The following is a 72,089-nucleotide window of genomic DNA, read 5'->3' as shown; positions in this document are numbered from 1 at the left end:
TGAAAAGATTGAGGCTGATTTCTTGTCATTAGTTATGAAGAACCTGGATTGTCAAGCCTACCTTACGAGCTTCAACACTATGTCAAGATTGGTTCCTTATCTTGTGACACCGGAACCCAAGCGGATAGCTCATTTCATTGGGGGTTTAGCCCCAGAGATCAAGGCGAGTGTGAAGGCCTCTCGACCAGCTACTTTTAGGTCTGCAGCTGATATATCATTGTCTCTTACTCTGGACGCGGTCAGGCAGAGATCGCTTAGAAATACCGATGCTGAAAAGAGGAAGCGTGAGGATGATAACTCACGACGTTCAAATAAGAAACACAAGGGGAATTCCGACCACAAAAAGAGTTCTGGAATTGAAAAGGATGGTAAACAATCGGGTGATAAGCCCAAATGTAAAATCTGTAAGAAGCACCATTTCGGGAGGTGCAGATACAAGTCGAAATCCCAATCACAGCCAAGAGCTTGTGGGATTTGTAAATCTTCTAAGCACAAGACATTAGACTGCAAGAAAATAAAGGACGCAACGTGCTACAACTGCAACGAAAAAGGGCACATCAAGTCCAACTGCCCAAAGTTTGCGAAGAAGGTTGAGGATGGGAAAAAGACCAATGCTAGGGTCTTTCAGATGAATGCACAAGATGCCATCCAAAACGACAACGTGATAACAGGTACCTTCCTTATTAATGATGTTTATGCAAGGGTGTTATTTGATTCTGGAGCAGATAAGTCATTTGTTGATGATAAGTTTTGTAAGTTGTTAAATCTGCCTGTTAGAACCCTAAGCATAAAGTATGAGGTAGAATTAGCCGATGGTACCATAGAAACCGCATCAGCCGTGTTAGATGGATGTTTCATATCCATTAGGAACCACTCTTTTTCGTTGTCCTTACTTCCTTTGAAGTTAGCTGGATTCGACATAGTAATAGGCATGGATTGGTTATCTCATAACCAAGCTCAGATTGTGTGTGACGAGAAACAAGTGGTGATCAAGACTCCTTATGGTGAGCCACTTACCATACAGGGAGATACTCAGTATGGATTGCCTAAGCAAGTGTCTATGCTTAAGGCATAAAGGTGTATGAAGAAGTGTTGTGTCATCTACATGGCATAAGTGACTATTGATGAGCCGAAGCCTAAGATTGAAGAAATCCCCATCATTTCTGAATATCCCGAAGTATTCCCTGAAGAACTACCTGGTTTGCCACTAGATAGGCAGGTAGAATTTAGAATTGACAACATTCCTGGAGCAGCGCCTATTGCAAGAGCACCCTACAGGTTAGCACCAACTGAGATGAAAGAGTTGAGGACTCAACTGGATGATTTGTTGGCAAAAGGATTTCTTCGGCCCAGTTCGTCTCCTTGGGGAGCACCAATCCTGTTTGTAAAGAAGAAGGATGGATCGATGCATCTATGCATCGATTATCGCGAGCTTAACAAGGTTACTATCAAGAATAGATATCCATTGCCCAGGATCGACGATCTGTTCGATCAACTTCAAGGGGCAAGTTATTTCTCCAAGATTGACTTATGGTCAGGCTACCACCAGCAAAAGGTTAGAGACGAAGATGTTCACAAGACCACATTTAGGACTCGTTATGGTCACTACGAGTTCCTAGTGATGCCTTTTGGGCTCACTAATGCACCAGCAGCATTCATGGATCTCATGAATCGGGTCTGCAAGCCCTACTTGGACAAGTTTGTCATCGTCTTCACTGATGACATTCTTATTTATTCAAAGAACCAGGCCGACCATGAGAAGCACCTTCGATGTATTCTGGAACTACTTCAGCATGAGAAGCTCTACGCCAAGTTTTCAAAGTGCGAGTTTTGGCTTCGTGAAGTCCAATTTCTTGGACATGTTGTGAGTGAGCGTGGTATCCAGGTGGATCCCGCTAAGATCGAAGCTATCATGAATTGGCAAGAGTTGAAGACGCCCACAGAGATTCGTAGCTTTTTGGGTTTGGCAGGATACTATAGGCGATTTATTGAAAATTTCTCAAGAATTGCGCACCCCTAACTTCATTGACCCGTAAGAATATTAAGTTTGACTGGGGACCTAAGCAGCAAGAATCCTTTGACATCCTCAAGTAAAAGTTGAGCAATGCACCAGTGTTGACATTGCCAGAAGGTATTGAAGAATTCGTAGTTTATTGCGACGCATCACACACTAGTATAGGGTGTGTGCTCATGCAGAAAGGCAAGGTCATTACCTATGTTTCCCGACAACTAAAAGTGCACGAGAAGAACTACACCACCCATGATTTGGAGTTGGGTGCCGTTGTGTTTGAACTAAAACTTTGGAGGCATTATTTGTATGGTACCAAGTGTCTGATCTATTCAGATCACAAGAGCCTTCAACACCTGTTTAATCAGAAGGACTTAAACATGAGGCAGCGACGATGGATGGAAACTTTAAATGACTATGATTGTGAAATCCGATACCATCCAGGAAAGGCGAATATAGTCGCCGATGCCTTAAGTAGGAAGGAAAGGGTGAAGCCCATAAGGATCAATGCCAAGAGCATTGAATTGAGAAACAACTTGAATGAAAGGTTGTTAGCCGCTCAGAAGGAAGCTGTGTTGGAAGCTAACTACCCAAATGAAAATCTGGGAGTCACTGCAGAACAGGTATCTTGTGGCAAGGATGGAGTCCTAAGATTGAATGGGCGAATATGGGTTCCAATCTATGGAGGACTTAGGGAAGTAATCCTTCAGGAAGCCCATAGTTCCAAGTATTCTGTTCATCCTGGAAGTGGCAAGATGTACCAGGATTTAAAGGCAAATTATTGGTGGATAGGCTTGAAGAAGTCTATAGCCACTTATGTGGCCAAATGTCTGACATGTGCTCAAGTTAAGGCTGAACACCAGAAGCCGTCAGGTTTGCTGCAACAGCCTGAACTTCCCACCTGGAAGTGGGTGATGGTGACTATGGATTTTATCACCAAGCTACCAAAGACAAAGCAAGGAAACAATACTATTTGGGTGATAGTTGATAGACTGACTAAGTAAGCCCACTTCCTACCTATTAAGGAAACACATAGCTCAGATAAGTTAGCTCAACTATACGTGGATGAGATTGTATCTCTCCATGGGGTGCCAGTGTCTATCATTTCTGATAGGGATACAAAGTATACATCGCACTCCTGGAAAAGTTTTCAGCAATCCCTAGGCACTCGATTGAATTTCAGCACAGCATATCATCCTCAGACGGATGGTCAAAGCGAGCGAACAATTCAAACGCTTGAAGATATGTTAAGGGCTTGTGTTATTCATCTAGGTGGAGGTTGGGATAATCATCTTCCACTGATCGAGTTTTCGTACAATAATAGCTATCACTCCATTATCCAAGCTGCACCATTTGAAGCTTTATATGGAAGAAAGTGCAGGACGCCTGTTTGTTGGGCAGAAGTTGGAGATGTCCAACTAACAGGACCTGATATAGTCCTGGAGACGACAGACAAGATTTGCAGATACGAGATCGTCTCAAAGCTGACAGGGATAGGCAGAAAAGCTACGCAGATAAAAGGCGTAAACCTCTAAAGTTCGAGGTAGGTGACAAGGTGTTACTAAAAGTATCACCCTCGAAGGGAGTGATGCGATTTGGTAAGAAAGGCAAGTTAAGCCCCAGATATATAGGACCATTCGAGATCATCGAATGCGTCGGAACAGTGGCTTACAAGTTAAATTTTCCTGAAGAGCTCAGTGGTATTCATAATGTATTCCACATCTGCAATCTGAAGAAATGTCTAGCTGATGAATCACTAGTCACACCCCATACGGATGTGCACATAGATGAGAGCTTGAAATTTGTTGAGAAACCTTTGTCGATCGAAGATCGACAGGTTAAAAAGCTTTGGAAGAAGCATGTACCGATTGTAAAGGTCAAATGGGATGCCCGAAGAGGTCCCGAGTATACGTGGGAGGTAGAGTCCACAATGAAAGAAAAGTACCCTCAATTGTTTCAGTAAATCTCGAGGTCGAGATTTCTTTTAAGGGGGTGAGGATGTAACACCTCGTAAATTCTTACCCAATAAAACAAAGACACGTGTCATGAAGGGCAAACGTGTTATAAACCCGGATCAAGTTAAAGGATGTATGGTATGATTTGAAAGTGTCGGCATGTTAATTAAATACCTCTGAGCGACCTAATTATAAATCCCAAACCTTAATATATTTAATAAATATCTGATATATATATATAAATCTGGTTATACTTAATGGTAATTAATTTAAATCTCAAAGAAATGGATTCTATGAGTGTTTACGACAAATGTCACATTCAAGACCTTTTCAAAAGAATCCAAGAACTTGTAAATGCATGGCATCACATGCAAGGGCATGCAAGACCTGAATACATGCCCCCCCCCCACTACTGGAAAAAGGCATAAGAATCGAAGACATAAAAGTTGCATGGTCAAAGCCTAAGAGTTCGCAAAATTTTGTCTTCTGATAAGGGCTTACGGACCGCAAGGAGGCCATCTTACGGTCTGTAAGGTGGCGGAGCTGGGCAGAAATAATTGAAAAGCGGATACGGACTGCAAAGCCAAGGGCTTACAGTCCGCAAGGTTTGTAACTGGGCATCTCAGATCAAGGTCGGTTACGGACGGTATAGTTTTTAACTTATGGTCCGTAAGAGGTGCTTACGGACCGCTAAGGATATTGCTTACGGTCCGTAAGGCTGTCGCTGGCAGCAGAAAATGGACAGATGCCTGTTCAGCCTGTTACACCGCCTCTCTTGCATAGTTTTCGAAATTCGGGAGCATGGCCAATGGTTTTACATGCATAGGGACACATGGGATGATCAGGGAACTTTTGTAGACTTGTGTGTGATGATCTTGAGCAATTTGGGTTCCTATATAAAGGATAGTTGTTGCAACCATTTCACTTGCTCATTCAAACTCACTTCAAGGACTTCTCTGGAGCTTCTCTGGTCTTCAACAAGTTTCCTTAGGATCTATAATCGTGCTTAGGACCTTTGTAAGTGTCCTTAACCTCTCTTAATTCAGTTTTAGTTAGTTTAATGGCCCTTAGTCAAACCGTCGTAATTAAGGTTTGACTTCGTGATTAATCAATAATGGTCCAGTCATTAGTTAAATGAAAAGTAGCTATAAGTTGGTAATTATGTAGGTAATAAACCCCTAAGAGGGCACCTACTGATTATCACCCTAACTTGGCCAAATGTCGGGTCAAACCTAATAATAAAAAGTCAACAGAAAGCTATTTTGCAACTAATCACATAATTAACAATGTAGAAGCAATGAAACCTGTTTTATCACTTGTATAACTTGAAAAATAACGTAAGAACATGTCTAAGCATGTTCAACCCGACAATTTCAAGTTTAGGCTCGGTTTGGAACCGAAAGTCGCAAAAGTTGACTTCTGCTTTGACTTTCAATTCTGACCCGATTTAGAATATTTTAGAAATACCTTAGAGCTCAATTAGGACCAGGTTATAGGTTAGTATAACCATCTGTTATTATACAACTTGGTTCCTAATTAATCCGATTCATATGCATGTTTCCGTTATGTGCCTAAATGTTGACTATTATGCCCTTTTAACCTTAAAACGAGATTTTTGAAAATGTGGAAGGAAAATAACCTTTGTTACTGATTTGTAAACTTGCCCTAAAAATTTGACATTAGTTTGAGGTCTAGATTAGGAGTTATGCCAATATCGTAATTAAGTAGCTTTTTATAAATTAAACGGCATAATTAGCGTATAGCCTATCTAAACCCAAATTTTTACACAAAACTTTTTACCTACTGAAATAAAATAATATTTTGGGATTTTTAAAGATTTTTATTTATTTTTAGGCTGAGCATAACATAGGGTTCTAGCTTTGACTCGGTAATTGTCGGTTTTACCCTTTTCTTGAATAAAATGAGTTTTGCATAACATTTTGATACCAAACCTTTTGCTACTGATTTTGTATGAGAAATAAAATATTTTAAGCCTTCTGGAATGATAAAAATATCAGCTTTCCTTATAAAACCCAGAAATCGCTTAAAACCACCTTTTTACGCGTTTTAAACGCATAGTATGAGTTAAAACTATTTTAAATATATAAGACTTGACACCTACTGATATTTTTAGTAAATTTTTATATTCTAACAGTAAGCAAAAGTTTTAAACTCAGATTTCCAGATTTGACCTTTAAACCATATGTGAAATTACCAAAATGCCCATTTGGTGCATAGTTTGGTTATAAACAATAAATTTCACATATATGTAATACCCTACTGATATAACCTATTAAATTAAGTATTTTTACTGATTATATCAGACCTGAACCTCAGATTAATAAATAATCTCTTTTATAACCTTTAAAATGACCAAAATACTCCTACGGGGCTAAATTTGAGTTTAAATTCGTTTGGGGCATAATGGAAGATATCTTACAGATATCACAACATATTTAAGGCATATTAACTTAGGAAACCTGTATATGACTCTTATGTTTACCCGTTATGCATTTTTCGCGTTCGGTTCGGTTTATGTAACTAGTTTGTATAAATTGACCGAAACGGGCCAGACCTTATCATTTTTGTCTCAAAATCCAGAATGCGTTTAGTTTACCCATATTATACAAGTATTCAAACTTGTCGGGTCCAAATCACATTCTATTCCGGTCTTCGCTTAATCGTGCGTCTGAACCGTATATCTTCCTTTGAAACTAACCGGTCTAAGTTTAGGCTTAACTAAGACCCGTTAGGAATCTAATAGGTTATTAAAAACCTTCGTTCCAGATTAGGAGCCCAGTAAAAGCTACTTGCACTCGTTGATTTTGATATATACTTGCTCAGGTAAATACTTTTAACTTATTTTCCCTTATACGTGCTTGGGGTATGGTATATAAAATACCGCTTGGTCTGGCATTGAATTTTTAATCGTATGAAGGTTAATTTATCGAAATGACCCGTTTATATTTTTTTGTTTGCTTAAAGCCTTTTGGGGGTTAATGACCATGTCCCGGATATCCTTGGCATCATTCATTGAAATGGCCACGACCTTAGCACGGGGTTTAGGCATACCCCCGCCAGTGCATATATAAATAAAAAAGTATAACCGCCGGTTCGAGAATAACTCGCTGCGGGATTATATCATGTGGTGTGTCTATTAATCTTTAACCCGGTATTCAGCCCGAGCTACTGAACGTATAAGGAACACGTAATTCTTTTACAAGTTTATGTATAAATAATTATCCCAAGTTATAAAATATTTTGTGCCTTGTGTATTCAAATCAATTTTCCTAAACTTTTTCAAAATGAGTCAGTTAATTGTATTTACCAGTGTAAACTGACGTATTTTCCAAAAAGGCTAAGTGCAGGTGCTAATCAGAATAGGCTGGCCTCTCCTAGCATCAATTGAAGAGTCTTGCAAGCTTAGATGCCTTTAAATCTGTTGAACAATGTTTCTTTTTATTTTGATCCGCCTGTGGATCTTTTACAACCGTTTCGTAATACTTGATATTACTTTTCATTCGGTTTTTAATATATCTATCTTTTGCTTCCGTTGTGCATTTAAATTGTGTTGTTTGACTATGACGATATCAACTACGTCACGATACTCTCCACCGGGCCCACCGATAATACGTGGAAATATCGGGGTGTGACAGTTGCCCTCTGGCAAGAATCATACGCCCTAACCCATTCTTGTGCATCACGAAAGATTGTGGGCCAGTAAAACCCAGAGTCTAATACTTTCTTTGCAGTGTAGTTTGCTCCATGATGACCTCCGGTTGGCCCTTCCTGACAGTGGCGCAGAATGCTAGCTGCTTCTTCTCCAAATACACATCTTCGAATCACCTGATCGGCTCCGATTCTAAACAAGTATGGTTCGTCCCAAATGTAATACTTCAAATCTGCAAAGAACTTCCTCTTTTGCTGATATGACAATCCTTTGATAAGGATTCCACATGCGAGGTAGTTTGCAAAGTCGGCGAACCAAGGTGACTCGTCATTCATCTCGATACTTAGAAGAAATTCGTGGGGGAAATTGTCATTTATTGGCTCCTCCACTGAATTTTCTGAATTGCCATGCTCAAGTCTCGAGAGATGGTCGACTGCAACATTCAAAGCTCCCTTTTTATCTTGTATCTCTATCTCAAATTTTTGTAATAACAAGATCCATCTGATAAGACGCGGTTTTGCGTCCTGTTTCCTAAAAAGGTATTCAATTGTTGCATGATCCGTATACATAATTGTTTTGGACAACACAAGGTACGGCCTGAATTTGTCGAAAGCATAAACTACTGCCAAAAGCTCTATCTCTGTAGTCGTGTAATTTTCCTGAGCATCATGTACAGTTTTGTTGGCATAGTAAATTGGGTGAAAATGCTTCTCCCTTCGTTGTCCTAAGACTGCTCCTATTGTGTAATCGCTGGCGTTGCACATTATCTCAAATGGCAACGCCCAATCAGGTGCAACTAAAATAGGGGCTTTGATAAGCCTTTGTTTAAGCTCCTTAAATGCTTTCATGCATTTGTCTGAAAACACAAATGGAGCATCTTTTTCTAACAAACGGGTCATAGGTCTTGCGATTTTTGAAAAGTCTTTTATGAATCGCATATAGAACCCTGCATGGCCCAGGAAACTTCTAATCACTCTGACCGAGGTTGGGGGAGGAAGTTTAGAAATGATATCCACTTTTGATGGATCGACTTCCAACCCGGCTTCAGAGATTTTGTGTCCGAGAACTACCCCTTCTTTCACCATGAAGTGGCATTTCTCCCAGTTAAGCATAAGATTAGTTTCCTCACATCTCATTAACATTCTTTTCAGATTTCCAAGACATTAATCGAAAGAACTCCCGAACACAGAAAAGTCATCCATGAATACTTCCATGGAGTCTTCGGTCATGTTATGGAAAATGGCTACCATGCAACGCTGAAATGTGGCTGGTGCATTACACAGCCCAAAAGGCATACGCCGGTAGGCGAATGTGCCGAAAGGACATGTGAAAGTTGTCTTTTCCTGGTCCTCAGGAGCGATAGGGATTTGAAAATATCCAGAGAACCCATCCAGAAAACAGAAAAATGAGTTCCCTGACAGACGTTCCAACATCTGGTCGATGAATGGAAGCGGGAAGTGGTCCTTACGGGTGGCATCGTTGAGTTTGCGATAATCTATGCAAACTCGCCATCCGGTGACGGTATGGGTAGGAATAAGTTAATTCTTATCGTTTGGAACTACAGTAATACCACCTTTCTTGGTTACTACTTGCACTGGACTTACCCAAACAGAATCAGATATAGGATAAATCAGCCCTGCATCTAACAACTTAATTACTTCTTTCTTCACCACGTCTTGCATGTTAGGATTCAATCGCCTTTGATGTTGTGCACTAGGCTTGTAATTGTCTTCCATGAGAATCTTATGAGTAAAAAAAGAAGGATTAATTCCTTTGACATCCATAATCTTCCACGCCATAGCTTTCTTGTGAAGCGTTAGAACTTCGAGAAGTTGTCTCTTTTCTTCTTTTGCTAAAGATGCTGAAATGATGACTGGCAAGTGACACTCCTCGTCTAGAAATGCATATTCGAGATGCGGTGGGAGTTCTTTTAACTCCAACGACGGTGGGTCTTCAACCGATGGTTTGGACTTTTCTTCAACTTCACGGTCAATCTCCACAAATTGATCTGGACCTTGAGAACCATCATCATCGATTTGGCAGACTGGTTGCTCCTGTGAAATGTCGTCTTGGTTCTCACACAAAAGAGGTGTGTCCATATCAATTTCTTCTATTGTGCCTTTGAAATGAGAGCTTACACAAGTATCGACAATGTCGACATAGTAAAGCATGTCATCGTGACTTTGCGGATGCTGCATTGATCTTTTAATATCAAAAGTCATGTGCTCATCATTTACTCGGAGCGTGATTTGGCCAGCTGCCACATCAACGATTGTCCTCGCAGTATTGAGGAACGGGTGTCCAAGTATTAATGGCACTTTTGAATCTTCGTCCATGTCTAAAATAACAAAATCCACGGGAAAAACAAATATATCGATTTTAACAAGCATGTTTTCAACGAATCCACGCGAATACTTGATCGAACGATCTGCAAGTCGAATGCTTATTCTAGTGGGTGAAGGTTCACCCAGATCTAATTTAGCAAAGACCTTGTATACCATAAGGTTTATGCTAGCTCCTAAATCGGCTAATGCATGACTGACAGACATGCTACCAATGAGACAGGGAAGAGTAAAACTGCTCGGATATCCCATCTTTTTAGGTAGACGGTTTTGGAGAAGGGCTGAACAGTTTTCATTCATCAACACACAAGATAAGCTTTCTAGCTTCTGCTTGTTTGTGAGGATGTCTTTTAAGAACCTTGCGTATTTAGGCATTTGAGCCAATACCTCAGCAAATGGTATGTTTATGTGTAATTGTTTAAACATCTCTAAAAACTTACCATGTTGTTCATCGTTCTTTTGCTTCTTCAGTCTGCTCGGATATGGGACAGGAGGAATGAAATCCTTAACTGGCTCCTGGAACTGTGTTGTACTTGCTGGGACTCGCCTAGCGTGCACCTCGTCCGAAGCGTCAGTTTGGACTGTCTTAGTGATCGGTGGTGAGTCCGATTTGTCAGGTCCCGTGGTTTTACCACTCCTCGTCATTACTGCATTAACGTGCCCTCTCGGGTTTGGTTCAGTGTTACATGGAAGACTACCTTGGGGTCTTTCAGACAACATCTTGGCCAATTGGCCGACTTGATTCTCAATGGTTTGTATCGAAGCCTTCTGGCTCCGCATTTCCCCTTCCTGAGCCATGAAACGCTCCTCATGCTGCTGGTATCGCTTTTTAGATATTTGGTTGGCATTGTTGGAGTTGTTTAATAGCTGCGCCATCATCTCCTCTAGTTTTGAGTTGGTTTGAGAGGTTTGTGGCTGGGAAGTGTTTCCTGAACCTAAATTATTATAACGTGGCTGAAAGGTTTGCCCTGATCGCTGAAAAGATTGTCCATGGGGCTGAAAGGATTGCCCCTGAGACTGTTGTGGTGCGGGAGCGCGTTGAGCATATCCGAGTGGGTTTTGGTTATTGGAATTAGCCTTCCACCAAAAGTTTGGATGATTCCTCCAACCCGGATTGTACGTGTTGCTATAGGGGTTATTTTGGGACCTAATTTGATTGCCCAAATAGTCCACCTCTTCGTGGCCTGTAAACACAACACCCTGCTCACATGTACCTGGCTCGTGTGACACTCCACACAGCTCACATGATGTTTGTACTTGCGAAACATTCTGAGCTTGATCAAATCTTGTTGCCAAAGCTCCAATCTGTGCTGCTAGAGCCGTATATGTATCCACTTGGTTAACTCCAGGAATAGATTAAGCTTTACTTCGTACTCCACTTTGACGAGAACTCGACTTCAAGGTAGCTTTCTCTATAATTGCGTAGGCTTCGTTGGGTGTTTTTGTTCCAAGATCGCCTCCTGCATATACATCTAAACGTTCTTGTGAGTCGTAGTTGAGTCCTTGGTAGAAGTTCAACACAAGTTGTCTTTTGGACAACCTATGATGTGGAACATCGATCAGAAGATCTTTGAACCTCTCCCAAGCAGCGTGTAGAGATTCTCCTTCGTCCTGTTTGAATGTCATGATACGATTCTTCAACTTGGCTATCTTTTTCGGCGGGATGTATTTTTTCATAAAAAGATTTGCCATCTCGTTCCAAGTCGTGATAGAACCTGTTGGAAGTGACAAAAGCCAAGATCGGGCTTTGTCTCGCAAAGAAAATGGAAAGAGTCGCAAACGAATTGCGTCTTCAGAAACGTCTCTAATTTTGAAAGTCGAGCACACTTCGAGAAATGAAGCGATGTGCCGACTTGGATCTTCGTGATCCTTCCCATCAAACTACACAGAATTTTGCAACATGTCAATAATACTAGATTTAATTTCAAAACTCGGTGCTGCTATCGTAGGTTGGGCGATGCTCGATAGCAAGCCCTCTCCGCCTGGACGGCCGGTCTCATTCAAAGGCTGGTCGTCCTCTGCCATAATGCTTCCTGTGTCGTCCTCTGAACTCTCGCTATCAGAAAGTATCACTGGTTCGTCGATTGCGGCCGCAATCCTTTGTGCAACGACAAGTGATCTTTCGCGAAGCCGCCTACTTCTTCTTAGGTTATTTTCTGGTTCGTTGGCTAGCTCAGCGTTAGCGGGTGCAGGGGGCGTGGACATTAGCCTGCACGTAAAAAGGAAGGCATTATACAGAAAAAAGAACATAATAATAATATAATAAATAAGTATACATAATAATACTATTACATAATATACATATATATATACGGGTTATTAAACAAATTTATTTAAATATTTACTGAATTATTTACTTATTTACATCCGAGAACTGTTTTTGTTTGTTTACCAGAATTTCTGATGACAATCATCAGAAATCTGAGGTAACTTTGTTTTTTATATATATCAGAAAATCTGATATATCTGATAAAATTCTGATAAGATCTGATGAAAACGGACAAAATCTGATGCATTTCTGATGAAAATGGCAAAAATCTGATGAACTGCCAGGTGTGGCACGACCGTGCCAACAGCGGCACTACCGTGCCGTTGCTCCGATCTCGGAAGCACTACCAGTGCAACCAGGAGTGCCAACTTTTTCTCGGGCCGCACTACCGTGCCACCCGAGGCATGACCGTGCCAAAGCTTGACCAAGGTTTCAGATTGACACGGTAGTGCCGCTGGTGGCACGGTCGTGCCACTCATCAGAAATGTTGGTCAGAAACCTTGGTCAAGCTTTGGCACGGTCATGCCTCGGGTGGCACGGTAGTGCGGCCCGAGAAACAGTTGGCACTCCTGGTTGCACTGGTAGTGCTTCCGAGATCGGAGCAACGACACGGTAGTGCCGATGTTGGCACGGTCGTGCCACACCTGGCAGTTCATCAGATTTTTGCCATTTTCATCAGAAATGCATCAGATTTTGTCCGTTTTCATCAGAATAATCCTTTATGCTCTGTTTAAGACCTGAAAATATAAAACATTGTGTTTTTAGTCAAAAATGCTTAAAATGGAAGTGTTTTGGGGTATAAAACATGTATAATTTAACGTATATCAAATATGTTGAATGTTTGTGTTTGTGATTAGTATTTAATTATTTCAATGGGTTGTAATACTTAATTATCTTTGTTCCTCCACTTGTAAAATATGTAATTTATTTATTTTCATTTGGTATGTAAGTAAATAGATTAGGTGCATTTTATTTTACTAGAAAAAAATGTATTACGATACTTTATTGTAAAAGAAGATGCACACAAAAATGCGTTTTTGGTTTTGGCTAATTTTCGGCCTAAAGGACTTCATAGTTCTTTACCAGATTTTAGCCCAATAATCAAAACTCATTTTTAAAGCCCAAATGAGTTTGGAGCTGAATTTAAAGACATTTTGGAAGCCCAAAAAAGGTAAAGAAATTACAACACAAGAAGAAGACTTGAAGTATTTGGATGCGGGATCAAGTGGGAGTTCAACGACACATTACTTGTGTCAATATTCAGCCTTTAGGATGGACCTTTTGGCACACTTGTTTCGGCCAACAAGTGTTGTCAAAAATAGTTGGCTATGGTTATGCACCTATTGATATGTATGTTATGCTTGTGTGGTTGCTTATTTTTGTTGTTTGGATGATATATTGATATGCATGCTTAACAAACTAATAATCAACAACAAGCTTAAAATGGTTCTTAACAACATCATTAAAGTCGTTAATAAAAGGTTTTATTAAAGGTTAATGATTTTATAATAAATAGGTTTTATTAAAAAGAACATTGAAAATTTGTTTTCACTAAAGTACCATTGATTTGAATGGATGCAAATGTATGGTACATAATATTTTCTAAACTAGAATTTTGAAATATTAAAAACCCCTTTTATAAAACAAGTCAAACACCATCCTTTTATACAACACTCGAATCACTTGGGAACTTGTTTGTGGGAAAAGGTCACCTAACAACATTTGAGGGAACTTGTATGTTCAAGGTGGGGTTACCATATTTTTGGGATAAAGGTCACCTAACCACTTATATGTGTAAACTCACATGTGTGTGTAAGTTGGACGACTTGATTTGGAAACCATGTGCTTAGGGTCACCAAAGCATGGCGGACAAAGGTGTTGATGGGATTAAACATGCCAACTAAACATAAAGATGTTTAACCGATCCCATATGGCTAGAAATTGCAAAGGGTTGCAATCGTCAAACGTTGACTACCTTGTTAATTTAAATAATGGGATAAAGGTCACCTAACCGATATTTAAATGTAACGTTGGATTTTAGATTTTAATTATTAATTGTCTATGAGACATAAAAGGGTATTAATGATTAAAATCTAATAATATCGAAAATACTAAAATTGAACCTTGTTAAAATTTTGTAGATGGCTACTAACAATTACCCAAACCGTCTGTAACCTATCACTAAGAACAATCCTTGAAAAGGATCGTCTCAACCATAACAACTTCATGGATTGATATCAAAACTTGAGAATCGTTCTCAAGCAAGAGAAGATATCCTATGTATTGAACGATCCTATTCCCACTGAACCTCTTATGGAAGATGAGGATGCCTATAACGATTGAATTAAGTATACCAAGGATAGTATGCAAGCTTCTCATCTCATGTTGGGAACTATGATTCCCGAGATTCAAAAGGAATTTTGAACATCATGGGCATACGACATGATTACCCAATTGAAGGAAATGTTCCTACAACAAGAAAGGGTAGGACGCTTCGAAACGGTTCGGGCGCTTCATGCATGTTGAATAGAGGAAACCCAATCGGTCACATCTTATGTCTTTAAGATGAAAAGCCACGTTGATCGTCTCGAAAGGCTCAATATGGGTAAAAGGGCTTTATCCGTTCCAACGATCAACGAGGGTGGCAAAAGGAAAGGGCATCACCCCCACTTCAAGGCAAATGTTGCAAAAAGAAAGAGGCACTTCAAAGAGAAAAGAAAGGGGCACTTCATACTTTATAATAAATATGAAGTTTTTTATATTAATATTTAATAAAAAAATATGCACATTTTTTAATTAAAAACGATGATATTTTATAATAATACTTGATAAATAAAAAACAAATAAAAACTTGATATTTTATAATATATACACATTTTCTATAAAAACATTTCATAAAAATATATGAAGTTTTTAATAATAATACTTAATAAAAAAACATATGCACATTTTTTATTAAAAGAATGATGGTATTTTTTAAGAACACTTAATAAATAAAAATCAAATAAAAACATGACGTTTTATAATGTAAACACATTTTCTATAACAACATTTTATAAAAAAAAATCTATGAATTTTTTTATATTAATATTTCACAACTTCCTTATACTAAAACATCCATTATATTTAAATAAAGTTCCATATGGTACATCTCTATCATTGGACAATCATTGGCTAACAGCCAAAGATTGGCATTAATTAGGTGGGCCTGAGCCAGCCGTATAGGGCTATGAGGGGCGTATAGGTGGGCCCATTTTCTAGCGTATAGGGCAATGAGGAGAGTATAAGTTTTGGGGATCTGTAGATAATTTTTTGGGGATGTGTGGATACTTTCTCCCAATATTATTAGGTTAAAAACCCCGTGTATAACCTCATGGGTCATGTTCAACATTTCTTTATTAATTTGTTTTTATCGTTTAAATTTGGCGACATTATATTTGAAAGTGAATAAACCAATTTTTGTTTACGTCATGGGAAAAAAATTCCCAGATTCATTTGATGGTTGAACTGGAGTTATTAAGAATTATTAGTAATAACAATGGAATGATCAAGGAACCCTAAGCATAAACCAATATAAGCATATTTGAAATATCCTTAGATTCTTCATCAAAAGAAAGAATTTGAGTAGATACATAATACACACATGCATATATCGTTTAATAATCATAAACCTTTTGTTGTACATGTGGCTTCAATGAATCAAGAACAAGATCTTTGCATCAAGAAAGTGATCTTCACATAAAAAATCTTAAAGGAGAAAACAATATTCTTCGGTTGTTAAATTGTATCAATTGTTTAAATAGAAAATTTTAATACCTACTTTATCTTGGCTTTTTTTGCAAAATATAAGTAACTAAACTTACGAATTTTAAAACATACGACTTTCATAATCAACATCCCGTCAGAATGCGCAGGGTGACGTCAACTCGTTTATATACAAAAATAATAGTATTGTTAAAACTAATACATTCATATTTCAATTCTATTATGAGTAACACCTTGGATACTCGTGGCGAATAATATGGTAACACGTATCCAATCAACTCTCAAATAAACGTGATAAGTTGGACGAGAGGGACTAATTTTGTAAAAATGTGGAAGTATATATGTGGAAGGGTCAAACATGGCAAAATGTCAAACTTTTGTTTCTGAAGGTCCAATGCGGACCGCAAGGAATTTTTTTTTTTAATTTTTGGACACCTCATGTGGACCGCAAGGCTCAGTCCATACGGTCCGCATGACATTTAAAATCTGTTGGTGCCAGAAGCTCATGCGGACCGCATGGATCACCTCATACGGTCCGCATTTGGTTCGCTGGCAGTCCTGAATTAGCTGGCAACTGCAGGCTGCAGCTGCTTCTTCTGCCAATTTGGTCGCGATTTTGGCCACCTTGCTCAGTCCTTGCACACCTGGGGTGTCACCAATCCCTTCGTTAACAACTCATGGGGCACTTGGCATCATTTGGGATCTCAAGATCAACTATAAATAACCTAGTTCTTGAGCATTTCCAACTTGCACATTCACAAATTCATTCTCCTCTCTCTTGGAGTTGCTTCTGCTCATAAAGATGCCTCCCACCTAAAGTTTTAAACTTCCTTGAGCACTTGTAAGTGTTCTAACTCAGTCTTGTTCCATTTATAGGCTAGTTAATAGTCGAAAGTCAAGCAAATTGACTTTTTCTTTGACTTTTGGTTATGACCATTGCGGTCAAGCCAAAGTTCAAATCGAACATGGCTACATAATCATAATAATGTAGGTGTTAATCCCCTATGAGGGCACCTTCTGAAGATCACGTTAAGTTGGTCAAATGATGGGTCAAAGGTTTATTAAATAAAAAGTTAAAACGAAGTTTTTTGTAACATATTAGGACATGTTAGGATACGTTAAATCATGTTCGACCCGTCATTTCCTGCTTAGAGCTCGGTTCGCAACCGAAAGTAAAACAGTTTGACTTCTGCTTTGGCTTTCGATTCTGACCCATTTAAGATAGTTTAGCAACTGATTTGAAGTTGTTATATGATCGTATTATTGTAGGGAATATCCCTTAAGGGTTATACCTTTTGATCATATCATTTGTCAGGTTTTATGCAAAGTCCGCATATTATGCCTAAATAATACCCAAAATGCCCTTTTTGCGCATAAATTGGTTTTGAAACGTAATGAACATATAAACTGAGTTTGAAATTGATGTAACATTACATTAAACATGTTTTGGCATATTAGACTTAAGATAGACCCATCCGATCACCCGATGCCGCCTATGCGCATACGGTTGACTTATATAACATAATCTATATAAGTTAGTCGAATCGAGTCAAAACCTTTCGAAATCAGTTCTAATCAGAATGTATGATTTCTTGACCCGTATTATACGAGTCATAGTACTCATGAGGATGCAAACCACATTCTATCCGGTCTTCGCTTAATCTAACGAACCGTACCTATTTATTATAAGTTAACTGGTCCAAGTCATATGACTTAAATAAGACCCGTTAACATTTTAACGGATCATAGTTCCGTTCATTCTAGACTAGGAGCCTCCAGTAAATTGCACCTGCATTAGTTGTCTTGATTAACGGTTGTGCTTATTGTTATGGGCCATTTTCTGAATATATATCCTGACTAATATTCTGCTTTTGATTGTTTATTTGAGATCAGGATACCAGATCAGGATATTGGTAACATCCTGATGCGATATCCTGGTAATAATTGATTTAACCACGTGCAGATTGAAGGGTATAAGTCTCCAACGTTCAAGTGGACTTCTTCTCCTTGAGACTCGGCCAAACCAGTTAGATAAAAAGACGTTGAAGCCGAAAGATGTGGACTACAACGTTCACATGTGGAATATTCGCCGCATCCCGGAATAATAGGATAATTAGTTGCTTTCATTTTACTATAAATAGATTGATCGGATCAGATTAAGTCACATACACTCTTTCGCACACTTTACTCTCTAGTTACTAGCAATCACTACACACCAACACTTGTAATCAAATCACGTTGTAACACCTAGTTTATCCGCATCATATCCTGCACTGTATCCTGATATTGGAAGCAATATGAAGAACAAGGCAGCCGATGATTGTCAGCTCCCGAGGTTTTATGCCGGAGATCTAGATTGATCAAGGGCTTTCCTCGTACATATCGTGTCAACCTTTACATTTTTGCTCATTGTTTGATTATTAATACAGCTCTATATCCTGAGCCGTATCCTGAAACTGTTTTAGCAAACAACTTAACCAACATATTTTTAACACAATTCTTCAGCACACTACCTCACTTAAACTAATTTGGTCACTTAATTGCTTCGGTAATTTTTTACCGAAACACTTATGTATTTTTGATTTATAAAGATAAGCTCAGGTAAATACTCATAGTGGGTGTTTGGCCTAGCTTTTTTAACAAAGCTTATAGCTTTTTTTACAAAATAAGCTTAATTTGGTGTTTGGTTTAGCTTTTTATGCTTATGCTTATTAGCTTATATAAGCTAATTTGAAGAAGCATATTTGATGATGGTTTTTTAGCTTATTTGAAGAAACTTCTTTGTGTAAGGGCAAATGATATAAAATAAGCTATAAGCTAATCCAAACACTTAAAAAGAGCTTATGAAATGGTATAAAATAAGCTATAAGCTACTTTAAAATATAATCATAAGCCAAAAAATAAAAGCCAGGCCAAACACCCCCTTAATCTATTTTCCCTATATGGGCTTGGGATACGGTAAAATATTTGCTGCTTGGTCGGGTATGGGATCAATGACGAATGAGGTCGAAAATCCAAATAACCCGTTTTAATCCGTTATGCTTGATAACTTAAACATTGGGGGTTAATGCGACCGTGTCTTGGATATCCACGTCTCACTTAATTGCAAGTGGCCATGACCTAAGCACGGGGACAGACGCTAATGCTATTATATATTCTTTTACCCAAATGAGGATAAAAGTGGTGTGTTGGTTAATCATGTATTAGATTTTAGTTTTGTGCCTCATATGTATTGACAAGCATGTAATACTGGTAACAAGAGATATAGTTTGTCTCAAGTTATTTATGAAAATGATATACCAAATGGTATAAAATGGTTTTGAAAAGATTTTCAAAACATGTCGGTTAATTGTATTTACTAGTGAAAACTGACGTATTTCAAAAGACTAAGCGCATGTTAGCAAATACGGAATAGCTTGGAGCTGCTCGGTAATTGCATATTGGAATTTGCGACTCCACGCAAAGCCTAGTACTCTTAATATTTCATTTTGTTCATTTTCGATCCGCCTGTGGATCTTTTAGTACACTTTCCGTCTGTATATTTATTTTGAACTTTCGGACACTTTTACTTTGTAATAATTATTTTTAATCCCAAGACTTCCGCTGTACTAAATGTAAATATCTATATCATTTGTTACGCATAAACCCCAAGTCCGGGCCCACCGAAAAATTAGGGTGTGACATTATGTCTCTTATTTTTGTCTTAATGAGGTTTTGTTTATTTCACATTTCATAATGGACCTGTGCACCTGGGCTGATAAGTTGCTGAGCTAAAGTTATTGCGTTGAAGTATTGCTGGACTTAGGAGGCTTAGGAGGTGCTGGACTGTTGGAGATAAATAAAGGCCGTATGTGAAGACTTTGTTACTATCTGGGTTACCAGGAGGTTGTTATAAGATCCGGGTCTCTATAAATAAGTCTCCTAGTTTGATGTGCACCTAACTTGCATTATTGTTCTCTTTGATACGTTCTTGTTCTATCTTGTTTAGGCAGTTAGGGTTTTTTTCTCACTGTGAATCTCTTTGATTTACTGAGTGGTGTTATAGATCGTTTGTCTAGAGCAGATTATCTTGTTATTATTATTGCATAAATGATATTGATTTACTAATTCTAATATTATTATTAAATAATATATAACATAAGGGATTCAATTTAATTCGCACGGATCTGATCTAATTAATTTTATATAATTATTAAATTCTATTTAACTTATGGTTGTAATTTAATTTAAGATCAATCAACTTATTGGCTGATAACACTTTCTAATTAACTGAAACCTAACCTAGTTAGACTGTGGGGTATGGGGCTTGGGTTGGGGCGTGGGTTGGCTGAAAATGCCCAAGCCACCACCCCGGGTGGGCTTGGGTTGGGGCGTGGCTCAAGGGGCGGGAGTTTAAAGCCGGACGTGGGGCGGGCTAGCGATCCTATGTGGCCGGCTCCTATTCGCTTGTTGGCCATGTCATAGCGGGGAATTTAAAATTTAAAATCTAACCGTTTGGCCAAGCCAAGCGGTCACCCCAACCCAACAGTCAACATCACTATAAATATAACCCAACCCCACCGGCTACCCTAACCCAAACAATCTTGTTGGCTGTCCACCGCTACCCCAACCAAAACCCACTTGATCGAACCCGCTACCCCAACCCACTTGATCGATGGCCTCTTGGACACACGAAGAAGAGCTAGCTCTCGTCACGAGCGTCGTTGACGCAATGAAGGGGCGACAACCCGGTGAAATGCGATATTGGCCGGAAGCCTTTGCAAGCTACCGACATAACGTCGGACATGACCGACACAACTTAAACGTGTGCCAACATAAATGGCGCGAGCTACGGCCGAAGCTTGATCGTTTCAAAGCCTACTACGAAGCCGTTCCGAGCGGTGAGTTAAGCCACGAGGACCGGGTGGCGGTGCCAAACATTGAGTTTCGGGGCAAGGAGCGAAAGCCGTTCGACAAGCTCGCGCTTTTGAAGTTTACCTAACGCTCTAGGTTTTGTTTTTTATTTTGTAATCGGTTTTAGATTTTTTTTTGTAATTTTTAGGAATTATGTAATTTTTAAGAATTTAATAAAATTTTAGGCTTTTTTTTAATGTTGTGTGTATTTTTTTATTTTTTTTGTATTTTTTTAATAAACTGCCAAGCCACGCGGTTCACCCACGCCCCGCCATACCCCACGGACACGTCACTCAACGGTGGGGGGGGTCGAACTCCACGTGTCAACTCATGCCCCTAACCCCCGCCCCACCATACCCCATGGTCTTAGCTAATGTCAGCTGCAACGTCATCAAAAAATGCCATGTCAGTTGCCGTGTCATAAAAATGCCATGTCAGCTGCCACAACATCATAAAATGCCACATCAACTATCACGTCATATGCCACATCAACAAAAAGGGCCACATCAGATGGCACATTAGCAAAAACTATATGGGTTATATTTCAGTTAGTTAGTGAGTGTTATCGGCTAATAAGTTGAAAGTTGGGAGTGATGATATACAAATCAAAAGTTGGAAGTGTTTTTAACCAATTGGCAAAAATTGAGTTTATTTAAATCCAATATCCCAAATATAAAGTGTGTGATTTGATTCAAAGTATATGTTGGCCAATGTGATATTTATCATTTACTTTTGGTTTGCTAATTAACATGGGTTAGTTAACTATTAATTAATCAATGAAATCAAGCAACATGTCAAATTTTTTCTACGATTTCTCTCAGATGGGTAAGAAAGTGTAGAAAATTATTCAAGGCCTGGCGATGATTTTTTTTTGGTGTATTTGAAAAGGTAGAAATGAATTGATCTTCAAGCAGCTAAACCGGAGTGTTCAAGATATTTTAGGGGAGATTAAATCAAGGGGTTTCGGATGGGTTAAAAATAGATCTTCTTGTAAATACATTAGATGGGAGGAATGGTGTAAATAGCCTTTGTATATATTGTAATTTGTTGCCCTTTGCACGTTTGGGTCGGGGGTTTGTTTTTGTTTGACATTTTGCCCTTTTGGATCGGAGGTGTGCTTTAATGAAGTTTTCTTTTCTTTTTTTTTTTTTTGGAAAAAAAGTTAAAGTCCAAAACGAATTTGGTTACGTTTTTGATGAGTTATAAATTCGATCTGTGGGCTTTACTCAAAGACATCACATATGTGACAAGACTTATGGGACTACTAAATAGACTAACAACCGTTAACTTGTAACAAATATAACTTTTGATCGACTTTAAGGGTCCCACCAACAGTGTGGATCGTTAGATGTATTTGACACGGAGTTGATCTGAATAGTTACTTTGAAATTTAGTATGTCAATTTTAATGTTCAAGATTTGAGGTTACTTGTCAAAGTTGAATACATTTTATGGAAGAGGGTTTAATGTTATTCTTAATTTTGAGGCTTTATTTTAATCCAAAAAGTGCCATCAAGTTGTAAGGAAGACAAAATTCAAAGAATCTGTGTATGGATATTAATCAAGCCATAATGTTAGTCCCTTATATCACTTTCTTTCTAATGCTAGGAACTTCTAGATCATCAGATACCATAGCTGTGCATCAAAACATCTCAGATGGCCAGACCATTGTTTCAGGAAACGCAAAATTTGAGCTTGGTTTCTTTAGCCTGGGCACTTCCAAAAATCGTTACCTGGGGATATGGTTTAAGAACACATCATCGCAAACTATTGTATGGGTTGCAAACCGTGAAACTCCGCTTACAGATAAACTGGGTTTGGTCATACTGGACAACCAAGGGAACCTGTCTCTTGTTAATGGTAGTGGCAAAGTCACTTGGTCATCCAACTCCTTGGCATCTGGCACAAATATTAATCTCGTAGTACAACTCTTGAATACAGGCAATCTGGTGATTAAGAATGGAAATGCAACCAACAATGAAAGTTTTGTTTGGCAAAGTTTTGATTACCCTGGAGATACCTACTTACCAGGAATGAAGTTGGGGAAGAACTTCATAACTGGAAGAGAAACATATCTGACATCATGGAGGAGTGCAGATGATCCTTCCCCAGGTGAGTATACACTAAGGACTTCAATGGTTAAGAATAAATATCCACAAGTTTATATCAGGAGAAACTCTGTTATTGTAACAAGGAGCGGGCTGTATAATGGAATATCATTTTCCGGTGGGCCAGTTATTACTCCTGACACTACAGATCCGGAATACGTTTGTTACATGGTTGTGAATCAAAACGAGATGTATTTTGCTACTATAGCTGATGAAACAATGGTTAACCGGGCAGGGTTAACACACTGGTCTCGTCAAGAAGGGTTAATCCCTTCCTCTCGAGGATCGCTGGCTGGATCACCGGTGGTTGATCTCCTGCACAAGGAAACAAGCCGTGACTCGTAACAAGGAGGATGGGGTGGGGGGTGCTCCTTGTTACCACTCTCCGGCGTGAGAATCAGTAGTTTGCTTGGGAAGCAAAGTAAGATAGTAGTAGTAGTGAGAGAGTTGTGAAGAGATACCTCAAACCTGGTTTGGGGTTGGTATTTATAGCCGAGGAGTGAAGGAGGATGATGATGGATGGACTGACGACGCGCTGCACCTTTTCAGGTGTGTCAGGCTTGTCGGTTGTGGAGGTTACGCCACGTCAGTCCATTGCTTACGTAGCTCTGACAGGTAACTGCCATTGGTGCCACTTGCACTGTGGTGTCAGTCCCACTTGTTGAGTGCATAGGATGCGGTGCAAGCCGCATTGCTACGTGCGGTAACATCTGAAGTTACCGCGTCTCCTACTTGTGATCAAGGAATACGCGAGATGCGGTGCTAGCCGCATCGTCGTCCGCGGAGACTATTTGCCTGCATCCCTTGTCGTGACGAAAATGCCCATATGGTGCGGTGTCAGCCGCACCGTTACGTTCATCTTCTTCTATGCCTAAGGTAAGGCTTTCTTGTATTGATAGAAGTGTTCACTGGATGCGGTGCGATGCCGCATCGCTGTGAATACTTACGTTTTCGTACACCAGATGTGATGCTATGTCGCATCACTCTACCGTTCTCATGTTCCATGCAAGTCCTCCTTCGTTACTAGATAGATTGGATTCAACCCTTGTGCCGACGCGTTCTCGCATGGGCACAAGTAGGTTGTTAGCTAGTGGGGGTTTTGATAAGGGTAATGGTCACTCGCGGTCGATGCTGACGCGAGATCTGGGACCATACCCCTTCAAGTCCCCCCAGTCTAGTGTTGCTGCCACATACAAGTTGTATGTGGGAGGAGTACTGGACTATGGTGTTTGGAAGGTAGTTTGCAGTCTGGAGAAGATCCTAGACCATGTGTGGTCTTTTCTGTATGTAAATCAAGCTGGAGGTCTGGAAGGGTCATCTGACGCCTCTTCCGTATCGGTGAAGGAATCTCGTCTGATGCGAAATTCTCAGCCGATTTATGTCACCAGGTGGCTTGCCACCTGTTGTTGTGCCGAAGGTCTCTTGGAGACTTTGTTAGTAATGCTGCACAAACTTCGAACCAACCTCTGAGATGGTGGTTTGAAGGTATGCAGAGGTTTCCCACCTCTGAAAGGTGGTCTTTTCTTCAAACCAATTGTTGAATTGGTGCATGAAGAAGAAAAGAAATTTTTTGATCAATCTCTGAGATCTGGATCAAAAGTAGTTGATGCTTGTAAGTGCTTTTGCTCGAGCTCTATGTTCAGCATCTAGTCGTGAGATGACGATCCCTTTTTTGTTGGGTTTTCGTGTTTGTCGTCATAGCTCTCTAGTAACCGCACGTCCTTTGCGGTTACCTCGTTGCGTCATTGTTGGCCATGTTTGGTCGAACAATGTAGATTTGTACTATGGGTAAATAAACATGGTCATAGGCAAGGGTATGCCCACCATTGTTTATTCTATGCGGCCCATAGGCGGGCAAACAAAGTCATAAGTAGACTTGTTACCGCTGTTCGGACGCTTGCTGTTCGACAAGGGCTCGTTTAGATCGCTTATCTGCGTTCGTTTTGGAGCCACTTACCTTCCCGCTCCAATACCGAGTTCGCCTTGAAGTAGCTTCGCTCGGTGATGTGGAGTTACGTTGGCTCTTCCGTAGCAACCAGTCTGCGGAAGCTATGGTTATGTCCGCAGCTACTCATGAGTGTCTGCGGTGTTGCATTCCCATATTCGCTCGAAGCGGGTGTGTTGCTTGGATGTAGCTCTTGAAGGTTCAGGAGACAGGGTTGCTGATGTGCGTTCGCGTACATTCCCTTCCTTCCTTTTGTTAAAGAAGGTGTTCGTGTACCCTCTGCGGTTGTGAACCGGACAGGAGGGATTTGAAGCTTGAAGAGAATGAAGGCAATGCGGTTTACCTGTGTCTGAGATGCGGTTCAGTCCAACAGACAACGCTGGTTCTGAGCATCTGACACACCTGAACGGGCTCGTGTGTGTCATGTCTGCATATTCCACGTGTGCTCGTGGGTAGTGCGGATAGGTATTATACCCCCTTATAGTGTAGAGATATATATTTTTACCTATTTTTAGGGGTATGTCCTCGCTGGCTGGATCACCGGTGGTTGATCTCCTGCACAAGGAAACAAGCCGTGACTCGTAACAAGGAGGATGGGATTAACCCTTCTTGACGAGACCAGTGTGTTAACCCTGCCCGGTTAACCATTGTTTCATCAATAGCTAGAAATAATACAACCACAGTCTCATCAATAGCAGTACTAACTTCTGGTGGTAAACTTGAGATCTTGCTGCAAAAATTTCCAAACCAAGAATGGATACGGAGTGGCACGGCACCAGTAGATTATTGTGACAACTACGGAGTATGTGGTCCATACGGGAGCTGTAATACTGCCACTTCTCCTCATTGTGGGTGCTTGAAAGGATTTGAACGAAAATCGTCAGATGAAACAAGTCCTGATAATGGTACAAGTGTTTGTAGACGGAGCATAGCCTTGGATTGTGGGCCTGGAGAGAAATTTCACAAGTTTGTAAGCATGAAACTGGCAGACACAGAGCATGCTGTCTTTAGCGGCAACATGAGCCTACAAGATTGTGAGGTTGCTTGCAAGATTAATTGCTCATGCACTGCCTATGCAAATCCAAACATCACTCACGGTGGGGTTGGGTGCTTGCTATGGTTTGGAGAGTTGATTGATGTCCGAGTGAACGCACAAAATGGGCAAGATTTTTATGTTAGACTTGTGGCCTCAGAATTTAAGTAAGCAAATAACATTACCAAATTAGTGTGTTCCACGTTTTTACAACTTATTCTTCAATCGATACTTGTTTATGTTGGATTAATATGATCTACAAACTAGAATAAGGCAGTTTGTAATCAACTTTGTAGCCAAGTATATGCTGTCTGTTTATTTCTGTAAATTTGACAATATAATTTTTCCTTTAACTACCTGCATTCCAGGTTCCACCGAAAGAAACGAGTCGTTATGGTCGTTACTTTGTCAATATCAGCCGTGTTGACTGTGTTGAACTTGGCACTCTACATCATTAGGAGAAGATGGAAGAAGAGATCAGATGCAGAGAGCAGAAACCAAATGGGAAGTACAGAGGTTCCTTTGGTTAGCTTATCTGAAATTTCTAGGGCTACCAATGACTTTTCGGTTGACAACAAGCTAGGGGAAGGTGGGTTTGGACCGGTGTACAAGGTAAATGAAGATATGTATTAGAGGTTCATATCTGAATAAACACATTTTGAACAACTTTGGAATTGCATTCAACACACATGTATGTACTATTAATAATGGCAATCTTAAACCGCCAGCGTATGTTGGAAGAAGGACAAGAGATTGCTGTGAAGCGGCTATCAAAGTCCTCTCGACAGGGAGTTGATGAATTCAAGAATGAAGTTATATGCATTGCTAAACTTCAGCATCGGAATCTTGTGAAGCTCTTAGGATATTGCATTCAAGGAGATGAGAAAGTGTTAATTTATGAATATATGCCTAACAAAAGCCTTGACAGTTTTTTATTTGGTTAGGCTCTATTACAATCCTTAAAGTACTATTTATTAATAGGCCCTAACTATCTGCACATCCAGTTTGCCTATCTGCACACTTAGGGTTTACATACGCTGCGTATTGGTCAATACGCAGCGTATAGGGTTAACCCTCTACGCTGCGTATTGACCAATACGCTGCGTAGATAAACCATGGATTTCAGAGCCTTATCAGCAATCATTGCACAGAAAACAAGGGTTATATACGCTGCGTATTGGTCTATACGCAGCGTATATAAACCATTAGATTTTTTGGGTCATTTTGGTAGGTTTGAGGGATCATTTTTTCACAAATTTTAAATACGCTGCGTATTGACCTCTAAGGAACATATATAAAGGTCTGAAAATGTCTTTTATACCCTTATTTTGAGGCTATACGAAGCCAAATACAAGGGTAGTTGTGTCATTTTTGTCTCATACGCTGCGTAGGGACCTCTAAGGAGCGTATATAAAGCTCCATTTTTGTATTTTTTATTGTGTATTCCTTTGTTTATTTATAAAAAAAGTAAATTAATTGTGTGTATTTTGGGGTATTTCCATGTTTATTTATAAAAAAACAATATTATTAAAAATAATACAAATATTATGAATTATAAGAATTAAAAATATTACAAATATTAGGTCCCGTATTAGCCTATAAGTGTGATATCGTATCATATAACGTTGTATAGGTTACTTATTGACCTCGTATAAGCCTATAAGTGTGATATCGTATCGTATAGCAGTGTATAGGTAAGGTATTGACCTCGTATAAGCCTATAAGTGTGATATCGTTTCATATAATGTAGTATAGGTCACATATTGACCTCGTATAAGCCTATAAGTGTGATATCGTATCGAATAGGTGTGGTTTAGGTCACGTATTGACTTCGTATAAGCCTATAAGTGTAATATTGTATCGTATAGGTGAAGTATAGGTCACGTATTGACCTCGTATAAGCCTATAAGTGTGATATCGTATCGTATAACGTAGTATAGGTCACGTATTGACCTCGTATAAGCCTATAAGTGTGATATCGTATCGTATAGCGTAGTATAGGTCACGTATTGACCTCGTATAAGCCTATAAGTGTGATATCGTATCGTATAGGGGTAGTATAGGTCACGTATTGACCTCGTATAAGCCTATAAGTGTGATATCGTATCGTATAACGTAGTATAGGTCACGTATTGTTCTTGTATAAGCCTATAAGTGTGATATCGTATCATATAGCGTTGTATAGGTCACTTATTGACCTCGTATAAGCCTATAAGTGTGATATCGTATCGTATAGCGGCGTATAGGTAAGGTATTGACCTCGTATAAGCCTATAAGTGTGATATCGTTTCATATAACGTAGTATAGGTCACGTATTGACCTCGTATAAGCCTATAAGTGTGATATCGTATCAAATAGGTGTGGTTTAGGTCACGTATTGACCTCGTATAAGCCTATAAGTGTGATATCGTATCGTATAGGTGTGGTTTAGGTCATGTATTAACCTCGTATAAGCCTATAAGTGTGATATCGTATCGTATAGGTGTGGTTTAGGTCCCGTCTAATCCTATATGCATATACAAGACCTATAGGAAACCTATACGAGACTTATACTACACTATACGATACGATACGATACTATACAATACAATAACACCCGTATAGGCCTCTATACGAGACTTATATACTATACACTATACGATACGATATATGCAATATGATACGATAAGATAATTTAATTTAAACGATAACAATATAATTTATTTGTATTATTTACGAATAATATTTTTTTTATAAATAATTTTCTTTTTTTTATAAATAAACAAAGGAATACGATAATTTAATTTAAACGATAACAAAACAATATATTTGTATTATTTACCAATAATATTGCTTTTTTATAAATAATTTTCTTTTTTTTTATAAATAAACAAAGGAATACGATAATTTAATTTAAACGATAACAAAACAATATATTTGTATTATTTACCAATAATATTGCTTTTTTATAAATAATTTTCTTTTTTTTATAAATAAACAAAGGAATACACCATAAAAAAATACAAAAATGGAGCTTTATATACGCTTCTTAGAGGTCCCTACGCAGCGTATGAGACAAAAATGACACAACTACCCTTGTATTTGGCTTCGTATAGCCTCAATAGAAGGGTATAAAAGACATTTTCAGACCTTTATATACGCTGCTTAGAGGTCAATACGCAGCGTATTTAAACTTTGTGAAAAATTATGCCTCAAACCTACCAAAATGACCCAAAAAATCTAATGGTTTATATACGCTGAGTATTGACCTATACGCATCGTATATGACCCTTGTTTTCTGTGCAATGATTGGTTTTCAGGCACTGAGATCCATGGTTTATCTACGCAGCGTATTGGTCAATACACAGCGTATAGGGTTAACCCTATACGCTGCGTATTGACCAATACGCTGCGTAGATAAACCCTAATTTTGCTAGGGTTTGGTGTGCCAATAGGCACTTTAGTGTGCCAATAGGCACACCCTTATTAATATTGCAAAGGAATTAATACAATACTTGTAAACTAAGTTGTTGTATATTGTCCAGATGAATCAAGGATGTAAACTAAGTTGTTGTATATTGTCCAGATGAATCAAGGAAGTCGTTACTTGTTTGGCCACAAAGGTTCCAAATAATTCATGGGATTGCTCGAGGTCTTCTTTATCTTCATCAAGACTCCCGCCTTAAAGTCATACATAGGGACTTAAAAGCAGGGAACATTTTACTTGATTATCAGACTTCGGTTTAGCCAGAATGTTTAAAGAAGACGAGAGTGAAGCAAATACAGGGAGAGTCGTGGGAACTTTGTAAGAATCTCTAAAATCAGTTTCTATTGTCGAGAACATCTTTTATTTCTTATAATTGTTATTGTGTATTGATTCAGGGGCTACATATCTCCAGAGTATGCAGTGAACGGTCTCTACTCAATAAAGTCGGATATATTCAGTTTTGGCGTTTTAGTACTGGAAATTGTGAGCGGGAAGAAAAATAGAGGTTTTGTTTATGAAGATCATGATGATAATCTTCTTGGACATGTAAGTGCGTTGAATATAATCATCGATTGATGAAATATGTGATGCACCCATTATGCATTTAAATATGCATGGAGGGAGGTTCAAATAATCAGGATCCAAATAAACCACTTTTTGACCCTTGGATCATTCACTCAAATATCACTTGGAACATTTAAAACTAATGCATGATATATTAAAGGCTCAAATGTGGGTGCTTTGGTTAATTTCCTAGTATTTGACGATTCTTATTTTAACTGCATTTCATGTATGCATGTGACAATGACCCTATATGTGCGTATATGTGATGAGGTATGAGTAAGATATGGCTCGTGAATCGATTCATGATTGAACTAATTGTATAATGAAGATGTACCTTCTGAAATGATCTAACTTCTGTCTTTTATTTGGATTGATATAGGCATGGAGACTTTACAAAGAAGGCAAAGCTCTCAATCTAATTGATGAATGTTTATGCTGACCTATTCTGCTAGTGAAGTGTTGCGATTGGTACATGTCGGCCTATTGTGTGTGCAACAACGAGTAGAAGATAGACCTAACACGTGGACTGTGGTTGCAATGTTGGATGGTGAAAGTTCACTTCCTTCTCCCAAAAGACCAGCCTTCTTTATTCAAGAAAGTGAAACCACTTCCAACTCAGTTCTTCCTTTACCATCATCAACAGTTAACAGAGTAACATTAACTCAATTAGATGGTAGATAATTATGAGAACTGTTTTCATCATGTTTAAGATACTTTTTTGTTACGGTTAAAAATTGTTGTTTCAGATTTTGTTTTGCCATTCTATATTATAAATGTAGTAATCGTAGACTACTGTCTTGTATTTTGGTGTATTACTTAAACGATGTGAAAGTGATGGGGTGATGGTGAATCTGATGTTGCCTTGTAATTATCCTTTTTTTTTTTTTTTTTTTTTTTTCCAATTTACACGTCTACTTTGCAAAGTTGATGGATTCAGGATCTCTCATCATGAAATTTCCATGATCCTTCTAGATTTTTAGTGTGGACATACATACCTATTTAAGAAAATGTAGTGCAGAGACTGAAATTGTTTCCTATATGGTGTCTTTTAGTATTGGTAATAGGATTTATAACAACCCCATGTGAGAATTTTCGGTTTGAGTGAGGTCAAATCAATAACAAAATCACATAAACACACATAATCAAGTATAAAATCACATAATCACAAGTAGTTTCACTTTTAGAGATTTATAAACAATAAAAACTAACATTTACTCATGTTTGATGTGTGATTAATTCACTGTTAACGAATAATCCGATGTCCAAGATCTGGACCCAACACTAATATCTTATTTGCAATCCTTAAAAGAAAAATCTAACTGTAAATATTAAATTATTCCCAACAAACATAAAATCATATTGCAAATAAGTAATAACATTAAGAACCAAAGATTTTCCATAGTAATTAGTGGCTGAAAAACGGGTAATCAATTTTTAGAACTAATAGACTGTGATAGTTATTTTTAACAAACCACGAAAAACATAGCTAACTCTTTATTTATTTTAATTTTAATTTTAATAATATGGGCATTATGGTCATTTCAAATAAACTAACAGAATATCTGGATGGGTGGGTGGACTGTAACAGTTACAAAAGTGAAACCATAGGGACTGTTTTGGCAATTTTAAACTAATGGACTGAAATAGTGATTTTTAACAAAGCACACGGACGAAAAATGTAATTAACTGTTTTTATTATTGTAAATGCCTGGATACTGTTCCCTTAGACTATTTGTGCCCACCCATGTATCTGCCCAGAAACTTACATCTTCCCTAAATCCGACTTCCGCCATAGTGCAATCTTTTGGATTAATACCAAGCTCTTCTGGACATTTACCTTCTGAAACTATATCCTTCCATGTGCCAGAGAAATTTGAATTAACAGGAATACATTCAGCTTCTCTTATTTTTTGTCAATCGAGCTCACCACTTGTGCCCACAACGAATTGTGATTTGATTTCTATTTCCGCCACCATTTTGTTCTGAACGCAAGATTTATTGGATGAAATTTGTAATGATTAACAGAATTGATAGGGTTCTTAATTGAATTGGTGATTGTAACAATACATAATACGAGTATATATACATCCCGGAAAAAAAAAACTAATAACCGTCCCTAACTTTACATTATAAAGAAATAATAATAATGATGATATAATGTTACTAATAAACTTAATGAACCTATATATATAAGATCTAGCTTATATTTAATATCGTTCTAATACCCTCCCGTAAGCTAGATCGAGAGGTTTGCTGAATCTTTAGTCAGTGTATGCATCCCACATCTGCAGTTGGCTTTTCAGATGGTTGAAGACCTTTTGCTGCAAAGCTTTGGTGAGTATATCAGCAACTTGATTTCCGGTGGGACAGAAATGTACTTCTACATTGTTATTTTTGATCAAATCTCGAATGAAATGATATTTAATCCTTATGTGTTTGCTTTTGCCGTGAAATACAGGATCTTTGGCAAGACTTATTGTGGATTTGTTATCACAGTGAATTATTACTGGACCTTTGACTCCTTCTTGAAGTTCTTCCAGAATTCCTTTAAGCCAAAGTGCTTGACATCCTGCCATAGATAGAGCGATGTACTCGGCTTCTGTCGAAGACAAAGCAACTACCTTTTGTTTCTTTGACTGCCATGCTATAGTTCCTGTTCCTAATTGAAATACGTATCCTGATGTGCTCTTACTATCATCTATGTTACCCGCATAGTCACTGTCACTGAAACCCGTTAATGTCCCTTTCCCTCCTTTTGAGTAGACGAGTCCTTGGTTTAGAGTTCCTTTTACATATCTTAAAATTCTCTTTCCTGCTTCCCAGTGACTTCGTTTGGGCTGCTCCATGAATTGACTTATTTTGTTGACTGCAAACATTATGTCTGGCCTAGTGTTTGTCAGATACATCAAACTTCCCACCAGTCTCCTATATAAATTAGAATCTACATCATCGTCCATGTCTTGTTTTGACAAGCGTAAACCATATTCCATTGGAGTTGAGAGCGTGGTGCAGTTTGACATATTGAATCTATCTAACAAACCCTTTGCATATTGATGTTGTGAGAGAATGATGTTTCCATTGTTGAAAGTGACTTCCATTCCCAGGAAGTAATGCAGTGTTCCCATATCGGTCATTTCAAACTCACGTTTCATCAAATCTTTAAATGTCTTGAGACTAGACATTGAATCGCTAGCTATAATAAGATCATCCACATACAGACAGATAATTATCCTTTCATCTTTAGATATCTTTGTGAACAAGGTATGTTCATACGTACACTTCTTGAATCCATGTGTAACAAAGTATCCTTCTATTCTACTGTACCAAGCTCTTGGAGCTTGTTTTAGTCCATATAGTGCCTTCTTTAGTTTACATACCTTCTTTTCTTCACCTTTCACTACATATCCTTCTGGTTGTTCAGTGAAGACACATTCATTAAGGTTCCCATTTAAGAAAGCCGTTTTAACATCCATTTGGTGTAAATACCATCCATGATGTGCCGCTAATGCAAGTACAAGACGAACTGTATCAAATCTTATCACCGGGGCAAATACTTCTTGATAATCTATCCCATATTTTTGACTATAACCTTTCACTACCAATCTTGCCTTGTACTTACTTACTTTTCCATGCTCGTCATATTTTGTTTTGTATATCCATTTAACACCAATTGGTGTTTGATTCTTAGGAGGATCCACTAGATCCCAGGTATTGTTTTTGATTATGGACTCCATCTCCTTATCCATGGCTTCTTGCCATTTGATATCTTTGCTTGCCTCGTTATATGTCGTTGGATCTGAGTCCGTATACAAGACAAAATTTACTACGTTGCCAGCATCACTTTGGCTTTTGTTATAAAGTTCCCTTACTTGTGCTTCTGTTAAGGCCGAAGACTTTTGATATATTTCTGACACTCGCTTAGTTTTTATAACCTCATTTTCAGAATCAGATGAGGTGTCTTCATGAACTCCGGATTCCTCACTGTTACCTATTTCTTCATTTTCAGTATCTTGCATATTATCTTCGATGTTACTTTCATGAACTTCATTTGCACCACTTACTGAAGGTGTTTCACTTCCGCTTCGGTTTTCTACCATATCTTCTACAGCCACAGTTTGATCATCATCACTTACATTATTCATTCCTATGTGTAGCTTCCCGTCGCCTCCTTTTGTAGTTACCCAGTGTTGACTTTCATTAAAGATTACATCCCTGCTTATGATTGTCTTATTTGTCACTGGATTATATAGTTTGTATGCTTTGCTATGTTCGCTGTACCCAACAAATATAACCCGCTCGGTTTTAGCATCTAACTTAGTACGATTTTGCTTTGGAATATGAACATAAGCAATACATCCAAATATCCGGAGATGTTCTACGTTGGGTTTCCTACCACTCCATACTTCTTGTGGCGTTAATTCTGGAACACTTTTTGTGATGGTTCGATTCAGTAGATAATTTGCACAAGACACGGCTTCGGCCCAATACATGTTTGGTAGTTCTTTCATTTTCATCATACTCCTACTTAATTCCATGAGAGTTCTATTTTTTCTTTCTGCTACCCCGTTTTGCTGAGGAGTATAACTAGTAGTAAGTTGGTGATGTATTCCATTTTCCTTTAAAAAACTTTGAAATTCGTGCCCACAATACTCTCCGCCCCTGTCCGTTCTCATGCTCTTAATTTTATAACCTACTTGATTCTCTGCTAGACGTTTGAAGTTTCTAAAGTAACTTAAGGCTTGAGACTTGAACTTTAGGAAATATACCCATGTCTTTCTCGAAAAATCATCTATAAATGTAATAAAATACCTGCACCCTCCGATAGATTGTGTTTTCATGGGTCCACAGATATCAGAATGGATAAGTTGAAGAGGCTCACTTGCTCGCCATACCGCTTTCTTTGAGAATGGCTTCCTAGCATGTTTACCAAAGATGCATCCTTCACATATGTGCGATGATTTATCGATCTTTGGCAATCCGCTTACCGTCTCATTCAAGCCCATATCATGCATAGTCTCGAAATTGACATGTCCATATCTTCGATGCCATAAGACCGAGTTGTCTTGAGTAGTCATGTTGCAAACTCTGGGAACTATGTCATGTTTCAGATTCAACGGGAACATCTTGTTGCCTGTCATCTTAATAGTTCCCATGCAGTGGCCGGAGGAGTCATGAATTATACATCCTTCTTTATTAAATCTTACATCGTAACCCTTCTGCACTAACTGACCGACGCTTAGTAAATTGTGTTTTAACCCATTCACGTAAAACACATTTGGTATTTTCTTTTCTTGTCCCTTGATTCTGACATTTACCTCTCCACATCCGAGAACTTCTAACTTTTTATCATCTCCAGTCCTTACTTCTCTTTGTTCTGATTCATCCAGATTTACAAACAGGTTTTTATTGCCTGTCATGTGGTTGCTGCATCCGCTATCTAGGTACCAGCAGTCGTTTTTGACTACTTCCTCCACATTAAAGATCATAAACATAGTGTCATCATCTTCATCTTCCACATCTTCCTTATGTATCATTGCATTGTTTGATCTATCACCATCTTCTCGTTTATTACAAAATCTAGCCGTATGCCCTATTCTTTGACAATTGTAACACCGAATCGAATTATTAAACCTGTTCCTTCCTTTTCCTCGTCCCCTTCCTGGGATATACTGTCTTGGTCTATCATAATTACCCCCTTGAACTTGAAATGCTTGTTCTACGGATGTATCATCATACTGTTTTAACCTTAATTCATGCGATTGAAGAATGCCTAACAATTCCTCAGTAGAAATCATATTTAGATCTTTCGATTCTTCAATTGCCACTACCACCGATTCATACTTTCTAGTTAAACTTCTTAAGATTTTCTCAATTACACGTTGTTCATCGATTCGTTCTTCATTCATACGTAATTGATTGACTATTATCGTGGTACGGTTAACATAATCTTCTATACTTTCGCTTTCTTTCATACGTAAGTTATCGAATTCACATCTTAGGGTTTGAAGCCTTACCGTTTTAACCCTGTTCTCCCCTTTGTATGCTTTGTGCAAAACTTCCCATGCATCTTTTGATGTTTTGCATGTTGCAATGCGTTCGAATACCATCTCGTTCACTGACTGGAACATAATATGCATCGCCTTCTTGTCTTTCTTAACCTTTTCTTTATAAACATTCTGTTCATTCTCCGGTGCATTGCATGCAATTTCAGTATAACCTTCATCCACAATTGACCATAGGTCTTGTGATTCTAGTAAAACCTTCATCTGTATATGCCAATGGTAGTAATTCTGACCCAATAGTTTGGGAATTTGAGTTTGAATTCCACCATTCGTCGCCATGTTTACAGATCTGATGGAATTATGATCCTTTTAAACTAAAAAATGATGATATTGTAGCGAATCTGTCGAATAATGATCACGGATCGGTGGCTCTGATACCACTTTATTGGATGAAATTTGTAATGATTAACAGAATTGATAGGGTTCTTAATTGAATTGGTGATTGTAACAATACATAATACGAGTATATATACATCCCGGAAAAAAAAACTAATAACCGTCCCTAACTTTACATTATAAAGAAATAATAATAATGATGATATAATGTTACTAATAAACTTAATGAACCTATATATATAAGATCTAGCTTATATTTAATATCGTTCTAATAAGATTTGCGCTTCTAAAATCCCCAATTTCAAAGCCTCCATATTTCCTTGGTCTAACCATTTTACTCAAAATCCCATTTGCAAGATTTAAATTACAACAAAACATGTTATTGAAGTTGGTTGAATTGTCAAAATATATGTTCTCTAGGTGTGATTTATTTGTCATTTACCATTGGTTTACTAGTTCACATCACATCGTTTACTATATGAAATTAAACAAATGTCAATTTTTTTATTTGATTAAATGTGAAGATGAGTTTGGTTAAGTTGTCAATTAGTTATTGGTTAGATGTATCAGATACGGCAAAACTTAAGAGCATCCACATTACACTTGTTGAAAACCGTCGTTCAAAATCGGACCAAGCTATTCCGGACCTGTAACACCACGTAAAAACGTGTCCAATTATGTATAGACACGTGTTCTGAGCTTTAAACATGTGGAAAAAAAATTTAGTGTCACACCCCCAAATTCCACATGCGGATAACACCCGCTTCGAGGGCGTGACTGACCAGGATCCAGCCACCAATTATACTGAATAATTAAATTGATAACAAAAGTAATACTTACTAACCATAAGATTAGCAAATATCAAGTTCAGAGTTTAAGGTTTCAAGTTCAAACAGTAATAAGTAGCGGAAGCATAAATAAACAGTTTTAAACAATGTTCATAAGGTAAGCATGATAAATGCCCAACACACGGGCAGACGACCACTACACATCCCAAGCAGCTGCTCCAGTCACTGGCCACCTGCAAAGCATGCAGTAAGGGGGGGGGGTCAACAATAATGCTGAGTGAGTTCACTAGTTGTCCAGTTTTAATTACCAAAAACTCGTTTCACCAGTTAATTTATCCGTTTATACATGCCATGGGGAGCTACCCCAAAAGTTAGCGACTAAACTGTTTTTCCAATACCGAACACTAGGTAACCGTTTGCGTTTCCGCAGGATGCCCCGATGTCAATGTTCTATCATCATTGACGGATGCCTGAGTACATTAGTTCACGACCGATCCCATACCATGGCACGGTGTGAGGTTGGTAAAACCTAAATAGCGCTATCAACTAATAACCCGTTCGCCTGGCCCCGGCGACTAATCGGTATTATGTAGTAGGGACTTGAGTGATAGAGTTGCGTTTAGTGCCGTTTGGTTGCATTCCGTATAAACAGTAATTAACTAAAAAGGTTTCCCAATACAAGGGAAGGTAAAGTAAGTTTGTTCCTAGTAACTAGGGGAGGAAAGTGGATGGTATCCCCTTTACAAGGGGATAGGGTTGTTTTAGTCTCGTGTCCCAAACCACCGGGACGCATGCTTTTAAGTTGTGAACTCACCTTGGGTTGCTCGGTAGCTTATTTTACCCGGTCAAGTACGTTGGTCACCACGTCCTAACATGGTTACCAAATATGGGTCAAGTCGGGTACAAGTAAACACATAGCGAACACGTACGGCAAACATATATAGCAAACACGTATAACATGCGAATACCCAACAGTTGGGTTATTGGGCCAGCCCTATCATACAATCAGCAGTAACAACACGTAGCCCAGTCAACAGAAAGCCCAACAGTCAAAGCCCAATAACCCTAAAATAGTCCAGTCGAGACAAGGGTGGTTGCGACTCGCAACCGAGATTACGACTCGCAACCGAGGTCTCGGTTCATCACGTTTTGGTTACGAGTCGCAACCAGAGGTTACGACTCGCAACTAGCGGTTCCGACTTAGCAGCAGTGGTTACGACTCGCAACCGGATTCGACTCGTGTTGATCGCGACTCGCAACTGAGAGGTCTCGACAAGGCTTGATGTGGTCTCGAGTAGCAACCAAAGGTTGCGACTCGAGACCGTGATTACGTGCACAACAAACCTTCTAGAACCTGCAATGTACTGACCAATAGAATTGCATTTTCATGCAAATTGTGTACTATATCCACTAACATGTTTTCTTGTCTATTTTGCAATCAAAACAGATTAAAACAAGCATATTCAAAATATTTCATGGCATTCAAACTGTTCATCATAATATTCATAATATTCATCTTTTTAAGCACAAAACCATAAGTTCTTTATAAGGAAATATTAAGATCAAAGAACACATATTTACACAATCTGTTTTAACATAAATGAGCATAATCGGTATCATTATTCTCGGTTCCTAGTCTAGCATGTTTCATCATTAATCAAAACTCGTGAGATCAAGCAAATCATGCATATCATTCGGTCAAAATCATCCAAACAAGCATCTAGCATTATCCGAATAACAAAACCATTTAACACAAAAATCATTTCAAGCAACCACTTTTATCATCAAACAAGCATTTTATAGCAACAACATCAACAATCAAGCACTATCAAGCATTTTAGTAACAAGACAAACAAGCAAAACAACTATGAAGATATTCATGCTAACCGGTTGGAAGTAGGGGTACAAGGAATCAATGAACCAAGCTCCAAATAATGATCTCGAGCTAGAATCCGAGAGTGATCTTGTTACCGGTTGATCCGAGGAAGAAGGAAAGGAGAGGAAATGAGGGTGTTGTGCTAGGGTTTTAGTGAGAGAGATGAGAGGAGAGTAGGAGAGTGTTGTAAAAATGGTTAAGGGAGGGGAGGGTTGGTTTATATAAGATTTCGAGTGGGCTTAGGGTGTTGCGACTTGGGCTTTCACATGGCCCAAACCAAACCGGCCCCTAGTATGACTTACTGTTCACTCGAGACCAAGGGGTCTCGAGTTGGGTCATGGATATAACTCACACACACACATATATATATATATATATATATATATATATATATATATATATATATATATATATATATATATATATATATATATCTATACGTACACATATGCACCCAACACGTAATAACAAGCAATTCATAATTTTTCACTTGATAGTTTACGTACACGCATGTTACATCGAAAGGTTGTCCGGGAAAATCCGAAGTGTCACATTATCCCCAAGTTTTAAGAACTTTCGTCCCGAAAGTTAAGGCAGCCACTGTCAAGCTAGTGTAAGTGAAAGCGTTTCAACGAGGTGTCACATCATCCCCCCGTTAGTTTGGAATTTCGTCCCGAAATTCGGCTGTAGCTTCAGTGCTGGGGTTTTCGTTTGGGAACAACTGGGGATACTTGTGCTTCATCTGGTCTTCCCGCTCCCAGGTATACTCTGGGCCGCGTCGCGAGTTCCAACGGACTCGTACAAGAGGTATCTGGCTACGTTTGAGGGTTTTGATCTCTCGATCAGTGATTTCAATCGGTTCCTCAGTGAAGTGTAGCTGTTCGTCAATAGTTAGTTCCTTGAAAGGAATTACGAGCGTTTCATCTGACAGACACTTCTTCAGATTAGATACGTGAAATACGTTGTGTACCGCACTCAGTTCTTCAGGCAGGTTCAATCTATAAGCAACCTTACCGATCTTCTCGGTAATTTCGAATGGTCCAATGTATCGTGGATTAAGCTTGTCCCGTTTACCAAAGCGAACCACACCCTTCCAGGGTGAGACTTTAAGTAGAACCCGGTCACCGACCTGGAATTCCAATGGTTTCCTACGCTTATCAGCGTAGCTCTTCTGACGGTCACGAGCTGCCGCCATGCGTTGTCTGATCTGGGCAATCTTTTCCGTTGTATCTACCACCATCTCTGGGCCCGTGATTTGACTATCACCGATTTCCGCCCAGCAGAGAGGTGACCGGCATTTACGACCGTACAATGCCTCAAAAGGTGCTGCCTGAATACTAGTGTGGTAGCTGTTGTTGTATGAGAACTCTACTAACGGTAGATGCTTCTCCCAGTTCTTGCCAAAATCGATCACACACGCTCTAAGCATGTCTTCTAGGGTCTGGATGGTACGTTCGGACTGTCCATCCGTTTGCGGGTGATAAGCAGTGCTCATGTCCAAGCGTGAGCCAAAGGATTTGTGCATAGCTTGCCACAACTCCGAAGTAAAACGAGCGTCTCGGTCGGAAATAATCGAGGTTGGCACTCCGTGCCTCGAAACTACTTCCTTTAAGTAAACCTCCGCCAAGGTAGAAAACTTGTCTGTTTCCTTAATAGCCAGAAAGTGCGCGGACTTGGTCAATCGATCTACGATTACCCAAATAGTATCATTTCCGCGTTGGGACCTAGGTAGCCCTGTAACAAAATCCATGGAAATTTGCTCCCATTTCCATTTCGGGATTTCTGGTTGTTGGAGTAGGCCTGCCGGCTTCTGGTATTCTGTCTTGACTCTTGCGCAAGTCAAACATTTGCTGACGTATGTTGCTATGTGGGCCTTCATGCCAGGCCACCAATATGTAGTCTTCAAATCATGGTACATCTTGTCCGAACCAGGATGTACTGAGTAGCGGGACTTGTGGGCTTCGTCCATCACGAGTTCACGTAAATCTCCGTAGAGTGGAACCCAAATGCGCCCTGTTACATAGTAAGCGCCATCCTCTTTCTGTTCTAGTCGCTGTCTCGATCCTCGCAAAGATTCAGCCCTGATGTTTTCCGGTTTCAATGCTTCGACTTGAGCATGTCGGATCTGGGTAGGGAGGTTAGACTGGATGGTAAGTTGCAATGCTCGCACGCGCTTTGGTATAGTGTCCTTTCGGCTGAGGGCGTCTGCCACGACATTGGCCTTGCCCGGATGGTATTTGATGGCGCATTCGTAGTCATTCAAGAGTTCGACCCATCGACGTTGTCGCATGTTCAATTCCTTTTGCCTAAAGATATGCTCAAGACTCCTGTGATCGGTGTAAATAGTGCACTTGGTACCGTACAGGTAATGTCTCCATATCTTAAGAGCAAAAACTACTGCTCCCAGTTCCAAGTCATGCGTTGTGTAGTTTCTTTCATGCGTCTTGAGTTGTCGTGAGGCGTAGGCAATAACTTTCTCGCGTTGCATTAACACGCAACCGAGCCCATGAATAGACGCGTCGCAGTAAACCACAAAGTCGTCAGTGCCTTCAGGCAACGAAAGAATAGGAGCGCTACAGAGGTTATCCTTAAGCCTCTGAAAAGCAGATTCCTGTGCTTCATTCCACTTGTAGGCGATGCCTTTCTGAGTGAGTATAGTGAGGGGTTGTGCAATCTTCGAGAATCCCTGAATGAATCTGCGGTAGTAGCCTGCCAATCCCAAGAATTGGCGAACTTCAGTGGGAGTCTTAGGTGTAGGCCAGTTCTTTATTGATTCGATCTTAGCGGGGTCGACGTGAATTCCATCCTTGTTAACCACGTGCCCAAGGAAATGGACTTCTCGAAGCCAGAAGTCGCATTTCGAGAACTTGGCATACAGTTGCTCATTGCGAAGGAGTTCCAGAATAAGGCGTAGGTGTTGTTCATGCTCCTCTTGACTTTTCGAATAAATCAGGATGTCGTCGATAAACACAATCACGAATTTGTCGAGGTAAGGCTTACATACGCGGTTCATAAGATCCATGAACACTGCCGGCGCGTTGGTCATTCCAAAAGGCATAACGAGGAACTCGTAATGACCATAACGAGTTCTGAATGCAGTCTTAGAGATGTCTTCATTACGAACTCTCAGCTGATGATAGCCTGATCGCAGGTCAATCTTAGAATAGTAGCTCGATCCTTGCAGCTGATCGAATAGGTCGTCGATGCGCGGGAGAGGGTAACGATTCTTGATGGTAACCTTGTTCAGCTCACGATAGTCGATGCACATTCGGAATGTGCCATCCTTCTTCTTGACAAAGAGTACTGGGGCTCCCCAGGGTGATGAACTAGGACGGATAAATCCTTTATCCAAAAGTTCCTGTAATTGCGTGGAGAGTTCCTTCAGTTCTGCAGGAGCTAGACGGTACGGTGCACGAGCTATGGGTGCTGCTCCGGGAGCTAGCTCGATTTGGAATTCGACCTGACGGTGGGGAGGGAGTCCAGGTAGTTCCTCAGGGAATACCTCGGGATAGTCACGTACCACAGGAAAATCTTCAATCCTCTTTTCCTTTTCGTGAGTGTCGGTGACGAGTGCTAGGATAGCGGTGTGCCCTTTTTGTAAACACTTCTGGGCTTTCAGGAGCGAGATAATGCCTGTGACTTCTCCACCTTTGTTGCCTTGAACGATGAGGGGTTGGCCAGAACGACGAGGTATACGAACTGCTTTCTCTTGACAGAGGATCTCAGCGCGATGTTTGGATAACCAATCCATACCGATGACGACGTCGAAGCTTCCAAGCTTGACAGGGAAAAGATCGATACTAAACGTGTGGCCAGACAATTCTAGTGTGCAGTCGTGGATCATGTGCGTGGCCTCGATGTTCTTACCATTAGCTATCTCGACGATGTGCTTAGATCTTAAAAATGCAGGCGAGTGCTTAAGTTTCTTACTAATGCGAAGGGATACATAACTGGCATCGGCACCGGAATCAAATAACACAGAAACATAACGATCATCAAGTAGGAACTTACCCGCCACGACGTTGGGGTCGTTCCTTGCTTCTCCAGCTCCAATCACAAAAGCTCTTCCCCTTGCACCATTTCCAGCATTGTTGTTTTGCTCATTGTTCCCAGCTCCCTGATTGTTGTTGCGATTCTGATTCAGTTCAGGGCAATCCTTTCGCATGTGCCCTGTTGCCCCACATTTAAAACATGCCCGGTTGTTTCCCTGCTGCTGTTGCTGTTGAGGTTGTTGCTGATTCTGCCTTGCTGGGAACTGACTTCTACAATCCTTGGCTTCGTGCCCCATCTTGTGGCATCGCTGACACTGGCCCTTGTTACATGCCCCATTGTGGTGCCTGTTACACTTGTTGCACTTAGGGTAGCTCCCCCGGTAGCCACCCTGTTGCTGAGTGCCTTTGCTGTTGTCAGTTTTCCTTTGCTGAGCTGGGGCCTGAGTAGAGTTAGCATCCTTGCCCTGATTTCCATCCCACTTTTGTTTACCATCACTAGAAGTTCCTTCCGCAGCACTGATCCTTTTGGGCAACCTGCCCTCTTCCACAGCCTGGTTGGTGAGTTTGTGGGCAAGACGAACCACGGGCTGTATGGCAGTGAGGTTGGCCGAGGTTACATGGCTCCTGATTTCCGGGACTAAACCCTTGATGTACAATTCGATCCTTCGGTACATGGGTCGGGACATGTTTGGACAAAGAGCAGCATAGTCGTTGGACAGCTTGGTGTAGGTCTCAATCTCTGACCCAACCATCTTGAGTTCATAGTACTCGTCCTCGAGTTTGTGGATGTCATCCCTGTGACAGTACTCTTCCTTGATCATATCCTTGAAATCTTCCCATGCAGTAGCGTTAGCAGTCTCCAAACCAAGCATTTGAATTTGCGCCTTCCACCATGAAAGTGCGCTTCCCTCAAGAGTACCAGTAGCAAACTTCACCCAGTTAGCAGGGGGACACTCGCAGACAGCGAAGACAGCTTCGACATTCTCGATCCAGTGCAGGAGACCTATGGCACCCTCAGTACCACTGAATGGAAGAGGCTTGCAATCCATGAAGGTCTTGAAGGTACAAACACGTGGTTGCACAGGCGCAGGCTGACCTGTTGTGAGGAGCGAAGCGAAATAGGTTTAGAGGTGAAAAGACGATGTGGCGGTAGGATCTAAACATCCTAAAACAACGAGCTTACAGGGTGAGCTGCGAAAGCTGCAGCCACTGTGTTGAGCAGGTTAGTGAACTGAGCCTGGGTCATGTTGACGTTTCCTCGTCCGCGTCCACTCATTGTCTTCATAACCAGAAAACATAGTATGAGTGAGGTGTCGTAACATAGCGAGAATGAGGTAGAAGAGAGGAGGCGTATCTATCTAATCAGGCAAACTAGTACGTATAGTAAAGCAGAAAGCATAAGACAATTAAGCAAGTAAATATGGGTCCGAGCTATGAGGTCAGATAAGTCGAGACTTGCACTTGGAGTGTAGTGTCGCCACGAGTCACGGGTTATAGTCTGGTTTTTCTCAAAAAGATTTTCCCCTTTTTAAAACCAAGTTCACTATAACCAATGGCTTTGATACCAATCTGTCACACCCCCAAAATCCACCTGCGGATAACACCCGCTTTGAGGGCGTGACTGACCAGGATCCAGCCACCAATTATACTAAGCATTGGTTAATAGTAAAGTAAAATGTTATCTCGAGTAGTTTAGCAACATCTTAGCTTAAGTTTGATAGTAAGTTTAAACAAAACAGCGGAAGCATAAACCAAATAGTTTTAAAAGACAGTTCATGGTTCGAGATAAATAAAACCCAACACACGGGTTTTGACGATCACTACACATCCCCAAGCAGTTGCTCCAGTCACTGGCCACCTGCAAAGCATGCAGTAAGGGGGGGGGGGTCAACAATAATGCTGAGTGAGTTCACTAGTTGTCCAGTTTTAATTACCAAAAACTCGTTTCACCAGTTAATTTATCCGTTTATACATGCCATGGGGAGCTACCCCAAAAGTTAGCGACTAAACTGTTTTTCCAATACCGAACACTAGGTAACCGTTTGCGTTTCCGCAGGATGCCCCGATGTCAATGTTCTATCATCATTGACGGATGCCTGAGTACATTAGTTCACGACCGATCCCATACCATGGCACGGTGTGAGGTTGGTAAAACCTAAATAGCGCTATCAACTAATAACCCGTTCGCCTGGCCCCGGCGACTAATCGGTATTATGTAGTAGGGACTTGAGTGATAGAGTTGCGTTTAGTGCCGTTTGGTTGCATTCCGTATAAACAGTAATTAACTAAAAAGGTTTCCCAATACAAGGGAAGGTAAAGTAAGTTTGTTCCCAGTAACTAGGGGAGGAAAGTGGATGGTATCCCCTTTACAAGGGGATAGGGTTGTTTTAGTCTCGTGTCCCAAACCACCGGGACGCATGCTTTTAAGTTGTGAACTCACCTTGGGTTGCTCGGTAGCTTATTTTACCCGGTCAAGTACGTTGGTCACCACGTCCTAACATGGTTACCAAATATGGGTCAAGTCGGGTACAAGTAAACACATAGCGAACACGTACGGCAAACATATATAGCAAACACGTATAACATGCGAATACCCAACAGTTGGGTTATTGGGCCAGCTCTATCATACAATCAGCAGTAACAACACGTAGCCCAGTCAACAGAAAGCCCAACAGTCAAAGCCCAATAACCCTAAAATAGTCCAGTCGAGACAAGGGTGGTTGCGACTCGCAACCGAGATTACGACTCGCAACCGAGGTCTCGGTTCATCACGTTTTGGTTACGAGTCGCAACCAGAGGTTACGACTCGCAACTAGCGGTTCCGACTTAGCAGCAGTGGTTACGACTCGCAACCGGATTCGACTCGTGTTGATCGCGACTCGCAACTGGGAGGTCTCGACAAGGCTTGATGTGGTCTCGAGTAGCAACCAAAGGTTGCGACTCGAGACCGTGATTACGTGCACAACAAACCTTCTAGAACCTGCAATGTACTGACCAATAGAATTGCATTTTCATGCAAATTGTGTACTATATCCACTAACATGTTTTCTTGTCTATTTTGCAATCAAAACAGATTAAAACAAGCATATTCAAAATATTTCATGGCATTCAAACTGTTCATCATAATATTCATAATATTCATCTTTTTAAGCACAAAACCATAAGTTCTTTATAAGGAAATATTAAGATCAAAGAACACATATTTACACAATCTGTTTTAACATAAATGAGCATAATCGGTATCATTATTCTCGGTTCCTAGTCTAGCATGTTTCATCATTAATCAAAACTCGTGAGATCAACCAAATCATGCATATCATTCGGTCAAAATCATCCAAACAAGCATCTAGCATTATCCGAATAACAAAACCATTTAACACAAAAATCATTTCAAGCAACCACTTTTATCATCAAACAAGCATTTTATAGCAACAACATCAACAATCAAGCACTATCAAGCATTTTAGTAACAAGACAAACAAGCAAAACAACTATGAAGATATTCATGCTAACCGGTTGGAAGTAGGGGTACAAGGAATCAATGAACCAAGCTCCAAATAATGATCTCGAGCTAGAATCCGAGAGTGATCTTGTTACCGGTTGATCCGAGGAAGAAGGAAAGGAGAGGAAATGAGGGTGTTGTGCTAGGGTTTTAGTGAGAGAGATGAGAGGAGAGTAGGAGAGTGTTGTAAAAATGGTTAAGGGAGGGGAGGGTTGGTTTATATAAGATTTCGAGTGGGCTTAGTGTGTTGCGACTTGGGCTTTCACATGGCCCAAACCAAACCGGCCCCTAGTATGACTTACTGTTCACTCGAGACCAAGGGGTCTCGAGTTGGGTCATGGATATAACTCACACACACACATATATATATATATATATATATCTATACGTACACATATGCACCCAACACGTAATAACAAGCAATTCATAATTTTTCACTTGATAGTTTACGTACACGCATGTTACATCGAAAGGTTGTCCGGGAAAATCCGAAGTGTCACATTATCCCCAAGTTTTAAGAACTTTCGTCCCGAAAGTTAAGGCAGCCACTGTCAAGCTAGTGTAAGTGAAAGCGTTTCAACGAGGTGTCACATTTAGTGAAGGACATAAATTGTCGACATGCCAAACCTGAGCCTCTGATTGACACTACGTGGATGATATATTCTTAATCGAAAGATTAATTGAATATAAGAAGCTGTTCGTGTATATATACTAAAGATAATAAAGCTACGGGAATTATACGTGTCAACATGTTAAGTTTACCTCTGAGTGACCTTTTAAACATTTCCCAAAAAGCTTTATAAATTGTATAATACACCCTTATGAATGGATATTAGAAAATCCATAATCTTCGGCTAATTAATGATAGTTCATGCAACAATTCAAGATTTTGGATTTCATGTGCAATATCGACGAATCTTTATGTTTGGACAACTTCTTTAACTCCAAGGGAACACATTGCATGGCATAATTATCTGAGCATTCAGAACCGACCATTTGGACTGATGTATGAAATTATTGTTCAAGATTCGGTCAAGGAAATGCATGGTCAAGTATATGAAAGTTTTAAAAATTTTTGTCCTTTGGTCATCGGTTACGGACCGTATGGCCCTAGGCTTACGGTCCGCAAGGAGGCAGCTGGGCGATGCAAATCAGGTTCGGTTACGGACCGCATGCATTCGGACTTACGGTCCGTAAGAGCCAAATACGGTCCGCAAGACTATTAGCTTACCGTCCGTAAGCTTGTCGCTGGGCAGAATTTTGGACAGATGTATGTCTCAGTTGTTAAACCGACTTAAACTGACTTGTTTCGAAACAAGGGACTATTGGACGATATATACAAACCACTAGGACACCTGGGGTGATCCTAGGGCCTCCCATAACAGTTGTGCTTGATCCATGAGCTTGTAACCAAGTATATATAAGCCTTTGATGTTGAGTTCTCAAAGCTCACATTTGCAACATTATTCAAGCACTCATCTCTGGAGCTTGCAAGGACTTGGAGAAGACTTAGAAGTGTAGAAAAGACAGCTTGGACCTGTAATAAACTCCTAATCACTTGCTTAGTCACTTTAATTAGCTTAATTACCTAGAAGTCAAACTTGTCGTAGTTTAGGTTTGACTTTCGTTTTAATCTTGTATGGTCCAGCCACTGATCAAATTGAAAGTGGTTATGGAACCATCTTAGTGTAGGTGGTTAACCCTTAAAAGGGCACCTCCTAATTATCTCGTTTGACCAGTTAATTGTCGGGTCAAAGTAGTTTGACAAAAAGTCAAACTGGACAGAATGTTTGTAAATGATTAAAATTAATAAACCAGATGTTCTAAATTACATTTTAGCATTCTAATGACTTAGTAATTAATATTAAAACGTGCTTTATCAGTCCTAACCCGGCAATTAATAGTCTAAAGTCAGTTTATAACCGAAAGTCGCAAAAGCTTGACTTTTGCTTTGACTTTTAGTTCTGACCCGTTCAAACTTAATTCTTCCATGTTTTAAGCTTCCATTAGAACCACATTATTCAGTAGTATAACCCTCTGAAGTTATATTGCATGATGCCTAGTGGTTTGAATTATATGCACTTGATCGTAATTATGCTTAATAATGCCTTAAACGCCCTTTTGACATATAACTGAGATTTTTAACAATGTGAATGGACTAATAAATTTGCTACTGATATTTAGACATGTCCCGAAAATTTGACATCAGTTTGAGGTCTAGAATAGGAGTTATGCTCAATAGCGTAATTAAGGAGCTTTTTGTTATTTAAAAGGCGTAATTAGCATAAAGCCTATCTAAACCCGATTTTCGACACCAAACTCTTTACCTACTGATGTAAAATAATATTTGGGATTTTTGAAGATTTTTATTTATTTTTAGGCTGAGCATAACATAGGATTATATCTTGATTTCGGTAATCGTCGGTTTTACCCTTTTCATGCATAAAATGAGTTTTACATAACATTTTAATGCCAAACTTTTTGCTACTGATTTTATATGATAAATAGAATATTTTGAACCTTATAAACTGATCAAAAACTCAGATTTGCTATTTTAACCCGAATATCCCTTTAATTCAACTTATAAGCGTTTTTAGCACCTAGTATGGGTCAAAACAATTTTTGGCTTATAAAACTTATTATCCACTGATGTTTTAAGCTAATTTATATAATTATACAGTAAGCCAAAGTTTTTAAACTCAGAAGTCTATTTTGACCTTTAAAGCTTATGTGAAATTACCAAAATGCCCCTACGATGCATAGTTTGGATATATATGATGTATTTCACATATATAAAACACCTTACTGATATAACTTATAAAAATGCATGTTTTTACTGATTAAATTAGACCTGGAACTCAGTTTAGCATTAAAACTGTTTTATGGGCATTAAAGTTACCAAAATGCCCTTATGGGACTTATTTTGGTTTAAATTACTTTTTGGGCATATATGTTAATATACTATTGATATATTAACATATTTTGAGCATAATAATGATTAAGACCTGTATATAATTTATTTGGTTACCCGTTACGCGTTTATGCGTTCGAATCGGTTTACGTGACTAGTTTGCGTAAAATAGCCGAAACGGGGTTAACCTTATCATTAAATTCTCATTTTTCCAGAATGTGTTTAGTTTACCCCTATTATACAAGTATCCAAGCTTGTCGGGTCTAAACCACATTCTATTCCGGTCTCCGCTTAATCTAGCATTTAGAACCGTAAGGTTTCCTTCTAGCTAGCCGGTCTAAGTCCTTGACTTAATTAAAAACCCGTTAGCATCCTAATAGGTTAATAAACCTTCTATACAGATTAAATAGCTTCCGGTAGAAGGTGCCTTCAAAAGCTTTAAGATTTTTACTGCTAGCATCAGGTTAATACTTTTAACTTATTTCCCTTATACGGGTTTGGGATACGATATTATAATAATACCGCTTGGTCGGGTATGGGATTATTTAATCGGATTGTGATGTAATAAGTCTGCATAACCCGTTTTAATCTGTATTGTTTGATAACATAAACATTGGGGATTAACGACCGTGTCCTGGATATCCTCGGCTCATTTAAGTTATTAATGGCTGCGACCTATGCACGGGGTACAGGCATGCACCTGACAGATGCAAATGCTAAATATTAAATTACCCACAAGTTGGGGATAACTCATCTGTGGGTTCTATAAGTGGTGAGTCAGTTAATCATGTCCGGCTTCCAAACCGGCCCCATATGTATGACAAACATGTAAAACTGTATACAAGATTTTAATAAAGATTGTCCCAAGTTATAAATGGTTTGTGCCTTGTGCACTCAAATCAATTTTAAACCTTTTCAGAATGAGTCAGTTAAATTGTATTTACCAGTGTAAACTGACGTATTTTCTTAAAGGCTGATTGATACGTACCTCTCGTAATAGGCTGGAGCTATAGGGTGTCAATAGAGGATCTTGCAAATCCATAAGATACTTGAAGTCTGTTGTTTTTGTTTCTTTGTAGATTTATGGTCCGCCTGTGGATCTTATTACATTCCAGTCTGTATATTCATAAACTCAAACTCAGACATCATGGTTTGTAATAGTTTATTCACCAAGCCTTCCGCTGTGCTATAATATTGTGTGTATTGACAATGATGATATCAACTACGTCACGATACTCCCCGCCGGGCCCACCAGTAATATGTGGAAATATCGGGGTGTGACAGGTTGGTATCAGAGCCAACATTGAGTGAATTAAACACTAACCTTCTGTGTTTAATCTCAATGACACAATAAGCACATTCCTTAGACTCTCGAGTCTAGGCAAATGACCTAGGATTTGTTCTTAACTTTTCTTTGCTATTTATATTTTATTTTGTTTTGATTTCTTGCTTTGACAGGAAGTTCATCAAAAATGCCTCCTAGAGTTAGAGGAAGAGGGAAAGGTCCCATGCGAGGGGGACCATCGGCAGCAGGACCATCTCCCAGTGTCTGCGTCCCTTTCTAGTTCTGACTCACACGATCAGTGGGGTCACTCCTTTGAGCCGGCGAGACATTCTGTCTCGTTAAGCTCTTCACCTTCATTTCACCCATCATTCGGGCCACTTATCCCAGATGATCCCCAACACTCGCACCACTCTTAACAATCCCATCATTCTCTCGAGTCTCACCAATCGTACCACTCATTGCATTCCCATTCGTTTCACCATTCAGATTCCCTCTACTCCCCGGGGCAGTTTAACCCGAACGATTATGTTAACGATTTCCTTAGCTACAACCCTTTGGGCCCTGAGGACCATTTTTCTCTAGAAATGGAAACGGACGATGATCCAGATCCGGAGATGCAGACCGGAACGCCGGGCCACCCAATAAGCATATCAAGTGGATCTCCATTTCAGGGATCACCTTACCATGGGCCCGACTCGTTTCAAGAGAAAATGGCCACTTATGATTGGTTCTTTACCCCATCATACCATAGTTCTCCAGCTCAACCTCCCTTGGATGAGCCCCAGCTTCAGGCAGTTTCACCTCCACCACTTCCTGTTGAGGAGCCACCTCAGCAGCCACCTCCCGAGCCTCCGAGTCAATGGAGGAATGCACGCATGTCAGTGCAAGGAGGACCTCGTTTTAGTTCTCCTCGGGGTTCGAGTTCCTACCCTCCTATTCCAGAGGACCCCCAAATGGGTGGGCCATCGAACGCGGCACCGGAGGTTGATCCTCCGCCAGCTTCTTATGCACCACCTCAGCCGCCTATGGGTTTCGACAACCCTATCCCGACTTACCCAGGTTCTTCTGGGTATAATCTTTTTGAAAACACATCGGGATATCCATCAGACTATGGAAACCAGGATCCCTACCTTACCGCTGCTCAATACCATCATCTTTACCCTTCTTCTTACCCTCTAGTTTATCCAACTGGATACCCGGTACAGGATTATCAGTACCCGCCGTACCAGCAACGTCCTCCTCCTCAGCAGCTACAGCAGCAGCAGCAAACTCAGGAAATCCTGGAAAGGTTGGATAGGGTTGAGCAGAAAGCTAGGAAAAACAAGAAGCATAATAGCTTCATGAAGGGCCTTGCAAACCTTATCAAAGGGAAGAAGAAGAAGGGGATTGTTTAATTTTTTCTTGTGTTGTTTGTAATCATGTCCCTGTGAGGACATTAGTTTATTTTCAGTATCAAAGTCCCTGCGTGGACTTATTTTCCTCTTTCTGTAGCCCCTGCGTGGGCAGTTTGTCCTTTCTAAGTCCCGTTTAGGGGACCTGTACTCGTTTCATATTTAATGAAGTTATCTTTGGTTTTTAAATATGCATTTTATTACATCATGTTATATCTTTTCAATTTATAATTGATTTGCCAAAGAAATCCTTAGAGGTATAACCTAGCCAAAATATTAACTGGCCATGACGGTACAACATTTTTAAGACAATAAAATCTCTGTTAACATCTGAAAACATGTTAGCATTCCTAGCTATATGGTACGAGAAACCACACAAGCTTCCAAAATGTACTTGGATTTTTCCAAGTTACTTATATATATACCCTAAATGATCAATGCGAATCATGGCTAATAAACATCAATATGATGTGTACACCAAGACATCCATTAGAGATGTAGGCTTATAAGCAAAGGTGTAATAATGACAATGAAACTTTCATTCATAAACTTCTTGTCGAAAAGGCGATGAACTTTGTTCGACCCTTAAAAGATCATTGATCAAAGAGATCGTTGATTATATTCTAATCGTCCATGTGACAAGCTTCCTAAGCTATTTAAATTTCCTTCGAGACAAGCCTAATGTTAAATGTCTTATACGACATTGACAGTTGTGAATTTTATTTTCCCCTGTCTAATAAATATAAAGAATATTATATTCTATTGATCATTAAATTGGTCTAAATAGTTTAATAAATACCAAGGCCATTTGATCATCAATGTGATGAATCAATATATATATGTAATTTAAATATCATTATTGTTTGATATAGTATTCAGAAATGGCTGGTTCGGACGGGATGAGGCAAACAGTCATCCTGCAGAGGGCAACACCAGGATTAATATCACGGGTGCCGAACTGCAAGCAATGATCACCGCGGCAGTTTCTCATGCGGTAGATGCTAAGTTTAAAGAGCCGAGTGTTGTTCCGTCTCAAACTCATTCAAAAACCCATTCTCAACCACACACTCATAAGAAGAGTGAGTCTCAGCACTCATCTAACCAGGGTAGTGAGCCCAAGAAGCAGTTAGTCCTTGAGCCAACTCCTAGGTACACCAAGGGTTGTACCTACAAGTACTTTATCTCCTGTAAGCCGAGAGACTTTACAGGGGAAAAGGGGGCGATTGATTGTATGAAATGGCTAGACGAGATGGAGACTGTAATAGACATTAGCGGATGCGCTAAGGAGGATGTGGTCATGTTTGTATCCCAATCTTTCAAGGGCGATGCCCTCACATGGTGGAAAGCTCTAGTGTAGTCCACTGGGAAGGTTCACTTGTACAATCTCTATTGGGAAAAGTTTGTTGATTTGGTGAAGGACACTTACTGTCCTCAACATGAGGTAGAGAGGATAGAGACTGATTTCCTCACCTTAGTGATGAAGGATCTGGATTGTAGATCCTATGTGACTAGCTTTAATTCCATGTCGAGGCTTGTGCCATATCTAGTCACTCCTGAGCCCAAACGCATTGCGCGTTTCATTGGTGGTCTGGCTCCTGAAGTAAAGGGAATTGTTAAGGCCTCCAAGCCAGCCACTTATAGATCCACTGTGGATCTATCCTTGTCCCTCACTCTGGATATTGTGAGGAGTCGGGCGAAGAAGACTACTGATGAGGGGAAAAGGAAAAGAGAGGATAAACAGTCTTCTCAATCGAAGAACAAGGGAAAGGGGAACTCTGGTTCCAAAAAGGGGTAGTCGAACGATAAGCCCAGGTGCAAGACATGTCATAAGAGGCACTTTGGAAAGTGCAACTGGGACCCACAGGCCAAACCATGTGGGATTTGTAAGAAGAAAGCGCACAAGTCTGTCGAGTGCCGAAATATTAAGGATGCAACCTGCTATGGTTGCAATGAAAAGAGGCATATCAAAACCAATTGCCCCAAGAATGCAAAGAAGCCTGAAGAGGCAAAGAAGAACAATGCAAGAGTGTTCCAGATGAACGCGAGGGAAGCGGTGAACGACGAGAACGTCATAACAGGTACTTCCTCATCAATAATAACTATGCTAGAGTCTTATTTGATTCCGGTGTCCCATTTTTTTGTAGACCATAAGTTCTGTAAGTTGTTGAATTTGCCTATTAAATGTGAGGTAGAGCTTGCCGATGGTACCTTAGAAACAACTTCAACTCTTCTTGATGGATGTTCGATATCCATTAAAAATCATTATATCCCGCTATCCCTCTTGCCAATGAAATTGGCTGGTTTTGATATAGTTTTAGGCATGGATTGGTTGTCGCATAACCAAGCCCAAATTGCATGTGATAAAAAGCTTGTCATTATCAAAACCCTCTCTGGTGAATCAGTCACTATTAAGGGAGATACACAATATGGGTTGCCCAGCAATGTATCTATTCTCAAAGTATCGCAGTGTTTGAAAAGTGGATGTGTCATTTACATGGCACAAGTGACTGTAAATGATCCAAAGCCGAAGATTGAAGACATTCCAATCATCTCAGAGTATCCTGATGTCTTTCCTGACGAGTTACCTGGATTACCTCCTGAGAGGCAAGTAGAGTTTAGGATAGACATCATTCCAGGATCCGCGCCTATTGCACGAGCTCCGTATCGTTTAGCGCCTACTGAAATGAAAGAGCTCAGAACTCAGTTAGATGATTTACTGGAAAAAAGGTTTTATTCAGCCCAGCTCTTCGCCTTGGGAAGCTCCTATTCTGTTCGTGAAAAAGAAGGATGGATTAATGCGCTTATGCATTGATTACCGTGAATTGAACAAGGTAACGATAAAAAATCGTTATCCTTTGCCCAGGATCGATGATCTATTCGATCAACTCCAAGGAGCGAGTTATTTCTTAAAGATTGATTTGAGATCCGGGTATCATCAACTCAAGGTTCGAACTAAAGATGTACCGAAAACAGCATTCAGAACGAGGTATGGACATTTCGAGTTCTTAGTGATGCCTTTTGGGCTCACTAATGCGCCAGCAGCATTCATGGATCTCATGAATAGAGTCTGCAAACCATATTTAGATAAGTTTGTCATTGTCTTTATAGACGACATACTTATTTACTCTCGTAGCCAAGTAGAGCATGAAAAGAACCTTCGGTGTATCTTAGGACTGCTTCGACAGGAGAAATTGTATGCCAAATTCTCCAAGTGTGAATTTTGGCTTCGCAAATTCCAGTTCCTTGGACATGTTGTCAGTGAACAGGGCATCCAAGTAGATCCTGCCAAGGTAGAAGCTGTTATGAATTGGGAAGCACCAAAGACACCTACGAAAATTCACAGCTTTCTAGGTTTAGCTGGATATTATAGAAGATTCATTGAGAACTTCTCAAGAATAGCCGCACCATTAACCTCTTTGACCCGTAAGAATGTGAAATTTGACTGGGGTCCAAAGCAGCAGGAATCTTTTGAGATTCTTAAGCAAAGATTGAGCAATGCTCCGGTATTATCTTTACCGGAAGGAATTGAAGAGTTTGTTGTATACTGCGATGCTTCACACACCGGCATGGGGTGTGTACTTATGCAGCGAGGCAATGTAATTGCCTATGCATCGCGACAGCTAAAGGTGCATGAAAAGAATTACACCACCCATGATTTGGAATTGGGTGCCGTTGTATTCACACTAAAGTTATGGAGACATTATTTGTATGGAACAAAATGTGTAATCTACTCGGATCACAAAAGTCTCCAACATCTGTTCAATTAGAAAGAGCTCAATATGAGACAACGTCGTTGGATGGAAACTCTGAATGACTATGATTGCGAGATTCGCTACCATCCAGGTAAATCGAACGTGGTCGCTGATGCTCTAAGTCGAAAGGAAAGAGTTAAACCAATTAGGATTAATGCCAAGAGCATTAAGTTGAAAAATAGTCTGAATGAAAGACTATTAGCTGCACAGAAAGATGCTGTTTTGGAAGCCAATCTTCCAAATGAAAAGTTAGTTATAACTGCTGAGCAGTTGACACCTGGGAAGGATGGAATCCTCAGAATGAATGGAAGGATTTGGGTTCCTATTCAAGGAGGACTTCGAGATGTGATCCTCCGGGAAGCCCACAACTCCAAGTATTCAGTTCACGCTGGGGGTGACACAATGTATCAAGATTTGAAGGCAAATTATTGGTGGATAGGTTTGAAGAAATCTATTGCCACACATGTAGCTAAGTGCCTGACATGCGCTCAGATTAAAGCTGAACACCAAAAGCCATCAGGTCTTCTACAACAGCCAGAACTCCCTACATGGAAGTGGGAAATGGTAAGTATGGATTTTATAACCAAGTTACCTAAAACAAAGCACGGAAATGACACCATATGGGTTATTGTTGATAGACTGACAAAATCAGCACATTTCTTGCCCATTAAGGAGACTCATAGATCCGACAAGTTAGCCCAGCTGTACGTTGATAAGATTGTGGCTCTTCATGGCGTACCAGTGTCTATTATCTCAGATAGAGATACTAGATACACCTCTCATTTTTGGAAAAGTTTCCAACAATCTTTGGGCACCGGTTTGAACTTCAGTACTGCTTACCATCCTTAGACAGATGGACAGAGCGAGCGTACGATTCAAACATTGGAAGACATGCTTCGTGCATGTGTTATTGATTTAGGTGGTAGTTGGGATAACCACCTGCCATTGATCGAGTTCTCCTATAACAATAGCTACCATACAAGTATTCAGGCTGCGCCTTTTGAAGCATTATATGGTAGGAAGTGCAGAACGCCTGTCTGTTGGGCAGAAGTAGGAGAGGCTCAGTTATCAGGACCTGATATAGTCCTTGAAACAACGGACAAGATTGTCCAGATTCGTGATCGCCTGAAAGCTGCCAGCGATAGGAAGAAGAGTTATGCTGATAAGAGGCGTAAACCTCTAAAGTTTGAGGTAGGCGATAAGGTTCTATTGAAAGTGTCACTCTGGAAAGGTGTGATGCGTTTTGGTAAAAAGGGCAAGTTGAGCCCTAGATATATTGGACCATTCGAGATTATTGAATGTGTCGGCAGTGTAGCTTATAAGCTAAACCTTCCAGATGAGCTAAATGGAATTCATAATGTGTTCCACATTTGTAATCTGAAGAAATGCCTAGCCGATGAATCTCTAGCCATGTCCCATAAAGACGTGCAGATTGATGAAAGCTTAAGATTTGTCGAAAGTCGAAAAACCTATATCGATCGAGGATCGACATGTTAAAGGCTCCGAAGAAAGCATGTACCTATAGTAAAGGTCAAATGGGATGCTCGCAGAGGTCCTGAATATATGTCGGAAGTCGAATCCACTATTAAACAAAAGTACCCTCACTTATTCCAGTAAATCTCGGGGTCGAGATTTCTTTTAAGGGGGTGAGGATGTAACACCACGTAAAAACGTGTCCAATTATGTAAAGACACGTGTTCTGAGCTTTAAACATGTGGAAAAAATTTTAGTGAAGGACTTAAATTATCAACATGCCAAACCTGAGCCTCTGATTGACACTACGTGGATGATATATTCTTAATCGAAAGATTAATTGAATATAAGAAGCCGTTCGTGTATATATACTAAAGATAATAAAGCTATGGGAATTATACGTGTCAACATGTTAAGTTTACCTCTGAGTGACCTTTTAAACATTTCCCAAAAAGCTTTATAAATTGTATAATACACCCTTATGAATGGATATTAGAAAATCCATAATCTTCGGCTAATTAATGATAGTTCACGCAACAATTCAAGATTTTGGATTTCATGTGCAATATCGACGAATCTTTATGTTTGGAAAACTTCTTTAACTCCAAGGAAACACATTGCATGGCATAGTTATCTGAGCATTCAGAACCGACCATTTGGACTGATATATGAAATTATTGTTCAAGATTCGGTCAAGGAAATGCATGGTCAAGTATATGAAAGTTTTAAAAATTTTTGTCCTCTGGTCATCGGTTACGGACCGTATGGCCCTAGGCTTACGGTCCGCAAGGAGGCAACTGGGCGATGCAAATCAGGTTCGGTTACGGACCGCATGCATTCGGACTTACGGTCAGTAAGAGCCAAATACGGTCCGCAAGACTATTAGCTTACGGTCCGTAAGCTCGTCGCTGGGCAGAATTTTGGACAGATGTATGTTTCAGTTGTTAAACCGACTTAAACTGACTTGTTTCAAAACAAGGGACTATTGGACGGTATATACAAACCACTAGGACACCTGGGGTGATCCTAGGGCCTCCCATAACTGTTGTGCTTGATCCATGAGCTTGTAACCAAGTATATATAGGCCTCTGATGTTGAGTTCTCAAAGCTCGCATTTGCAACATTATTCAAGCACTCATCTCTGGAGCTTGCAAGGACTTGGAGAAGACTTAGAAGTGTAGAAAAGACAGCTTGGACCTGTAGTAAGCTCCTAATCACTTGCTTAGTCACTTTAATTAGCTTAATTACCTAGAAGTCAAACTTGTCGTAGTTTAGGTTTGACTTTCGTTTTAACCTTGTATGGTCCAGCCACTGATCAAATTTAAAGTGGTTATGGAACCATCTTAGTGTAGGTGGTTAACCCTTAAAAGGGCACCTCCTAATTATCTCGTTTGACCAGTTAATTGTCGGGTCAAAGTAGTTTGACAAAAAGCCAAACTGGACAGAATGTTTGTAAATGATTAAAATTAATAAACCAGATGTTCTAAATTACATTTTAGCATTCTAATGACTTAGTAATTAATATTAAAACGTGCTTTATCAGTACTAACCCGGCAATTAATAGTTTAAAGTCAGTTTATAACCGAAAGTTGCAAAACCTTGACTTTTGCTTTGACTTTTAGTTCTGACCCGTTCAAACTTAATTCTTCCATGTTTTAAGCTTGCATTAGAACCACATTATTCGGTAGTATAACCCTCTGAAGTTATATTGCATGATGCCTAGTGGTTTGAATTATATGCACTTGATCGTAATTATGCTTAATAATGCCTTAAACGCCCTTTTGACATATAACTGAGATTTTTAACAATGTGAATGGACTAATAAATTTGCTACTGATATTTAGACATGTCCCGAAAATTTGACATCAGTTTGAGGTCTAGAATAGGAGTTATGCTCAATAGCGTAATTAAGGAGCTTTTTGTTATTTAAAAGGCGTAATTAGCATAAGCCTATCTAAACCCGATTTTTGACACCAAACTCTTTACCTACTGATGTAAAATAATATTTGGGATTTTTGAAGATTTTATTTATTTTTAGGCTGAGCATAACATAGGATTATATCTTGATTTCGGTAATCGTCGGTTTTACCCTTTTCATGCATAAAATGAGTTTTACATAACATTTTAATGCCAAACTTTTTGCTACTGATTTTATATGATAAATAGAATATTTTGAACCTTATAAACTGATCAAAAACTCAGATTTCCTATTTTAACCCGAATATCCCTTTAGGGTAGGAGTTGGCTACAAAGCCTTGTTTTCCTACAAAGTGTAAGAAGCCTCCGACATGTGACATGTGGCAATCCTAGTTTTTTTTATCAAAAGGGTATTAGGGTAATTTCATTATTTATTTTAATTATGTATTTTATTATTAGATAACTAACTAACCAGAAATTTATGGAAAGTAAATATCTTATTCTAATAGTTCGACAGTTTCATTTTATATCATTCAGTCCAGCGATTCCTGCGTATATTCATCTTCTCTTTCACAACAACTAATCTTCTCTTTTACTAATCAGAATTATGGCGTCAAATGCTATTGTTGATTGCGGTGATGGTAATGTTTATCTGATACTGCAGTCTCTTAAACTTTGATTTTCTCTTGTTGATTTGTTTTAGCTACTGTAGATTTTACATAACAATCACTTTGATGTTCGATTTCTTGACATAGTGTTTTACCAGTAAACAGACTCATACCATTGTGTTTTAATATTTTATCGTTGTTTAACTTAATGTTGTCAATATCTTTGTCAATGAGCATGGGGGACGATTTATTGACATTGTGTTTTACCAGCAATAGGCTAACACAAATGTGTTTAAATAATTATCATTCGACTAGGGTTTTGTAGTTTTTATATTGCTGTGTTTTAAAATTCATCAATGTAATGGGGGACGATTTATTGACATTGTGTTTTACCAGCAATAGTCTAACACAAATGTGTTTAAATAATTATCATTCGACTAGGGTTTTGGAGTTTTTATGTTGCTGTGTTTTAAAATTCATCAGTGTAATTGGGGACGATTTATTGACATTGTGTTTTACCAGCAATTGTCTAATACAAATGTGTTTAAATAATTATCATTGGACAAGGGTTTCGGGGTTTTTATATTGCTGTGTTTTAAAATTACTCAGTGTAACATGTTGTGTTTTACTGGTTGGAATACATGCAACTTCGGACTGATCTTCATGGGCATGTTTTAGATATTTATCTCATGTAGTTTACCATTATGGCATGTGTGTTATTGTACGTTGTGTTTTTTATGTAGATGTTCACTCATGCGTTTTATGTGTTTAATATGTTCTTTTTATGGTCTGATACACATGTTCTTTTTTACGATGTGTTTTAAACATGTATCACGTGTAGAATATTGTTGTGTCTTGTTTTTTTTTTTTTTGCATGTGTGTATATGTTCTATGTGTGTTAAACATCTATCACGTGTAGTGTTTTTGTTATGGCAGGTGTATTTTTGGTTTACTAATTTTCTTGTGTTTTACTACTTGTTGAGTGTTGTTTTTTTAATTGTGTGTTTTACTTACCTTTTGTGTGTTTTACTGTGACGTTACATTCGATTTTCGACTTTTTCTTGGTAGGTCAATGCACTAACAAATGTGGTGTTTTTTTTTCGTGGTTTTAAATTTTTGTATTTTTTTAGACGGCCCCATTTACCAACCACGTGGTGTAGAACATGTTTCTCCGAGTTCGGGCAAAAAGACATACACTCCAAACTCACCATCCTCCATGACTCCAGTCGTTGGCATGGTATTTGACACAGTAGATGCTGCCTACAACTTCTATAAAGCATATGCAAGTTCGGGTGGCTGGACTGTAAGGAAGGGAACGGAGCATACAAATCGTGGTGTTAAAGTAAATAAGTATTTTGTATGCTCAAAAGAAGGCCATAAAGTCTTTAAACCTGTTGACACTTTAGCCGATCAGCCTCCTAATAGGTGGGTACGTAGGGTACCATAAAAAAGAACTGGTTGTCAAGCGGAGTTTCGAATAAAGTTGAATGATGATAAGAAGTATGTGTTATACTACTTTACAGAGGCGCACAACCACTCCTTCATGCATGAAGAAGATCTCCACTTACTCAGGGAAAATAGAAGCCTCAGCCGTTCGCATGAGAATATGATAAAGAAGATGTCCAACTTGAACATTGGTCCTGTTCGAGCATTCAACATCATGAAGGAGTTGTGTGGTGGTTTTGATAATGTCGGGGCCACCAAATGTGACTTCAAAAATTTTAAGAAAGAACTAAATGTGTTTATTGGTGAGTTTGATGCCGAGATGCTTGTCAGGCGTCCAACTAGGAAAAAAGAGTTTTTACCTAATTTTACGTGTGAATACCAAACTACTGAGGAAGGTGTTTTGAAGTGTCTGTTCTGGGCTAATGAAGACATGAAAAGAAATTTTTATATGTTCGGTGATGTTGTGTCCTTTGATGCAACGTACAAGCAAAACAAGTAAGTATAAGATTTATATTTTCTGTTCCATTGTGTTTAAGCTTATACATTATGAGCTTTTTCCGGCAACTGTGTGTTTTACTATTCTGTTCCATTTTGTTTTAGCTTATAATTTTTTGTGTTTCTTGTTTTATTAGGTATAACATGATGTTCGTCCCTTTCACTGGGATTGATAATCACAATCGGAATGTCACACTTGGTGCTTCTATTATTGGTTCCGAAATTGCTGAGACATATAGTTGGTTACTTAATGTGTTTAAGGACGCATTTGGATATGCACCACGAGTAATTGTTACTGATCAAGACCCTGCGATGAAGAGGGCTATTGAGGATGTGTGGCCTGATTCAAGGCATCGGTTATGCATGTGGCACATTATGGATAAACTTACCACAAAGGTGTTGTATTTTATGTTTAATTCATCTTTTTTTTTGGTTATGCATATGTGATGTGTTTTGAGTTTTTAGTTTGTTTTATTCTGACGATACTGATACTTGCACAGGTTGGACCAACTATATGTGCAAACACCGATTTCAGGAAAAGATTGTCTGCAATTGTCTGGACGGATTCTTTATTGCCTGAAGCGTTTGAGACCGAATGGGCGGCTGTATTAAATGAGTTTAACTTATCCGACCATGAATGGCTCACATACATATATGGGCTTCATCAGTCATGGATCCCAGCTTATTATCGTGAAGAAGAAATGTCCGGTCTTATGCGGACGTCTTCCCGATTCGAAAGCGAGAATCATTTCTTTGGTAAGATTTGCAATCCCAAGTGTACTTTGGTTGAATTTCTCAGCCACTTCGACACGGCTGTTGAAGCACAAAGACAAGAGCATTGTAAAAACGACCACGATACTCGTTATACTTCGCCCGATATATGGAATCCTGATTTTGTTCTTGAGAAACAAGCATCTGAGACATATACCAGAACGATTTTTTTATGTTCAATTGGAAATTCAACACGGTATTCACCGGTGTGCTAGCGTCAAATTAGAGCATATTGCTGATTTTATTAAGTTTTATATCAAGGATCTAGATCAGCCAACAACTGAATTTTATGAGGTAACATTGTTTTTTTTTTTTAATTCATTTTTTATCAGGTAACACTGTGTTTTTTTAATGTGTTATACGCATGTTCAGGTTATGATACGTGAGGAGGATGTTACTGTTAAATGCAGCTGCAACAGGTTCGAGCAGTTTGGGCTATTGTGCAGTCATATTTTTTTGTGTTTTGAGGGTTGTTGATGTAAGGGAGTTTCCTAGACACTATATTTTGAGGCGTTGGACTCGCGAAGCAGTTCCAAATAGTTCACCCGGGTCCATCCTTACTGATGGGGGCGATCCAGATCGGAGCGTCGAGGTCAACCGTTGCATTCGTGAGATTAGTAATGTAACCGAGTATGTTATAAATAAGTTGGTTTCCAAGTTTGACGAGATGTGTAATTTTCGTGACCACATCAAGCAGTTTATGTCAGTTGCTGATGACGCTCAGTTTGACACCCCTCCCAAAACAAGACGTAATAGGTTTGCTGAACTACTTGGTGTTGCTCCTACGAACACGACGACTATTCGTGTTCCTATTGGTACTAGGTTTAAGGGGTGTGGATCTCATAAACGCATGAAATCTAAAAAGGAGCAAGCTATAAGTCAAGCTGGGAAGAAACGTCGGCGATGTTCAAAGTGTAAGAACTTTGGTCACAATAATCATACATGCGGAAAATACAATGTGAAAGCGAAGGATGCAAGCACTTCTAAGAGGGCCGATGGTGGTGCTGAAGACGGAGAAGATGCTGGTGGCGTGGAGGACGTAGAAGATACTGATGAAGATGCTGGACCTAGCTCAGAGGATGGGGATGATGTGTTTTACACATCCGAAACAGCTGAAGATGCCGATGTCGAACAGATGCTGGAGTAGTCGAGTTTTTTTATCTAAGAATTTTCCTTTTTTCTGAACAATCGTGTTTACTTTTTCCGTTGTGGGGTTTTTACGACTTTATGTTTGGTGAGTTGTCTGTTTTGAACGTTTGGAATGTTTGTGCGTTTGATTGATAATAATAAAATATGTATAAGGTTGTTTGGGTTTTTAATTATGAACACGTATTTGTTTTGGGTTTGTTTATGTTTTAGAGTTGTTAATCATTTGCAAATTTTGGATTTTTGGAACTGGATGTTTTTGTTAAATTGTTAATGTGGTTGTAAATATCGTACATAGTTATATTTAGCAGTTTGCAATAAGATATTATGCTATCAAAATTGTGGTTTTCATGGCTGGGCAGAATGTGTTATACTGTTTTTTTGACAATCAAACTATCACCCTTTATGCATCTTAATCGACAGCAACAAGTACTCTTTTGTAATATCTTGATGTCTTTCATTGTATGCAAGTTGTTTTGATAGGGACTTTAACTTTGTTGTTATGTTCGCTGATGTGTTTTATGGTAACTAGACGTGTTTCAGATGTTTTAACTAACTATATAATCAAACATGTTTTTTTGTAATCCATTTGTTCACCACAAAACAATGTTTAAAAGACACAAACCATTTGTAATTGGTTAGAGATATTAATAAAACCATATTATGAATGTGTTTTACATATCAATAAAACCCATCAAACCATAACAAAATAAGGCTGCATTTTACCTATCAACAAAACCCATCAAACCAAAACAAAATATGTCTAAGTTTTAGTTATCAACACAACCCATCAAACAAAAACAAAAGTAAGAGGATGCACTCAAAACAAAATAAAGTCTAAAACACCCACGTCATGCCACTTGTCCGAATACCTAGTCTTTATCCAACCTTGCCAGGATAGTGTCATACGCAACCGCATCAAGCCTCTTCCTTTGGTCTTCAGTCAACCTCTTGTACCTTGCTACATCAGCTTCCACAAACGGCCTAACTTGGTTTACATCACTAAGTATTATTTTCGCGACATATTTATACCGAAGATCATCAAGCCCTTTGCGTTGTTTGTACGAAATCTCGCCGGCATTATTACATTCCTTTGACAAACCACATTCCCATTTCTTCACACCTGTTCCTTTGTACGTTTCCATGTGGCACATCAGGAAGACGCCACAATCAATGACATTGCGTGTTGTACGCTAAGGCATCTCTAATCTAATCGGTACTGTCTTTCGGATTATATCGGCTGCTGGGTGTGAAGCAGACTCCAGGTAAGATGAAAATGCATCCCTCTGCACTCGACACAAAGATTAAATCCCAATATATAATAGCAAAATGGAATTTTCGTTACACATTGTGTTTTATAATGAAGTCAAGTGTTTTAGGTTTATGTGACGTATTTGATGGGTTGTGAAAGCTGCATACCAGTTTCTCCGGCCATTTTTGGTACTTTCCTTCAAAGGACACAACTGTTGCGCTGTTGTCCAGCACCTCAATTTTGTAATCCTTTAGATTGAAACACACACAGTAGAAATGTTTCTCCTGGATCACCGGTATAAACACGAGTTTTACTTGTTTAATATTCTTCACATCCGCAGATTGGATGACCGAGTCCATGTTCTCAGCGAAGATTCTTGCCCTTACTTCTTCATCAGTCAATTTATAATCCTTTTCATTCTGTTTTAGTCAGGTTGAAAAAATTCCAGGTTTAGACATTAAAAACACATGTACGGAAAGAATAATCCCAATATGTACATACTTACCAACATGTTAACTGTACAAAATAGGCGCGATATGCTACCCCTTTGTTTGAACCTTTCTTCATAATTGAGAACAGCTGACCATGCACTTATCGCGCTAACATGTACGCAAATACCAGGAAACAACGACTCCACCGGGGATCTCATTACAGCTACACCCTTTTCCGTTTTAAACACCACATCCCTACATTTAAACAAAAAATGCATAAGTTTCATACTATCCTTGTGTTTTAGACTGGTTATACATAGTGTCATAAACTGGTTATAAACAGCGATATGAGTGAACATCAACTGTTTTAAACAAACTTGTTATAAACAGTGTTCTAAACAGTTTACTGTGTTATAAACATACCAAACAATATACTTTTAAACACAATCAGATATGATATTGTGACAACGAACAGATTTAGAAAACAAAATTTTACATACCACATACTTCCCGAGCCGAAAACATATAAGCGCTCGCTGATGCTTTAGCTGCATCAAGTTTACTTGTTATATCAACCACTCTTTTTACATACGGAGACCTAAGTACTTCTGGCAATTCTACATTTCTTTGCGGCCTCACCACCCTTTTCCCCATGTCAAGTTGTCTAACTACTTTGTCCCTTTTGCATGCAAATTCGTATTCAGTAGCCGTTTTCTGAGAGAGAGGTGTGATGTCAAGTGGCTCATTTTGAAATATCTTAACTAATTGCCCCTTAGGTGTGTTATCACGCTCAATACTATCCATGTGTTCATTGGCTGATGCTACCATTGTAGGAGTCCATTGCGATAGATCCGTTGTAGACATGCCCCCGTCTGATTTGCTTTTGGCTGCTGATAAAACGATATGAGTTTGCGGTTCAGAGCTTGTTCTGGTTGACCGCGCATGTTTCATCAGAATATCATCCCATTGTTTCCCATTGTTTGTGCTTTTCTTTTATTCGTTCACTGTCTGGGAATAACACAGATCCCTCAGCCAACATTTCGTTTATTCTTTTTACACATTCTTCATATTGATTAAAAAACACATCCAACATACCCGCATGTACTTGCATTTTTTCAGATTTCAATAGTGAACTAAACAGTTTTTGTATGAAACGGTTAAAAAATACGGATAAATTTGTGTACCTCATCATTGTGGGTGTCTTCTTGCGTAGATTCATATTGGCATTCCACACGGATCCTAAGATTGCCATCTAATCCGATGTAAAACCCATACTTTTCCCCCTGGTTTTGTGTTTGTCCATACTCTCCCGAGTTGAAGTAGTACTGTTCGATGTCGTCTACATTCCAGTCTTTTCGGACTCAGCAGCTGATGGATCAGCTTCTTTTTCAACAGAATCTGTGTTTTTCCCATCTAACATATTCATATTAGCGTCTACTGCCTGAACAACATCACGTTCGCTATTCATTGATTTTTGATCATCAGCGTTTTTCTTTATCGGTTCACTAGCTTCTTTCTTTTTCGGTCCATCACTGGACTTCTTACTCGCTTCATCAGCTTCTTTCTTTCTCGGTCTGTCAATGGACTTCTTACCAGGTTCATCAGTGTCCTTATTTGTTTTGCCAACTTCAGGTCTATTAACCACATTCTGTGTTTTAGCGAGTATTACTTGTGTGTTTTTTGCCTTAATATCCTTGTTGCGTTTCTTTACATTTCCAACTATCCTTTTAGGTTGAACTTGTGTTTTATCTTCACACCGCGTAACATTCGTTTGAACATTTTGCTCGCCTTTCCCTTCATCATCATCCTTTTTCACAAAAGGATATTTCTGTGGCGGGTTTAATCCTTTCTCGTTCGCAAGCATTTGTTCGAACCTAACTTTTTCCAACTTGATACTTAGTTCATCTATATTGTCTTGCACAATATCTCCAATAAGACGAATCGACCTTGGTTGATCTGGGTCGTTTGTCATTTGGTCATTCACTAAAGCTGCCTGCAAAAAAGAGAAGAATATCTCATTGTAAGTAGAAAACAGATACGGCGTTAAATGTGTTTTAACAGTATATAGAACAATACATTGTCTGGTCATTCAATATAGCCGCCTACATTTGTTTATTGATATCATTATTCAGTAACTTACTTCGTTTTAGATAATAATGCAGTAAACCAAAGTGTTTTATACTACAAAACATACCACTAGCAAAGGCAAAGGCCCGAAGAAGTTGTCCTTTGGTTCCCATCCAGCAGCATTTCTATTCAAACATCTGATCATGTACTCACACCAGTTATAGCTCTTAATGTCAACTCCACGATGCATCGATGGGAGAAACCTCATATTAACAGACGAATTGTGTGTTGTTTCGCCCAGAATTGTGTTATAGAATATCAAGAAGTTTAATACGCACGCTCTGTCATATGAGTCCTGCGATACCAGGTTAGTTTTAAAAGGGATTGGTGTCATTCTTTTAGGAGCTTTTATGAACTGGTTCTTCCATTCAGCAACTACTTCATTAAAGTCTGCCCTTGCTCGTTCCACCTCTTCAACCAGTTTAACACCCCGTGGTACACCGAAAATCTCGTGAACTAACTCTTCGGTGATATGTATCTGTTGGCTTCCAGCATTCAAGATACATGTTTTATGATCATAGTTTTTTACCAGCCACCACCCCAAGCTTGATGGCACTGTTCTCATCTGAAATCCAAGAATCGATCCAAATCCAATTTTTATAACCGTGTTTCTTTGGTTTTGGTTGAAAGACTCAACCACAGTCACCATGTGTTTCAAAGCTGTCCTTAGCAATAATTTCCCGTTGACGATCGGCAAGTACGGTTTTGTTGTTCTCATTGGTTGCCGCGTATTCATTGGATTCCTGCGTGCGACTTGTGATTTACTGAACTGGCCCGTTTGTTTAGTATCCGTCTTCGCCTTTTTTGGTGGCGGGTCTACAAAATCATCATCAGAGACTTGTTGATCATTGTGTGTTATACGCACTACAACACATTCCAACATGTAAACGTTAAGTTAGAATCATAAAAAACAACACACGAGAAGCATATCTAATTAAATCATTGACTTTCTAACTTACCTGTTTGCACCAGTTGAAGATTCCGAACAGCAGCAGCAGCCTTTAAGTTTGTTGGATCACGGACTACAACACACGAAAAGTAGATACGATGTTACTCCTTTAAACAAAACATACTATTATTCTTTGATAAGAAACTTATGGGAATTAAACCAAAAGTCATCGCAACTTACCTTTTGGCACAGGTTTAATAATAGGCTCATCCGCTCGTTTTGGATGCTTAGTATCACACACTTTCGGCACAGCAGCTGAATCTACATTAACATAAATGCACTTTTTTAAATAAATTATGACATTCCAATTCACCCCACCCAAAACACATTTACCTTCATTCACTAAACGCTGAGCTGTATCTGGCTCATCCAATATAATGGGGTCATCAAAAGTGTTATTGTTGTTCTTATTGGAGATCCTTTTTTTGAGGATACGTTCACTCTTCCTAACTGAAATACAATTGTTTTTTAAATTTAAATATTATAACCTAGTTTTTAAATAACAAAGATGAATTCAACCTGTTAAACACATTATCAAATAATCACAGGTAAAAGACACAATACATTAACACTTATAAAACACACAATCATTACTAATGGTAGCAGACAAACATTATAAATCGTAGCACACATCACATGTGAATCCATAGGAAAAAAACAACCCATTTAAAAACACACAATCAAAAACAGTGGCAAAATCAAACTACCTTAAAACACAACAACTATACATCCACAAGAAAAACACCCATTACCCACATTAACATTGATAAAACACACAAACCTGGGCAAAATCATTGGCAACAGCTATACAACCACAAGAAAAACACCCATTACCCACATTAATAGTGGTAAAACACACAAAGTTTAGGAATGTTTAAATACCCCATTACGAACCCACTGATCATCATGAATATATGTAAAACACATTAACCCTAGAACTATTCATCGATCAAAATTTTAAAACCCTAGCATACGAATATAGATATAAAACACACCTCTGGCTTTAATATTCTTCTTAGGAACTTTGGCCGCTTCCACAGGAGTGTTCATCTTCTCCAATGGGTTTGTGTTCTTGAATCGTTACCCTGTTAACCAAAACACACACCGATGAAGAATCGCCACTTCCAAAACACAATAAGGAACTTAAAACCCACTTACGATTGTATTTTTTAGCGAATCTCTTCTCATAATCCATGAATCCTATCTAATTTTGGATGAGATTGATTCTCCGGATGATCGTTTAGAGAGAGAGAGAGAGAGGGAAAAATCGCGTTAAATGAGGAATTGTCATTGATTTGACCGTTTTTTTGACTGATTTAAAACACGTTGAATTACCAAACTACCCCTATTATATTAAAAGCCTCTCTTTTTAAAACACAGATATTACAAAAATGCCATCCATTTCATCTCAGCCATTAAACACATTGATCTGATGGTCCAGATCGCTTCCTACACTTAGTAGGAAAAACACACTTTGTACCCGAACCTCACCCATCCCTTTAAATCAACTTTTAAGCGTTTTTAGCACCTACTATGGGTCAAAACAATTTTTGGCTTATAAAACTTGTTATCCACTGATGTTTTAAGCTAATTTATATAATTATATAGTAAGCCAAAGTTTTTAAACTCAGAAGTCTATTTTGACCTTTAAAGCTTATGTGAAATTACCAAAATGCCCTTACGATGCATAGTTTGGATTTATATGATGTATTTCACATATATAAAACACCATACTGATATAAATTATAAAAATGCATGTTTTTACTGATTAAATCAGACCTGGAACTCAGTTTAGTATTAAAACTCTTTTATGGGCATTAAAATTACCAAAATGCCCTTATGGGACTTATTTTGGTTTAAATTACTTTTTAGGCATATATGTTAATATACTATTGATATATTAACATATTTTGAGCATAATAATGATTAAGACCTGTATATAATTTATTTGGTTACCCGTTACGCGTTTATGCATTCGAATCGGTTTACGTGACTAGTTTGCGTAAAATAGCCGAAACGGGCTTAACCTTATCATTAAATTCTCATTTTTCCAGAATGTGTTTAGTTTACCCCTATTATACAAGTATCCAAGCTTGTCGGGTCTAAACCACATTCTATTCCGGTCTCCGCTTAATCTAGCATTTAGAACCGTAAGGTTTCCTTTTAGCTAGCCGATCTAAGTCCTTGATTTAATTAAAGACCCGTTAGCATCCTAATAGGTTAATAAACCTTCTATACAGATTAAATAGCTTCCGGTAGAAGGTGCCTTCAAAAGCTTTAAGATTTTTACTACTAGCATCAGGTAAATACTTTTAACTTATTTTCCCCTATACGGGCTTAGGATACGGTATTATAATAATACCGCTTGGTCGGGTATGGGATTATTTAATTGGATTGTGATGTAATAAGTCTGCATAACCCGTTTTAATCTGTATTGTTTGATAACATAAACATTGGGGATTAACGACCGTGTCCTGTGTCACACCCCGGCCGTGTTAAAACAATAAACCGCGGCGGAAATGTCGGGGAGTGAATTGTGACAGAATTATTGTTTCAACAATCATGGTAATTAAAGTTATGTATTATTAAGATTAAAGTTTACATTGTCTTTAAGTTCAAACTAAAATAACATAATTAACTGTCTTTTAAGTCACTAAGGCCTGAGTCCGCCTAAGTGAAGCACAAACACCATCATGCATTAGCCCCTGAAAACACATGTAAAAATAGGTACTTCAGCATAAAAATGCCTGTGAGATACAATGGTTTTGTTTATGCAGATTCATGACTTGTATTTGAAAGAAGTGTTTAACAAAATGTAGTCATGAACCTTGTAAAGTGTTTTCCTTTATGAAATCATATGAAAATCGATATGAAAATCAAATGATGATGAAAGGACAATGCATGGTTAAATGAATAACCAAGTAGAAGTGAATTTGTATAAAAATGTATACTTTGTAAAACAATGTCATGTTCTTGTAAAAATGTTTCATATCTTGTCCAGGTGATTTAGATAACGTAACAATGTATAATACAATAAAAGCACTTATATATAGGAAGTACCAGCGGCGTATCCACCATGCTTTTATCATATAACACATAGCCCCGTTACATAAGTCACTTATCAATAACCAACCAAAATGTCATGTTAAATGTCAAAATGTTTATGTATAAACCATGTATAATGTCATGTGTAATATGTATCATGTATAACCAATGAGATGCATAGCAAGTAGGAAATCATCTACTTAACTATGTAATGATGTCAAATGTGAAAACAAATGTCATGTATGGTGAATAACTAGAAGTTACTCAACCCCATAGTAAAAATGTACAAAACAAGGTATTTGAATAAACCTAAGTTTAAATCAAATGTTATGCTTTGCAGAAAAAACAATGCTTTATGGTTACAAACATTTATGCAGTAATGTTAATCGCATACATTCAAGCCTTGCGACTGTGGCGACAAACCCTTAAACAAATTAAAGGTTTATCTAAATTATGTAGTCGGATTCTGTCATTCCCCAACTTCCAAACATACCTAGGAAGTCGGAAACGGGAGTTG

The 72,089-nt window shown here is 39.0% G+C and overlaps 2 protein-coding genes and 1 pseudogene across 2 annotated transcripts; all 3 read left to right on the top strand.

Moving 5' to 3' along the window:
• The first annotated feature begins 20,663 nt into the window (after nucleotides 1–20,663).
• On the top strand, nucleotides 20,664–30,698 carry LOC110872527 (annotated as a pseudogene).
• A 20,655-nt stretch (nucleotides 30,699–51,353) lies between these two features.
• LOC110869808 (proline-rich proteoglycan 2-like) lies at nucleotides 51,354–52,163 on the top strand. Its single transcript, XM_022119025.1, has one exon. The coding sequence runs from the start codon at nucleotides 51,354–51,356 to the stop codon at nucleotides 52,161–52,163; it is 810 nt and encodes a 269-aa protein (XP_021974717.1).
• A 9,365-nt stretch (nucleotides 52,164–61,528) lies between these two features.
• Nucleotides 61,529–63,769, top strand: LOC110869807 (protein FAR1-RELATED SEQUENCE 5-like). The gene is made up of 6 exons (XM_022119024.1): nucleotides 61,529–61,851; nucleotides 61,989–62,247; nucleotides 62,352–62,828; nucleotides 62,884–62,916; nucleotides 62,995–63,041; nucleotides 63,091–63,769. Exons 1-6 carry the CDS (start codon nucleotides 61,529–61,531, stop codon nucleotides 63,767–63,769), a joined length of 1,818 nt encoding a protein of 605 aa, XP_021974716.1.
• Nucleotides 63,770–72,089: the final 8,320 nt, after the last annotated feature.

Source organism: Helianthus annuus, chromosome 8, assembly GCF_002127325.2.
Source record: "Helianthus annuus cultivar XRQ/B chromosome 8, HanXRQr2.0-SUNRISE, whole genome shotgun sequence".
In the NCBI taxonomy this organism is placed as follows: Eukaryota; Viridiplantae; Streptophyta; class Magnoliopsida; order Asterales; family Asteraceae; genus Helianthus; species Helianthus annuus.
This window is presented reverse-complemented; position numbering and strand designations above follow the sequence as displayed.

What these genes read in the sequence shown, in the direction of transcription:
- LOC110869808 (XM_022119025.1), top strand. Translation starts at nt 51,354, where the DNA reads ATGGAAACGGACGATGATCCAGATCCGGAGATGCAGACCGGAACGCCG.
- LOC110869807 (XM_022119024.1), top strand. Translation starts at nt 61,529, where the DNA reads ATGTCCAACTTGAACATTGGTCCTGTTCGAGCATTCAACATCATGAAG. An exon ending in GCAACGTACAAGCAAAACAA is followed by an intron (nt 61,852 to 61,988) that starts GTAAGTATAAGA and finishes TTGTTTTATTAG; the next exon opens with GTATAACATGATGTTCGTCC. An exon ending in CAACAACTGAATTTTATGAG is followed by an intron (nt 62,917 to 62,994) that starts GTAACATTGTTT and finishes ACGCATGTTCAG; the next exon opens with GTTATGATACGTGAGGAGGA.